We start from the raw sequence: 72,089 nt of genomic DNA on the forward strand, positions 1-72,089 counted from the left end.
AAGGTATGTAGCCTAACAATTAAAAACAAACACTGAATGTTGTTTGCCTGCAAGTTAGTTGTATCCCTTAAGTAAGCAATGACAAAGCAGATTTTAATCTCAATAGACAGAAAAAGAATATATTATTAATATAAATATTATAAATATATTTTATATTTATTTCATTATAAATAAAATTATGATATAAATATATAATATAAAAGACTAAAATTACAGTAGAGTATTTAAATGATATTTCCCTTAATAAAAGGATCATTAAAAAATAAAGCTCTGTAAGAATATCTACTGGCATTTTTGAAAAATTGAAGAAAGCTGTGTTTTGAAATTCTAAAGTTTTATAAAATAATGTTTCCCAACTATTTTTTGAATTTGCTTCCCTTTTGATGTTTTTTTACTCTTGGCCCTGTCTTTTTAGTTGATTCCCTTGTCCAGTGTCAAAGCCTCTGCTGACTTAATTTTAAGCTGTGGCTACCTTAGAATATCTTTGGGATTAACAGAAGGCCATATGAGTCCTCTCCCACCTTGAGAGAAACCCTGGATGCAGGTGTTCCTGTTTGCAGAAAAGAAATATCAACATTTTTATTTATGTCATGGTAATATTAGGAAGGGTTATTGCAGACCTATATATGGGCCTCATTCAATTCATCATTATGCTCCATGTGTTACATGTTTTGTCACTGAAAGAGCCACCGAATCTCTTAAAGTATATCCGAGCTCTTTCTGAAAAGAGAGAGAGAGAGATGTAAAGAGAGAGAGAGAGAGAGAGAGAGAGAGAGAGAATAACCATGGCTTTGGAAGTCTTCAAGGACCAGGAAATAATTATAAGTTGTTTGATAGTATACATTCTTGATTTAACATTTTGAGATTAATTTTATACTACAATAGTTGAGATGAAAAAAAATGGCACCTGTAATCCTGATCCTATGATGTATGGAAAAGTATCACTTGTACAAAATTGGAGTTGCTTAGTATTCATAGGCATTTAGGAACATACATGATTCATAAACATTAGTATTTTGGCTTTAATACACAATGTGAATATACAAGAAATTTTAATATTAAGGTTTATTTTTCAAAATTACTGAATAAATAAAACCCCTGTATTATAAAACAACTCTTAAATATTATTTTCTGAAATATGAATTAAAAATCTTTGTAGATCTGAAAATATTTTCTTTATTTTATGTAAACTTAAAAAATATGGGTGGGATACTATTAGTTTTAATAGAGAATTTTAGTTAATTGGATATTGTTTGTAATTAATATCCATAAGAACCTTATAATTGAGAATGTAATTTAAGTAAGGTTCAATGGTATATAATTATTATAGATTATGAGTCCCAAAATAGTTATTTTTGAGACAGAACATACCTAAAATTACATAAAAAATTGTGAAAATTTGTGAAGCCAGAAATTCACTTTGGAATTATTATCAGAAACCAAGGGATGACAAAATTTCCGAGTATAGAATGTATTTTCTTTTAATAATCATTATACAATAATACTGAGAATACTAAGACTTTAGATCACTGACTTCCAAAATGCCAAGAAAATGAATATTTATTATTTTAAGTAACCAAGTATGTGGTAACTCACTTAGCAATAAAATAGTTATATTTTTTTCTTAAGTTTACTCTGTAGGGGTACAGAGAAATGTTTGCCTTGTACATGGATGAACTAGGTTTGATGCCCTGCAACCTATTTTGTCCCCTGAGACTACTAGGAGTGATTCTTAAGTGAAGAACCAGGTGTAAACCTTGTGTTCTCCAAAATAAAAAAAAATAATAATTTTACTCTAGAGCCAGAGAAATAGTGCAGGGGTTAGCTTCTTGCCAGGTATCTTGCAGTGAACCCTAATTTCTTTCCTAGCATTAAATATATTTTCCTGAACACCTCCTGAAGTAAGTATACAATGCCAGGAGTAAGCATAACATCTTCCAAAATGTTTTATTTTAACAAAATTTAACACACACACACACACACACACACACAGTGTTAGTAAATACCTCTAATCATGATGACTTAAATCCATGTCTTTGCAATACCCTTGTGATTTAACTTTTGTCTTAACAAAAGAATACAGCAGAAAAAAATACTGCACAACAAAGAGAAAACAGCAGAAACTATATTGCATAAATTTTCATCCAGTTTTAAGGAACCTTTGAAGATTTTATTGGTTCTCTCTGAGCAATGAGTCACTGCAAAGATATCCAGGTTAGCTCTCATGAGAAAGAGAGGGCTTAATGTATACTGTTCAGGAGAATACAAAATAGGGAAGACATAGAAAAAGGTTTAGTCAACTCTCTTTTTCTAACCAGACATATAAATAGAATCTAGCCAACACCATCTGGAGGAAAGACAAGCCATGCAGCTGAGTCCAGCCCAAACTGTACAATTGTGAACAGATAAATGTTTGTTGTTTAGTTGTTTTAAGATGTTATTATTTAGAGTTGCTGCTCAGCAATAGAAAACTACAATCATCTAGTGCTATCTTCAAGAGTTTGTTTTGAAAAACAAGGGTAGACAATGCAGATTATGGATAGGATGACTGCTATAGCAAAAGCAAGCCTGATTACTTCTCATCAATTAAACAAATTGATCAACTTTATAAAATACTTTTCAAACTTATCTTCCATTAACTTTAAGTCTCTGGAGAAAAATAATTACCAATAAGAAATCTGAGACTACTGTATACAGTCACCAAGAATATTGAAATTTTGCATGTGTAGCTAGAATAAAAAGAGCTGAACTGGAATTTTATCATGTTTTACACTCAGCTTTGATGATAGACAAATGACAAACTAATCTTTAGTATTTGTTTTAAATTGTTGTCTGAGAGATTTAGCATAATGGACATCTCACATTTATCATATTTTCCATATCACTGTAGTCAACAGATATTCATATGACCCTATGTGATCTGAAACTGACACATAAATGTTAACAATTGAATTCTTATTACTTGATATATGTGAAGCCCAGATTTTTATCTTGGGCACTGAAAGATTCTGAATAGTTGTTAGTTTTAAATAGTAAGGTATTTCTTGTTTATTTAAACTGTATAAAGAATATAGATATCTATAAAGTGAATCACATATGTATCATGTTTTCAGCCAAATAACTTAATGATAAAGTGACAACTGACTTCTGCATATATAATGAACTCTCATTAATAACAGATTTTCAAATCACTGTCATAATTTTATGCATATACACATGACTAGAAGTGAGAAACTGAAAGAATAAAAGTAAAAAACCACAGAAAAATATTGAAGTTCTTATAGCAAATAAAATAAGAGTCACCACCACCATAACTTATTTTTGAAGAATATTTTTTTCTCTAACCCAGTAGTTTTTCTTATTTCTTGAAGGTAAATATATAATGACAAACTGCCTGTTTTTCCTGGATACATAAAGTTTATATTACATGGGAAGAAAAGAAATAACCTTGCATTTATTTATTCTCTATATTAGAAAGCTCAATATACTGTTAGACAATTTATGTTTGTTTTCAATTTTGGGGTTACACCCAGCTGAATTCAGAACTCATTCTTGACTGTCCTCAGGGATCAGGCAGCCATATGCAGTGTCAGGAATTAAAGTTGGGTTTGTGATGTACCTTATTAGTTGTGCTCTTTGGTTTCTAAAAGTAATGTTTTGAATGGATTAATGTGTAATGCTATTTCTTTTGGTTTCTTTTTCTTTTGTTTTTCCCTTATATATCTGAATTATTCACTTTTGTTTTACCTCTCTTCTTGCTTCCTCTTTATCTTGTCAACCCTTTTCTTCTTTCTTCTGTGCCTTCTTATTTTGTCTCTTTACTCTTCTTTTCTTTTCTTTTGTTTCCACTGTGAAACATAATTGGCAATCACAAAGTCTTATCGATACAGTTACTTATCTCCTGAGAACTGGTACTACTACTTCTTGCTCCTCTTCTATTTTTCTATCATTTTATATATTATGTTTGTTTTATAAGAGGTACTAAAACTCTGATTTTTATTCTGCATAGGTAATTTTTAAGAGTATCATTTTAATGTATTTTAATAGAGGCAATAAAATATTTTACAAAGTTTATAATACATAATAAAATAATAATTTCTAGTAGAATAACAACTAGTTTTTTTCACCTCCTGAAATATTTTTATCTTACTGAGCCCCTGTTATTTCTAAGTTCAGCATCCTGCAGCAAGCATTGCTAGCAATACAGAGTACTTTCAATTAGTAGTTCTCTACTTCTGTGGTCGCTAAGCAACTGACCTATGGTTAGGAATTCATAATAATTTATATAGACAACATAGAGCCATAGAAAGTATAGACTTCACAAGTTTCATCTGCTCTCATGTTGATACTACAGCACATTGTTAAATAAATAATAATATTTAATGTTATCTTGATATAATAAACTAGAGGTTAACCTAAGTTTTTTAAAAATAAGAATAAACATAACACATATACATTATTTCCCTTATATATCATCCTGTTTACAGAAAAGACATGCAATCTAGTAAACATTTTCAATGTATATGTATGTAAATATACATGTGTATATATTAAAAAACATAATACAAATATATGTGAATTAACTACTGGTGATGTCAGAATTTAAAACATAGAAGAAATAAACTCCCTTGTAAATTAAAACGTATTAGAAACAAAAGTGTTCAAGTACAATGAAATCTGTAAATAAAAACCTTTATGCTACAGATAGTAGTATTTATTAGAAATCTTCAAGTGTTTTTATAAAAGAGAAACATCAGTCAGAATAAGTAATAAAGATTTGGCACTTGACACTAATACTCTTATTCTATTCATGTATCATATTTTTATTGGTTTTATTCTATTAACTATTACATGCACTGACCCTCAGTGAGTCCATTCAATACTGTGGAGAGATTTTATCTCCTTTTATCAGTAGAGCTGTTAGGATAGAAATTCCACATTTCTAGTATGCATTCTGTCCAACTTGTACATTATATATTATATGCAACTGTTCAAAACAATTAACTTTGAAGATTTTTGATATATTTTGAAAAAAATTAAAGTTCAGTGGTATTTAAATATATTTCTCATAATGTAAGTGAAATGTCAGCAATACCAAAACTATTATAATTAATAAAAATAGTAATTCTAACATGTATTTAAACTTAGTGAAAAACCCTTAATAATTCGGGAAAAGCAAAGTTCGATTGAAATTTAATATTCTCTAATTAAATGGACTCAAAATTTAAATAAGGAATTTTCTTTACACATTAACTACTTTGATCATGATAACTAAAAATAAACATATAATTTATTTTTTAAAAGAACACACTGAATACATTTGTGAAAATAATCTATATACATCATAATTTTTGACATATTTAGAATGATATATCCTTCCAGTTCAGCATAACTTTACAGAAAATCATTCTATTTATTGAAGTACAATTAAGACAAAAATTCAGCCCATGCCTAAGTTGAATCGGAAAAATTCAGGGAAGAGGTATGGTTTTCCTTTGAGATTTTTATTATCTGCTTGGTGTCAAAGGAGAGCAAATTAGAATTAGAATTTCCCCAACACCTGATCATTACAAGGTTAAATGCTGACAGTGCCTCTTCTCCTTTTCTTGAAGGCTGTATCTCAAGTGAAAGTAAGACAACCTATTCATAGAAGTAGCAAGGTAGTTAGTTCTCTGCTTCCATCCTGTGTCATATTAGAGAAGGACTATTAAGCAAAATTTAAATGAAACAAAATCTGTAACATAGAACCCAAAATTTTCTGGGTAGAATGAAAACTATTTTGTCAAACAAAAAGTAGAAATATTTTAGGGTCAGAGAGATAGTGTAGCAGTAGGGCATTTGCTTGCATACAGCCAACCTAGGACAGACCTGGATTTGAATCCCAGCATCCCATATGGTCCCCCGAGCCAGGAGTGATTTCTGACTGCAGAACCAGGAGTAATTCCTGAGCATAGCCAGTTGTGGCCCATAAACAAACAAACAAACAAAAATATAAATTTTTTTTGGAAAATCAAAGAAGTATATTTATTATTTGTTGTATTTCTTAAATGTTTATCCAATCTTGTTAGCTGAAAAATTTATATTTTCCCTAGTATTTAAATCAATACATAGTATATATGCATATATATGTGTAGTAAACTTTTTATTTACTGAAAACTTGTTTTTTTTGTTTTTTTGTTTTTTTTTAAATAGTATGATTTTTTTAATTTAATTTATATTTTGATCATAGTGGCTTACATATTGTTGACAATAATATTTTAGGTACATATTTACATAAAATCAGGGGGGATTTTCATCACCAATTTGTCCTCTCTAACCTCTGTTTTTGTCCTACCTCCATATGCTCTTCCCTCACCCCTAGGTCTGCCAGAATATGTTGTTCCCTCTGTATCTAGCCTAATACTTAGTAGTCTTGCACCTGTTTGGTCCTGGTGCCTCCCTTATTACCCGTCTAACTGGGGGGCAGGACTAGCTAGTTCAATTTACGTGGTTTTGTTTGAAGAAGGGAATAGTAGTAAACTGGGGTAAAGGTCTAATACGCAGAAAATAAGCGGAATTCTTCTAGAGGGTCTCATCCTCAGTTAGAGAGACAAAGGAGAAAAAGGTGAAACACTCCACAAGTACAAAAAAAAGTGTCAAATATCCAGTGGAACTCCAACAATAATGCTAAGCACCACCACCACCACAACAACAACAAAAAAACAAAAAACAAAAAACGCCATGTTCTTGAGATAAGAAACATGGCAGAGCATATAATGAAAGAAAAGAAAAGAAAAGAAAAAAAGTGTGAATGGGGGCAACAGCTTCAATAACCACACCAAGACAAAGAAATCAACCAAAAATAGATAGGTAAATATAATAATAATGATAATAAAAAAGTATAAATATTTTATCTTCAATAGAAAAATAATAACTCCCAATCTGATAGATATATCTGTTTTTATCCAAAAAATATGTTTCTTTCAACATTGTAGAAATGTTTCAAGAAACAATAACAAGCATAAATAAAATAAAGGAGAAGCTTACCAAAAATATTTTTAAAAGACTAGATACAAAGAATAAAATAAATTTAAGCACTGAAAATTATTATATTGAACATTAGTATTTTATGTAACATAATAATTATATCAAACATTTTAACATTAACCCCCCCAAAATAAATAAAATGTCAGCTTCATAAAAGCAAATAACTTACCTGCAGCTTATCTCTCTGGCCCCATATAAAATACTCTTAAAAACTCATTAATATCTGTCTAATGTTAAACCAAAAGAAGAATATGAACATTATTAGTAAAAAAATTAAATTATCTAAAAATCAAATGTTTACAACCATGTCACTTGAACAAAAATATCACAATGAACAGAATACCTAAAGAAAAATTTCTCATCCAAATGATATTAATATGTAAATATCAATATTCAATGAAGGAACAGAAATTAGTACTGATTTTATATTGAGTTTTTTTACTCCATGTCTGAAAATACATTAAAACAATTTATTCTATCATAAGCTTTTATATCATGTACTGTCTCAATGAATAAACTATATTTAATGATTAAATATGTATATATTTTACATACAAATGAAAAAAATCACCGTATCTACATTGATTATCTAAGAAATTACAGATATATCCTTTTAAATGTGTTTTACAACAATTCTTTATATATCTTTTAAAATCATTCCAGAAGGCAGAATCTAGAATTATATAAAAATTGATACACTTCTTTGTTGTTTACATGTGCTAAAACAGGTCACTTTAAGATAAATATTTTTAATTACATGCAATCATTATTTTAAGTACCTGACATTTGAATTTAATTATAATTTTACATTTTAAATTTATTAATCATGTATATCTTACCCAAAGTAGTATCACATAAAAACACTTGACATATTTAAAACTATCCAATTTACTCTTTTAGAAAGTATTATAGTCACGTATAAATGTAAAGTAATAAAATTTTAAATGAGAGTGTCTTTAAACACTGAGACAAATGATAAAATCAAATTAATATAAAAATACAGAAAATTGATCTCTCTCCTTCCCGGGAGCCAGGAGTCTAACAGTATGGGGTTCGGCAGGCCTCCGCCATGCTGGAGGCCTTCTTAATCAGGCCTGGGAGGTGGGTGCGGGATTTGGGTAACCCCAGCACCCCTCTACCGCCTTGCTCCAGATCTCCAGGGCTTCCCCAGGCCACATGCCTGGGCAAGCCAGTGAGTTGGGCCCCTTGGCGGAGCTTGAAGGTACCCTAGGCTTTCCCCCATTATCCATTCGGCTCCTCAGGGAGGGTTTGGGTGGGGCTCCGAACTTCTGGCCTCCCAGTTTCTTGACGCAGTCACTGGTAATCTCTTTCCAGTCTATATTTTCAAGATACATTAATAGTTCTCACTATCATTGAATTATGTTTTTATGTATGCAGAATGTCCATTTTGTACTCTGCCCTTTTGCACACCCCTACAAAAGATCATTTTTTTCTTTAACTTCCTTATCCCCTATCATCATTACTCCTCATTTACCCTTTCTAACTTAAGTACTGTAGAGTCCTAAGTCACAGACCAAAGTGGTGCCCTGGAGTTAACACCCACCTAACTATTCCAAAAGGCATAAAAAGGACACATATGTCTTTTCAACATTTTATGGGTGTTTCCTTTGACGGTTATAACTTTTGTTGAATATTTTCTAATACAGTGACGATCCCCCCCCTTTTTTATCTTCTCTTTGTGAACTGCTCAATATGGAATTTGGTGTGAAAGAATCCCTCAGTTTAATGCTTATGTTTGAACCAAGTCATGAGTATTGTTGGACGTGTTCTTATAACCCCATATACTCTGATAACACCATGTGGCCTTATTTCTTGTTTGCTTAGGCACACTAAAAAGGGAAAATACTATACATACCAATAAGTTCTTATCTAATAGAGATGGGAACACACAAATCTTGTAGTGTAATGGGACTTTAGACCCTGAACATTGACATAAAGACCTGGCACAGGCCTCAGAAGAATGGGCATTCTCCATTCACCCCTGATCTAGAGAATACATCTACAAAACATCCAAGGTTATCTATAACATCACCTGGAGGCAATCCTCTACCAGGGAAGACCCTATAGCTGCTCTGACATCGATCTACTCAAAAGAGACTTCCCTTAACACTGAGAAGACTTAACAAGAACAATAACCTACTTACTGGACAGGGCTTGCTGTATTGCCCCTTAATTGTGAGGTGAAACTAGAGGATACTCCACACCCGCCTGACTTCAATATAGGATGTGCAGATTCCAGGATCTTTAATACAGAAACCTGATGCCAACAATAGGACTGCATGAAAAATAAAACTGTATTGGCACTACAGACAATGACTTGGATTGAATAAACTAGTTTGCCTGGAGCTTAGAGTTGGTCTTTTGCCAGGAAACTTCAGGGGTAGTGGTCTCCTTGTATTTAGACCAAGGCTATTCCTTTCTATGACCCCCATATTTTGGTGGGCCTATGCAAACAATATTTGCCACTCTAACACCGTTTTTACTGTGCCCTTTTGACTAACCCTTAAAAACAACCTCTTAAATATTTGATGTTAACTTAAACTAATATGTATGTGCATGAATATATAAAAATACTATGCCTTCAAAGTTAAGGAGTCACATTAATCTCATGGCTTTAGGTTGCTTTGTGTACTGCTAAGAAATGTTATAATGTGGGCTTCCCCGGACCACGTGCCTGGGCAAGCCGGTGAGTTGGGCCCCTTGGTGGAGCTTGAAGGTACCCTAAGCTTTCCCCCACTATCCATTCAGCTCCTTAGGGAGGGTCTGAGTGGGGCTCTGAACTTCTAGCCTCCCAGCTTCTTGAAGGATCTCTCTCCTTCCTGGGAGCCGGGAGTCTAGCAGTATGGGGTTCGGTAGGCCCCCACCATGTATAAACTATTTTACAATATATATGCATGTCCATGAAAATAATAGACTATTAATAATAATAATTAATAATAATGAATAATAGTTACTGACAGTAACTATTGCTTTGTGAATATGTTAAAAATATTTTGACAGGGGGCCCAGAGAGATAGCACAGCAGCGTTTGCCTTGCAAGCAGCCAATCCAGGACCAAAGGTGGTTGGTTCTAATCCCAGTGTCCCATATGCTCCCCCGTGCCTGTCAGGAGCTATTTCTGAGCAGACAGCCAGGAGTAACCCCTGAGCACCGCCGGGTGTGACCCAAAAACTAAAAAAAAAAAAATAATTTTGACAGAAATAAAAATGATCCAAATTCAAAGTGAAAATATGATTTTGAAGTATATAATTTTTACTCAGTAATGTTAGTTATTACATAAAACTTTGCATGGTACTTAAATGTAGAGCAGTTATGAAGCCAAAGAAATAGCTCAAAAAAGAAGAAAAAATGCTTTTCATATCTAAGGCCTTCTTCAATTCCAGCACCGAATGACTTTAAAACAACACAAGCAGTCAGCACTAATAATCATGCTTCTAATTGCAAGAAGTGGCCCTGCTGCCTGTACTGAGCAGTATAGGATGAAGCTCCTATAAAATCAAAAAGTAAATGAAAGGAAACCATTTGTACTTAAAGCTATACTGAACCATACTTTAAATTTTTTCTCATTTCTGCAGTAATTTTAAAATCTAAACATAATTAAATTGCTTCTAAGGAAGTGCTGCTATATTAAATTTATATATGTATATTGAAGGGCTAATATGGGCTGAATTTCAGTAAATCAGAAATTATTACAAATAAACAAGTGAAAATCACATGTATTTTTGACCAATCATTCAATGATAGTATAATTTTTTAGTCATTTATATTTTATTGTATATAAAGTTTGATTCTAAAAAAAGATTAATGACTAGGTCACCTAATACTTTTTCTAAATATGATCACAAATTTTCTAAAGAGGAAAACATAGTTTGTAAATTAATGTAAAGAATAGTTGGTATTATTGAATAATATTACATTTGGACTAGATTTTCATTGAATAAATTACAAGGTTAAAATAATTATTTTTGAATTAAGAAATTGCTCAAGATGTATCTCATATGTTCTAGTTTTTAGGTCCTCGGAGCATATCTAAATATGGCTCTGGTGACCTCCTTGCACACCACTGGTCATGGCCCTGATAAATGCTAAGCACAAGCAGTTATGTCCTCAGAAAATTAATTAAAAAAAATAAACTAATGACATGACTTTACTTTTCCTAACAGCTGCAAGTGGAGAGTATTAGCTGAGAAAAATTAGTCAGAGGAAGAATGATTACACTTATTTGTGAAATGTAAAAATAAAAAGATAATATGCTAATAATATCCAGAGACAATGGAGATGAGGGCCAGAAGGAATGGTCTGCGATAGGAAACTTGTCACAAATAATAGGAGAGTGCAGTTGGGGCAGAGGAGAAACCACTTTGACAATGAAAGTTAGAAATGATCACTCACTCTGGACAAGAACTGAATGCTAAAAGGTGATACAGTGATATGGATGATAGCTGTTCAGTAACAATATTGCAAATCACAGTATTTAAATGATAAAATTTGGAGAGGAGAGGAGATAATAGAAGAGGAGAGAAAAGAGATCAGGGAAAGAAACAGAAAGAATGAGAGGCTACCACACTGGCAAGCAAGAAAAAGGGCCTGCCCTAGCATTTTTTTTTCCTTGAAGATATAAACACTTTAGGACCATGTCTAATATTTCAAAAACAAAAATCAGGGGCTGGAGAGATGCACAGCAGCAGGGCGTTTGCCCTGCATGTGGCTGACCCAGGATTAACCATCCTCCAGCATCCCATATGGTCCCCCAAGTCAGAAGTGATTTCTGAGCACATAGCCAGGAATAACCTCTGAGCATCATGGAGTGTGGCCCATAACTCAAATAAAAAATAAAAAATAAAAATAAAATAAATGCTGTTAGGTTGTCTACCCATATGATCACATACAACTTTTATAACAACTTAAAAAGCCAGACTCGAATTCTTTAACTACTTGGCATCCCATAATGGGAGAAATTAATAAAAGTAACTTCCAGGACTGCAATCTATCCCCATTCTGTTTCCACCTCTATTTTCATCTTTCATGGTGAAGGACATTGTATACCTACAAGACAATACCACAGGATATATCTCTCATACTTCTTAGTGAACAACTTTTATGGCCTAAACTCAACCTAGCAGTGTATCTTTCTGAGGGTGGAATTGGGCCAAGACGTGACAAATCCTAAAAGCAATCTTCAGGCTTCTTCCTTTATTTTGTGAACTGTGAAAGAAGGGAGTTTGCAGTCTAAATAGAAATGGTCAACTGAGATAATAAACCATTCTTATCTTGTGTCCACATTATGAACTGTGTATACCCCTTGCTATAGTTCTTTTTTCTACCATTTCTACCATACAAAGAGTCATAGAAAATACAAGATAATGGGGCCTGCAAAAGCGCAGATGTAGGGCTTTTGCTTTGCACACGGCTGACCAAGGATGGGCCTGGTTCAATCCCTGGCGTCCCATATGGTCCCCAAAGCCAGGAGCAATTTCTGAATGTATAATAACCAGTAGTAACCCCTGAGTGTCACCTGGTTTGCCCCCCCCCCCACCAAAAAAAAAAAAAGAAGAAAGAAAATACATGATAAAAGATTCCTTTTTTGTTGAAAGTTCACTAATAAAGATGACATATCAACACATAATCATTCATTTGGGGTAAATTTTTGTTTTGTTTCGATTTGTTTTTATAATAATGGCTGTTCTCATTAGGGCTTCCTTCTGGCACTGTTTCAGGGACCACTTCTGGTTATGCCTGGGAGGCCATATGGAGTACAGGGGATTAAAAGAGGTCATCTGCATACAAAACAAGCACTTTAATCCTCTGATTATCTCCCAGACCACCTACACACACACCCTTTTAAAGCAGGAAGCCACTTCATATGTTTTTATAGACTTATTATGGGCATATTGTTTTGGTAAAGTTTTCTGTATGATCAGAAAAGGTAGGATTTGAGTCTTTACTTTCAAGTAAGTTTCATCTAAGTCCAAACATAAGATATGTGTACATCAAAAGAAACATTTTTAGAAGAGTAGTGTGAATATATTGGAAATTGTGTGGAGAGGGAGCTGCTCTGGTGTTATATTGATCAAAGAAAGCTTAAAAGAGAAAGTAAAGTTTGTAGATAGAGAATCATTTTATGATAAATAGAAAGGAATAAATAACAGGTGATTAAAAACAGAGTAAAATATTGTGAAAGGATTATAGAGATTTTATTTAAAGTTTTGCAGAATCTGTAAATTTAAAGATTATAAATAATTTCAGAATATTTGATGATATGATTAGGAGTTAAAGTTAAATCAAGTAGACAAATTATGAATCAGATTAAGTATGGCAAATTTGACATAAAGAAATTTGGTACAGGATATTTATTTTTTATCTATTGAACCAAAATAAAAACAAATTGTAATTATATATGTATATATATTTGACTTTAATACACATATTTCAAAGCAAAATATAAAAATAAAAGTCTTAGCAATTGTACTGAGTACTGCAATGAATATTATTGTGTATAAATCTTTTGGATAAATGTTTTTTTGTCCTAGGGATAATAGGGATAAATAGCCAAAATAGGGATTGCTGGGTCATATGGAAACTCAATTTTGAGTTTATTGAGAACCCTCCATGCTATTTTCCTAGGGGTTGAATGAGGAAGTCGATGAGAGTCCTTTTCTAACATTAGCTCCACCAAGAGATTGTCTACAGTATTTGGGGGGAGGGTGTTTTCTGAGTCAAATCCAGCAGAGCTTGGATTTACTCCTGACTCTGTGCTCAGAAGTCGCTCCTGGCAGGATTGGGGGATCATATGGGATGTTGGGATTCAAACCAGGGTCCATCCTGTGTTGGCTGTATGCAAAGCAAAACCTTACCACTGTGCTATCGCTCTGGCCCCCTGTTACCAGCATTTTTGTTTTCTTTGTTTGTTTATTTTGTTTTGGGGCCACACCCATTGATGCTCAGGGGTTACTCCTGGCTATGCACTCAAAAATTGCTCCTGGCTTGGGGGGAACATATGAGATACTGGGGGTTGAACAGTAGTCTGTCCTAGGCTAGCTCTTTCAAGATGGATGCCTTACCTCTAGTGCCACCACTTCAGTATTTTGATATGTACTGTCCTCACTTGTATAAGATGGTATTTCATTGTTGTTTGGATTTTGATCTCCCTAATAAAAAGTGATGATAAGTATTTTTTCAAGTACCAGTTGCTCATCTGTTGCTCTTTCTCAGAGAAGTGTCTGTTCGTTTCTTCTTCCCATTTTTGATGGACTCTTTAGGTTTCATGGAGTTAACCTTTGTGAGTATTTTATATATCCTAGTATTCAACATTTTATCTGATGTGTTGAATGCAAAATTTTTCTCTCATTCAGTTGTCTCCTAATTTTAGCCCATGTTTTTTTTGCCATAAATTTTTTATTTGATGTGGTCCCATTTATTCAGATTCAATGCTATAACCCTGGCCATTGGCATCCTTTAATTGAAGACTTCTTCTTGGAGTGTTTATACCTATGTTTCATCAATCAGCTTTATGGATTTGGGTATAGTCTCTAGGTCTTTAATCAATTTTGAATGTACTTTTGTGTACGGAATGAGATGTGGATTGATCTTCAATTTCTTTTTTTTTTTTTGATACCTTTTTAAAGTTCAACAATTGCATAACAAAATATAAAGCAATGCATAAATTGTCTAAGACCAGAGTCCCCAAGAAAATCAGTCAAAAGGGAAAAGGCCAAAACTGAAACATTGTGTGGATATGGTTCCAGAGCCATCTTTTCAGAGTATCACCTTACTATCCATTTGACATCAGGCAATATTTATGAATTTCTTCTAAACATAGATTTCCAAAGATAAACTTTAAAAGATATGTTCTGTCATACCTATTAGAAATATTTACATGTGCAAGTAAAAAACAAGTTTTCTGCTTCAGTGAGATTTTTTTCTCTTTTTTTTCTTAACACCACCCATCACCAGTGCAACATTCCCATCACCAATGTCCCAAGTCTCCCTCCTACCCACCCGACCCCCGCCTGTACTCTAAACAGGTTCTCAATTTCCCTCATACATTCTCATTATTAGGACAGTTCACAATGTAGTTATTTATCTAACTAAACTCATCACTCTTTGTGGTGAGCTTCCTGAGGTGAGCTGGAACTTCCAGCTCTTTTCTCTTTTGCGTCTGAAAATTATTATTGCAAGAATGTCTTTCATTTTTCTTAAAACACATAGATGAGTGAGACCATTCTGCATTTTTCTCTCTCTCTCTCTGACTTATTTCACTCAGCATAATAGATTCCGTGTACATCCATGTATAGGAAAATTTTAGACCCCCAGCTAACATCATGTACGAAGGTAAAATCCAAATGGATTAAAGACCTCGATATCAGACCCAAAACCATAAGATATATAGAACAACACGTAGGTAAAACACTCCAGGACATTGAGGCTAAAGGCATCTTCAAGGAAGGAACTGCACTCTCCAAGCAAGTGAAAGCAGAAATTAACAGATGGGAATATATTAAGCTGAGAAGCTTCTGCACCTCAAAGGAAATAGTGCCCAGGATACAAGAGCCACCCACTGAGTGGGAGAAACTATTCACCCAATACCCATCAGATAAGGGGCTAATCTCCAAAATATATAAGGCACTGACAGAACTTTACAAAAAAAAAGCATCTAATCCCATCAAAAAATGGGGAGAAGAAATGAACAGACACTTTGACAAAGAAGAAATACAGATGGCCAAAAGACACATGAAAAAGTGCTGTCCACATCACTAATCATCAGGGAGATGCAAATCAAAACAATGATGAGATACCACCTCACACCCCAGAGAATGGCACACATCACAAAGAATGTGAATAAACAGTGTTGGCGGGGATGTGGGGAGAAAGGAACTCTTATCCACTGCTGGTGGGAATGCCGTCTAGTTCAACCTTTATGAAAAGCGATATGGAGATTCCTCCAAAAACTGGAAATCGAGCTCCCATACGATCCAGGTATACCACTCCTAGGAATATACCCTAGGAACACAAAAATACAATACAAAAACCCCTTCCTTACACCTATATTCATTGCAGCACTATTTACCATAGCAAGACTCTGGAAACAACCAAGATGCCCTTCAACAGACGAATGGCTAAAGAAACTGTGGTACATATACACAATGGAATATTATGCAGCTGTCAGGAGAGATGAAGTCAAGATCTTCAATTTCTTACTTGTAGTTATCCAATTGCCTCAACACTATTTGTTGTAGAGACTGCATTTATTCCACTTCAAGTTCTTAGTTCCATTATCAAAGGTGAATTTACCATACTTTGGGTTTTGTCACTAGATATTCTATTCTGACCCATTGATCTGAAAGTTTGTCATTGTTCCAATGGAATGCTATTGTGATCACTATGGCTTTGTAGTAGAGCTTCAAGTTAGGTAATGAGATTCTGTCCAGCTTCTTGTTTTGCAATATGGATTTGGCTAACCTAGATCTTTTATCATTCAACAAAAACTTTAAAGTTGATTGTTCAAGTCCATAAAAAATGTTTGCTGAAATTAAATAGGGACTGCATGGAATGTATATTCTTATTTAGGTAAGATGGTCATTGAACTAATATTGATTATACCAAACCATCAAAAAATGGGGAGAAGAAATGAACATACACTTTGTCAAAGAAGAAATACAAATGGCCAAAATCACATGAAAAAATGTTCCACATCACTAATCATCAGGGAGTTGCAAATCAAAACAACTATAAGGTACCATCTCAAGCCACAGAGATTGGCACACATCACAAAGAATGAGAACAAGCAGGGAATGTGGAGAGAAAGGAACTAGTGGGAATGCCATGTAGTCCAACCTTTATAGAAAGCTATATGGAGATTCCTCCAAAAAATGAAAATTGAGCTCCCATTCGATCCTGCTATAGCATTCCTAGAGATATACCCTAGGAACACAAAAATAAAATACAAAAATACCTTCCTCACACCTATATTCATTGCAGCACTGTTTACAATAGCCAGACTCTGGAAACAACCAAGATGCCCTTCAACAGATGAATGACTAAAGAAACTGTGATACATATACACAATGGAGCATTATGCAGCCGTCAGGAGAGATGAAGTAATGTAATTTTCCTATACATGGATACATGGAATCTATTATGCTGAGTGAAATAAGCCAGAAGGAGAGAGATAGATGCAGAATAGTCTCACTCATCTCTGTGTTTTAAGAAAAATAAAAGACATTAGTGTAATAATTCTCAGAGAAAAAAAGAGAGGAGGGCTGGAATGTCCAGCTCACAACATGTAGCTCGCAACAAAGAATGAGTGCAGTTAAAGCAATAACTACATTTAGAAGTATTATAACAATATGAATGAATGAGGGAAGTAGAAAGCCTGTCTAGAGTACAGGCGGAGGTGGGGGGGGAGTTAGATTTGGGATATTGTTTATGAGAATGTTGCACTGGTGAAGGGATGTTCTTTACATGATTGAAACCCAACGACAATCATATTTGTAATCAAGGTGTTTAAATAAAGGTATTTAAAAAAAACTAGTAAAAAAAAAAAGAATGAAATGAATGGAAGATAGAAATTTACCAGGCATGTAAAACTCTAAAAGGGAAGCAGGACCCAGGGTGAAAGGGCAGAACTGTATAATAAAAACTAGAAAAAAAATCTCATTCCTGACATTCATGAATTCATCCCATTCATGACAGCACAGAAATTCAAATACATTGGAGTCAACATAACTAAAGAAGTGAAGGACCTGGCCAGAGAGATTGCACAGTGGTAGAGTGTTTGCCTTGCTTGTGGCCGATTCAGGACCTAAGTTCTATATCTGGCATCCCATATGGTCCCCTGAGCCTGCTAGGAGTGATTTCTGAATGGAGAAACCAGGAGTAACTCCTGAGCACCACTTGGTGTGGCCCAAAAGGAACAAAAACATAAAAAGTGAAGGACATATATATATAGCAAAGAAAAATGTAAAACATTGTTTTATGAAATTAAAGAAGACACAAGAATAGAGACATATTTCCTGTTCATGGATTGTTCAAATTAACATCATTAAAATGGCAATACTTCCCATACATTGTATAGATTTAATGCAATTCTGCTACAGATACTCTTGACATTTTCAAAGAAGTGGATAAAAAAACTCCTGAAATTCATATAGAGTTATAAATGCCCAAGAATACTTAAATCAACTTCAAGGAAAAAGAAGATGGTAGGCATCACTTTCCCTGATTTTACATTTTACTACAGTACAAAGCAATAATCATTAAAATAGCATAGTATTGGAATAAAGACAAACCCTCAGATCAATGAAATAGAATTGAGTAGTCAAAGAATGACCCTCAGATATACAGTCAATTAACCTTTGATAAAGGCACAAGAAATGTAAAATGGAGCAAGGATATCCTTTTCAATGAGGGATGTTGGGATAACTGGTCAGTCACATGCAAAAAAGTGAATGCAAACTTCTATCTAACATCATGCACAAAAGTCAAATCAAAATGGATTCAAGACCTTAATATCAGATCTGAAACTATAAGGTATATAGAAGAAAACGTAGGTTAAACACTCCATGACATTGATACTAAAGGCATCTTGAAGGAGGAAACACTATTGTCCAAACAAGTGGAATCAGAGGTAAACATTTCATCAAAGGGAGAAGTTCTGCACTTCAAAGTAAACAGCAACTAGGGTCATTCCCAGAATGGGAGAAACTACTCAGACAACACCCATCAGCTAAGGGGCTAATATCTAAGATATACAAGATACTGATAGAATTTAAGAAGGAAAAAATCATCTAATCTATCAAAAATGGGTAGAAGAAATTAACAATTTTTTTCAAAGAAGAAATACAGATGGCCAAAAGGAACATGAAAAACCGCTACTCATTATTACTCATCAGGGAGATGCAAATAAAAACAATAATGAGGTACCAATATCAAGCCACAGAGACTGACACACATCACAAAGAACAAGAACAACCACTGCTGGCATAGATGAGGGGGGAAAGGAACTCTTATTCACTGTAGGAATGCTGTGTAGTCCAGCGTTTCTGAAAAACAATATGGATATTTCTTAAAAAATTGGAAATTGTGCTCCCTAATGATCCAGCAATACTACTCCTAGGGATATTCCCTAAGAACACAAAAATAAAATAAAATAATGCCTTCTGCATTTCTATGTTCATAGCAGCACTATTTACAACAGCTAGACTCTAGAAACAACCCAAAGGCCCAACAACAGATGAGTGGCTAAAGAAACTGTGGTACATTTATACAATGGAATACTGCATACCTGTTAGAAAAAAATGAAGTCACAAATTTGTTTATATACAAATGGATATGGAGACTAATATGTTGAGTGAAATAAGTCAGAGGGAATGAGATAAACACAGAATATTATCACTCATATGTGATATTTAATAAAAATGAAAGATAGTATAATAATAATAAGTGGAGATAAAATAGATGAGGACTGGAAGAAGCAGCCCATGATAAGAAGCTTATCATAAAGAGTAAAGAGTGGTGTGGGGGGTTAGAGAAATAACTACACTAATAACTACCATGACAATGATAGAGAGCAAAATACAATGCCTGTCCAGAAGACAGGCAGGGAATAGGGGAGGAAGAAATTGGGGGAAGATTGCACTGATGAAGGGGGAGAAGCATTTTTGGGCTAAAATTTAATTACAAACATGTTTGTAACCATGGTGTTTAAATAAAAAAATTAAATATAAAAAAAGATACAAATAAACTAAAATGTGAGCTCAAAACATTGATTATAACATGAATTTAATATAATTTATTGAGATATAAATAAAATGATAAGATTTATAGGGAAATATTTATAAAAATCTTTAAATTGACAATCATTAGAAGGAAGAAATTATATACTATTTTTAAAAAACAATAATGATCAAGAAGATTAAAAATCAAAACAGAAAATTGAATAATTTACTACTAAATAAAAAAAGATCCAGGAAAGGGTGTGTCATAAAGGCATGAGAGATTTGATTTGTCAGTTCTTGAAGGAACAACAAAAACTGTAGTGTTACAAGAAGATTAGCATTAGGGGCTGGTGAGGTGGCGCTAGAGGTAAAGTGTCTGCCTTGTAAGCGCTAGCCAAGGAAGGACCGCGGTTTGATCCCCTGGCATCCCATATGGTCCCCCCAAGCCAGGGGCAATTTCTGAGCGCTTAGCCAGGAGTAACCCCTGAGCATCAAATGGGTGTGGCCCCAAAAAACAAAAATTAAAAAAAATTAGCATTAAAATATTTTGCAACTACCATTCTACCTGAATCAGGAAACTTTAAATAAAAATTTAATAAAATCTTTTCTTTTTATCTCTACCTACAAGATAGAATTTATAATTGCTTTTTAGTTGTGAAACATTTAGATCTATAAGAAATGAGTCTATACTAAATCAGTCTCAGAACAAAACTAAGGAAGATGATTATTAAATAGAAGAACACAAATGTGTTTATAGGAAATAATTATCTTTCAATACGGGACTGATTTGTATTATATCTGAAGAAAAAAGTCATTTTTATAAAGTATACTTAGTAATATATTCAGTGATATAGCCAACTATATATTTCAGGAATAAGAAGCATGAACTTTAGTTTGAAAGCAAATGTATCATTACCCCTAAATCTGATCACCACTTTTTGGAAGCATGAGCAGGAGAAACAGTAACACTTATCAGAGTCAAGTCTGAAGCATTGCATTTATTTGAGTATTCAGAACCCAAAAATCAACTTTCTTCCATTAAAAAGGTCATTATTTTTCTTTCATGGTAGAAAGTTAGTATAGTTTATTTGAAACACATTCAGGAATAAAAAAAAAAAAAGAAAAAAGAAAAAAGAAACAGCAATAACATTCTCATCTCTAAACACCTTACAAAAGGATCTAAAACTAAGTTGATTTTTCTGCAACATAATAAATTGTATACATCATCATATCTTTCAGATATAAAAAATTCACATAAAATTTTATTATTTATTATAATGACAATACATTCAGTCATTATTTATTATTATTCTGACACAAGAAGTATAGTTATTTCTAACCCAAATATTTTTTACTTAATATTATAATATGTGCATTATCATTCTCAACAATTACAAATATATTAACTATAAGCTGTGAATGAGAAATGTCAAAGTTCTTGACTTTGCATAAATAATGAGTAGTAAGTTTGGTGTTCTAATATAACATTTGTGATTTTAGAGATTATTCTCTTAAAAATTATCATTCTTCCTTATTGACACAGTATTAATTCATCGAAACAGAAACCTGGTAAAGGTTGATAAGACTACCGTATTTGCCTGTATAAAACGACTGGGCGTATAAGACGACTCCCTAATTTTGCAGTTAAGACATAGGTTTAGGCCTATATTCGCTGTATCAGACAGAATGTTCCTGTACTGCAACTGTATGTATGTACCACAGTGAGCCAATCACAAGCCAAGGTTCAAAGTTTATACTGTAATAGACTTCCTCTCTGACTCTGGCCAATCTGAGCAGGTGTTTACAGTGTAGATTTGGGTACAGAACACTGTATAATTTGCATGTATAAAAGCCTGCTTGGATTGGCTGAGTTAGAGAGGTGGTCCGAGCAGCCTGGCAGTGATTGGTGCAGGATCGAGTTGGCAAATTCATTTTGTGGCAATATTCAGCAATTTTCATTTAGTGGCATATTGAAACATTTTTTGGGATATACTCGGTGTATAAGACAACCCCCGATTTTCAGTTGACTTTTTTTTTTTGTTTCAAAAGTCGTCTTATACGCCGGGAAATACGGTATATTATTTGAAAAAACTTAAGTTGACAAGACTCTGCTTTCTCAGAAAAAAAATAATAGCGTAATCTACTCCTTGAATGACTCATCAAGACAATGATGGTAATATATGCTTGCAAGTAGAGCCATTATAATTCATTTCTTAGTATGTTATTAATGACAGATTTCAAGGAGAAAATCAAGGAGCTTAACAATATACACATTATTACAGTTGGGAGTTTCAGGGTAAAAACTTCTATGACAAAAGGTAGGAGTAAATTTACATTAAATTAAAAACTTGTGACAAATCTACACATCTTCACTTCAAGAAAAGGAACCATAGAAAATTAACAGCTTAAAGTTGTAAGACAGATCTGGTTTTAGAATTAATGGAAGAGATTAGATCTGTAGTATTGGAAGAATGACTAATATGGATTATGTACCCTTTGAAAATACAACGAGGGGTGAGAATAGGTACAAGAAAATGTGACCTGGAAGGTCTGTAGACACATGAAGAAACTCTCCACAGATGGTCATAGATGATCTCTATAAACTGACAAGGAGCCCATTTGCCAAGAATAAAGAAAGGGATATGTGAGGATTAAGGATGTTGTATGAAGCTTGGTATCTACCATGGAAATAATAATTAGTTATTATTATTTGTGCTATTTAACTTGTCAAACAATTAAATAATGCATTTTTTAAATTTTTGGGCCACACCCGGTGACACTCAGGGGTTACTCCTGCCTATGCACTCAGAAATCACTCCTGGCTTGGGGGACTGTATGGGATGTTGGGAATTAAACTGCGTTCCATCCTAGGCTACCGTGGGCAAGGCAGAAGCCTTAAGGCTTGCACCACCACTCTGGTCCCTAATGCTTTATTATCCTATAATTAATATATATACATATATATATTTCATTCAATTATTTTTCTTATCCTAATACCTCATCCCTGGTTTTATTTATTTTTGCTTCTCCTTTAAGTTCAATTATATTGATTAATTTGTTGAAAATTAAGACTATATATAAATATATATATTAAAAATTATGGGAGGGTGAAGAGATAGTACATTGTACCTGGATGACCCTGATTTGTTTCCTGGAACCACATATGGTTCTCCATTTCCCACTATGAGTGATCCCTGGTTGCAGTGCTATATGTAAGGCTTAAGCACCACCAGTTATAGCCCCAGAATAAGAACAACAACAACAAAAACACAGAAAAACTGTAAATTTGACAATTTTATTATAGTTGTTTTTACTTAGTACTAAGATTGTCTATATTTTTGTGTGTATTTCTATTGCATTTCATGCTACATGTATTCTTTCTCAAACATTAATACATTCATATACATTATATAGACTATTTTATATTACATTTACTAATTTATAAAATAGTTATTCAAACTTATATATCCTTTGATTCTAATGTCTTCATTCTAATGATTCTATCCAATTGATTCTAGTTCTTTAATTCCAATGCCTTGCAGATATAAACTGATTGTTTAAAACCTTTATTTGGTATAATATTACTTGGTGGTGCTTAGGAAATACTGCCAGCTCAGTCTTCAGGAGTTATTTCTGGTATTGTTTAAATTAAATTGGGTTTTCACAGTCATCTAGGTCATTGAGCTAACTCCTTGGCCCCAAATTAATCTTAATGGACATCATTATGTCTTTTTAAAGGTTGAAGTGGAAGTTTATTTGTAAAGAAATCAAAAGAGTTGTTTTATAAATTTTGATTTCACTTAGAAGTACTTTCAGTTTGCTGTGTGGAAGAACTTTACCAGTCTCTACTTCCATCGACAGCTTATATAGATTAAGAAATCTGAGTCTATTACTATGATCATATGAGTTTTATTTTTTCTTTGACCCACAATGTCTAAAAGCTGAAAAAAGAAAGGAAGAGAGAGAGAAGGAGAGAGAGAGAGAGAAAAAAATGTTTGGCAGACAGGGAGAATACAGGGGAGAGAGAGGGAAACTGAGGAAATTGGTGGTGGGAAATGTGCACTGGTTAAGGGTGTTGAACACTGTATGACTAAACTTCAAACATGATTATCTTTGTAACTGAGTATCTCACAGTTATTGAATTAAATAATTTATTAGCGAAAAATATCTCCTATATTTGATAGCATTAAGAATTTAATGCTATCAAAATACCATCCTATTATCTCACTCATATACCCTTCAAGTTTATTCTTGTTGCTATGTAAATAATATAATTTCTTAAATAAATACGGTTTCCCCATAATGCCTTTTAATTTTTTCAGACTTCAAATATCTTCTCCTATGTCTTTGAGAATATTTAATAAGCATACTTTAAGTATTTTCTGTTTGTTAAGTTTTAGGATGAGGGTGGTTGAATTTCTCTTAAATTTCTTTTTTTTTTTATTTAGTGAACTTTGTTTTATTGAGGTAGAAATGGAAACATAGTGAAGGGTACTAAAAGCAGGCTCAAATAGGTCCCTTTATAATGAGTTATTTTGGAGGAAGTGTTAGATTCTACCATCCTATTTGCCTCTCCCATAATCAGTCCTTACTTTCCTCTCCCATACCTTTATATTCTGGATGTTATATATAGACATGTATTCCAGGTATTGCATTTTACCAAGAATGATGTCTTCAGTTTTTAACCCCCAGCCTAATCCTAATGTGTACAGTTGCAAGTTTAACAAATGTTGTTGCCTTGGCCTGAGATGACTGTTCTTTTATGATTGTTGTTATTGTTGTTATCCTATTGTTTCCCAGCCTGTACTGCCTGCTGCCTGCAAAATTATTTGAAAGCATAGGTAGTACTGACCTTTTTAATTCTACTCCTACAAGAAAGGAAGCTACTTTTGAGGAGTTTCTTTGTTTGTTTGTTTTTATGTTGTCATTACTTTGAAAAGCACCCTTCTTAGTAATGGTAGGCAGGAGGAAAATGCAAAGAAAAGAAAAAACTGCAACTGAACATTTCCTCAACCTGTTTTGGAATCTAAGCTCTCACTTATCTGTGGTTCTATCTTTTCCACTTACAAACCTCATATAGTTTACAACCTCAAATAGTTCAACTAATTTCAAAGTGCTTCACTCATGTTTTTGAACTGTTATTTTAATTTTTTTTATTTATGTGGTTTTCAAAATTTTAGTTAAATTAAGTATAAGTATATATCTCATTAGTTTTTTATCTTTTTTAGACAAACTTTAGCTTATTCTTCTACTTTAACATTTTTGACAATATCTAAATCTCTCAAAACAGTATATATTTTAGATGGTTTATAGATGCAATATTATTTGAAACTTTTACATTTTGAGAATTTAATAATTTATAAATTAATCCAGTGTTTAATTTTTCACTTATAGAGTGAATCTATGATGCCTATTTTCTCTCATGCATTTCGCTGAAATATGACACATATTTCAGTGTATAAATTTCAAGCTATTGATAAGGCATCACTAATTATTTCTGGATTCTTAGTTTTAATTTTCATATGTAGTTCGTCAACTACTTTGTGATAAGAATACACATATACAAATATAAATGTGATACAATGAAAATGCTTTCATAAAATAAAATGTGTATGTCTCAATGCAAATCTATTCTTGGACCCAAATAATAAAATAGATAATGAATACACAGACAGTATCTTGCTTCAAATCATTCTATAATTACTGAAGCACATTTTTTTCAGAGAATTGGTTTATTTTATTATTATTAAAGCACCCTGATTAAAAAATATTCATAATGCCTTCTGTGTCTTGTTCACAGAACTATTATGAACCTAAAATTTAATGAATATTTGTTAGAATATTTCATAAATATTTAATATCATGATTATAAATATAAAGGAATATTTTAAATTTATTTTTCTGTTATAAATCCTTGCTTAGTTTTTAAATTTTATATATATATATTGCTACTAAAAGTTTAATCTCTGAAATTCTTGAATAAATGTCTTTAGCTAAAACAGTTCCAAGGCTATAAAATAATAAGTTTATATGCCCAGGCTTCTTAATTAAAAACCTCTATTGTGATTTCTTTGTGAAAAAAATAATTACACTCTAATTTAGATATTTTGAAAATTATAATTAAACATTTGATTAAATATGATTACTCATTAAGCCAGTTTGTTGTTACTATGGTATTGTTAAAACTACTTGAAATACTTGCATTTATTCAAACTTACTATTTCCAATCAGAAGTGAACCATTGTCCTGGTAAGTGGATAATTCTGTCTATCAAACTTACAATATCTTTCAAATTCAAACAATGCCATCATTATCTTATATATCTTGCATAACTCATTCTAAATTGCTTAGGAGAGCAGGTTGATTTTTCTATTTTATTTTGCAATCTTGAAAACTTAAGAAAATATAAAAGCAAGGGAAGATAGAGAGGAAAATGTACTCAAGTCACACAGACCTCTCAACTCTCTAATTTTTGTAAATTCTTCTATTTGGTAAAGGATAGAGTGAAAAAAAAGGGACATTGAAATTCTGACAACATACCTGCTTAGTGCTGTTACTACAATGTGATGAGCCCACATTTACTTCTTCATGTTTTTCTACATTGAAACCAAGTACATTGCAAGCTTATTATACAGAAAATTGGGGGAGGGGCAACACTTATTTTTCTAATAAAGTCCATTTTAACTTTCCCATTCCTATGACAATGGGAACATCTTCACATGATTCCAATTACATTTCTAATATGTTGGAAGAATAAAGACACATTCCCTTAAAAATTCTGAGCAGATTAATGATACCATGCAGATACATCTCACATAAAAATGTCTATTAATTTTACCTTTGTTAACAGGTATCAGTGTGACTACTTGAATAAGTTTTTACTTTGTGAAGTCTGCAACTGTAGTAATTGCAGTTGCCAAGGACAAATAGACAAGTGTAACCTCAAATCAAACACACTGTACTAATTCATTCATATTTTATGCTGTTGTGATTGTCTTTCGTATACTAACTCTACAAAAAATATCATTATCACTGTCATTACCCCTAGATTAAAGCTTAGAGAAAGAAGAAAAACATATACTAGCATTGATATTCCTGGAGATTTTACTCTGGTAAATGGGAAACAAGAATTTTTCATTTATTTCATTATCAGCTGTGCATCTTGCAACAAGAGCTGCGCTGATCTGTTTACTTTTGACAGTATGAGCAAATTGACAATGTAACAATGAAGATCTGAAATATTCACCTAAATCATTGGAGAACCCTCTTCTAATCTCTGTCAACTTCATTCCCACCTCAGGTTAATTAAGGAAAAGATAGAGGAGTATAAGGTGTTGAGAACAGGCATTGCTAATGGTACTGTCACTCCGGGCAGTTATACACTACTCTCATAACAATGCACTGCTATTGACAAAAGAAAATTTTAAGTAGGATACTGAGATTGTGCGCTTACTACTAGAGGACTTTCTTTTTTGATTTTGGTTTGCTTTAGAGCTGGAGTGTAAACAAGTTATTAGTGATCTAGGAAAATTCACTATTTTTTTCTCTTCTCTTACTCAGGATTGGTATTTGCTTATTGCAGCTTGGGATATAGAAGCCATGACTTGTGAACTCATGGCAAAATGTCACAGAAGAAGGGGGATTCATGAGTAAGAGGGCATGTTGAACTTACTGGCCTATCTGACCTTTGTTGCAAATATTACTCAAAGAATCAGTAGCATTCAGAATGCTGACAGAAAGATTGTAAGAGGTCAGCAAAGGGTGAACCTGCACAAATAGCTTGGGACTAAACCTTTGAGAATCACAATAAACTATTAGCCTTATACTGGCTACAACTGAAATGCAACTGCTCATTTAGTTCGCATTTTGCAGATCAATAGTTAATAAGTCCTCTTTTTTGGTGGGCAAAAACAAATAAAATTCTCAGATATCAAGAACGGGGGTGCTTTAATATTCTACTGACTATGAATAAAAATTTAACAAGAGAGAATCATAGCTTTCCAGCTTTGTTCTTTTTTTTCCCTTAGGGTGCTTATCATTTATTAAAAACCACAAGGGTTCCTACCATTATAATATTTACTTTTGTCCCTAGGAAGGTTTACAAACTTTCTCATAAGTGACATTTTATACATTTTTATAATCATTGTTATAAATGAGAGAGATATATAATGATTCATTAATTTCATAAATACTTATATTTAAGCTATATATGTCAGGCCCTGTGATAAGCACAAAGAGATAAAAGAAATTTTGTTAGAAATGCATGTTGAGGGGTTGGAGTGATAGCACAGTGATAAGGCATTTGCCTTGCACGCAGCCAACCTGGTACTGACCCATAGGGCGGACCAGAGTTCAATCCCAGCATCTCATATGGTCCCCAGAGCCTGCTGGGAGTGATTTCTGAGTGCAGAACCAGGAGGGATCCCTGAGTGCCAACAGGTTTGGCCCCAAAACAAAATAAAAACAAAATAAATGCATTTTGACCTCTTTGGTTTTGTTATATAATTCTTGTTTTATTGCTCAAGGATAACTCATGGTTCTGTGCTCTGGGATCACTCTTGATGCTGCACAAGATACCATATTTGGTGCTGGCAATTAAACCTGAGTTAGCTATTTCAAGGCAAGCTCTTTAAGGAAAGTACCATTTCATGGACCTGCATTTAACATTTTTATTTATTCTTATTTATTTTATGAACATTCATTCAAACTTATTTTATGAGCAAAAAAGGAAGGTTCAGATAAAGTGCATTTATTATTTTATTGTTATAAAAATGTAAACAAAATAAGATTTTGAAATATCTTTCATAAATAAAAGAAAATTTAAATAAAGAGGGGTAAGTGTATGTATTAAATTCCTCTCTCCTACTGAATGAGTGGAAATATAAAAATTGAGTGACAAAAGTAAAATAATTCTCATAAGGACATATTTATATTTATGTAAATATAAATTTTAAAGTTATCATGTTAACTTTACTTGCAGTCACTTGTACTCCCACACCATTTCATGCATCAAAGATAGCAATCACCCTAAATTTTAGCAATTTTTATGTTATTGTTGATATGATTTAAATTAACAAATGATTACAGGAATATAAAAGTCTAATTTACAATGTATATTGAGATTCACTCTTGATCACCATTTATTTATTTGCTGGGGGCTGGGGTAATACCTGAGTATTCTCAAGGTTTTCTCCTGACTCTTTTGTGAGAGATCACTATTGGCAATACTTTGAGGACAAACTTAGGTCAATCACTTGTATACAAAACAAGGGCCTTACCTCTGTACTTTATTTTTTTAATGTTTTCTCTCTCTAGTTCACTTGTTCTCTCCCTCTCCTTCTCTCTTTTTAACCTAGATATTGCATTATTACTCCAAATCCAGGAAATTATATGATACTATAAATTTGCAATGTAGTCATCAAATTAGAAAATTTTAAATAAAATGTTCTAAAGTTTTAAACTATATCAAGTATATATCAATAATATATTAATAAGTTAAACATAAATTTAGAGCAAAATGATAACCAGGGGAGCTCTTTGTGAAAATTACTGGCATGTTTTCAAGGAGAAAATATAGGAAAGCATGAATTATAAATTTACATTTAATATGAAGAACAGTTACCAAAAAACAATAGCTTTGATTCGGTTTTTAGGAAGACTAAATTTTAAAATGTTAAGTTTGATGAAAAATCTAGTTCTATTAGTGGAAATAAAAATCATCAGACATGAACACCAAACCCAAAGTCAACAACAATAGAATTGATACCCAATCTACAGCAAGCTGTACAAGTGGGGACCAGTTACACTAGCATGCTGGGGGGTAAAGGAGGAAGATATGGGATGCATGTTCGGAACAGGGGTGAAGGGAGAACAACACTGGTGGTGGGAATGCCCCTCATTCATTGTCACTATGTTCCTTCAATATTACTGTGAAAGATTTGTAATTAACTTTGGCCACAATAAAAATTAAAAAAAAAGAAAAATCTAGTTCTTCATCTTTTCTTAATAGACTAATGACTATAAACAGTTCCAATAAAAATCCTTTTCTTTTAATTGATTTACTGGTGTGTGTGTGTGTGTAGTTTGTTGATATATAAGATGAAACAGCTTCTTATTTCATTTGAAGTTTAAAAATCTAAAATTAAAATTTTTGAGAAAATTTGGTGCATCACATAGTATTTTAGCAAAATACCTTAAAAACTACATTCAAATCTAATAGAAAGGTAGACCACTTGTTTAAGAAGAATAAGATTTATGTGTAGAAGACAATTCAATAGCACTAGACATTTTAATAAGAAGAAAATAATTTTTATATGATGATCAGAGAAGGATGTTTGAATGAACTATTATTTGAGATATCAAGGAAAGTTATGATAATTTTATAGGGATAGTAAATAACTTTGAAAGGAATATTTTCCAATATCACATTAGCAGAATACAGTAGACAAATATAAGAATTTAAAGTTTGATGAGTAGTGAATCTGCAGAAGATATAAGAAAAATACTAGAATTATCTTGTAGGACTATTAATAGGTGGCCAATAATTTTAAATATTAAATTTAAAATTTAATGAAGTGAAGTGGACAATAGAGTATTACTTTAAAATAGGTATTATTTTTACATACAAATTTTGAAAAATTCTTTCGTATCCTTGTTTGTAATCTGTCCAATATATATCATTTACACATGAATGCTGTTCTTAGTGTCTTAAGTATTCCACTAATATGTAAAAATATTTCTATAAGTTACTAGTTTTCTCTATTTTAGAATAGTGTGTAGACTTAATGAGTTGGCTTATTTATTAAAAACATTTTGAATAATTTTCTATTATAAGTTCTAACATTGTTTATAATTAATTTTATTATAATAAATGAAATGCATTATGCATAGTTATAACTAAGTTATAAGGTATTTAATTAAAGAAAAATAGCACTTAAGATTCAGTTGTTATTTCGGTTGTCTCCAAAATTCTGTTGATAAGTTTTTTTTCTTGCAATGAGCATATTTACATATGTTATTGTACATAGTAGAATTAGAGTAACTTTCTTTAAGTATTGTGATATCTTAATATTAAACTTAAAGCTAATATCCACAGTATCATTAATATATGCATACCATTATATGTTCCAAACATAAATTTGTGTAAATGGGAATAATTACAGGTGTGCATAAATAAAATGATATATTACTTTGGTAGTTAGTTGAAAGAAAATCAAAATAAAATTTTTATGGCATTTCTTATCAATGAACTTGAATGCCATCGCATGTGTTTAATAGCCATTTGTGTGTATCTTTTATTAATGATTGGCTTACCTATTTTGGTTTTGAGTTGTAAATCTTTTGCTCATGTAACTTGAGAAATAGTTTCTACTTAAGAAATTTTACTATAGAAGGTATAAAACATTTATCAGTTTATGAGTTATAGTTTTTATGGTTGTTGACTTACACCAACAAGTCTAAACCACAAGTTTTTTTATACTTTACTCCACTTCCCATTTTGCTGATGTTGTTTGGGTTACAGAAGTTAGAGGATTACACATGCTTAGTGGCAGTGCTTATATATTTCATTCTGCTATTTGCCAGATATTGTGCACTTAGTTAGCAATGCTTGCATACATGTTCATTGAGCATTACATACTTTAGTTTTAGTGCTTATGTATTTTTGGCTCCAAAACTCACTAGGGGAATTACACATATACTTATGATGCATTAAAGATTACACATTTTCTTGTAGCATTGGGTATCCTAAAAAGCTGAGATGCTGAGGACTACAACTGTGCATGAGTAGTTCCAGGGATCAGATAAACGCTTATACTTGCTATGTAGTTTCTCTATTATTGAATTGTCTCTTAGACTATGCAGTTCAATTTTTGTTGATTTTTTTTCTTGTAGGACAAGCTGGAAGTCTTCAAGTGTTTCTTTACTCCGAAGTTGAGAGGCACTCCTGGCAAGTTTAAGGGTCCATATGAGATTCCAAGAATTAAACCAAGTTTGGCTGTGTGCAAAGAAAGCACCTGGAGCTTAAATGATCAAATAAGACTGGGATAATAGCACAGCAGGCAAGACATTTGCCTTATTTCTGACCAACCTGGGTTTGATTTCCAGTATTCCATATAATTACCCAAGCACCTCCAGAAATGACCCATGAGTGTGGGGCCAAGCTTTGAGCACTGCGGGTTTGGAAAAGTCAAGGAGAGTGCAAGATAACATTACATATATACAAATAACATTTACATATATGTATATGTAGATAACAGTGCATATATACACATAACAGTACATACAACAGTACATATATGTGTGTATATACATACTATATATTAAAATTTATGGCCTCTGTACTTAAAGTCATAATTAGATAGACATTAACCATGCCAACATTATTAATTAAAACGACCATGTTTTCTCTTCACTTTATTTTCATAAAAGCAATATTTTAGCTCATTAAATTAATATCATAATAATAAGAATTAGTCGTTATTTTCTATAATATACTTCATTTTTCTTCATGAACTAGAGTTGATACTTAACCATTTTGAACTTTTTAAATTCTTTTTCTTTAAACTGTTCATAAGCTATACTTTACACTTATCTTTGGGATATTACTTATTAACATGTTTCAAAGATGAAATCTTATAAAAAAGGACAAATATTTGAAAAACAGTGGCTTTACATATTAAAATTTATTTTTTTATTTATTGTTTTTTGGGGGGGGCATCCTGGTGACACTCAGAGGTTACTCCCGGCTTTGTGCTCAGAAATCATTCCTGGCTTCGGAAACCATATGGGACACTGGGGAATCGAATCACAGTCGTCCTGGGTCAACCGTGTGCAAGGCAAATGCCTTCTCGCTGCACCATAGCTCTGGCCCCTTATTAAAGTATTTTAATAAAAAGTTCACACTATTTTCCAATAGATTGATGCTATGGAAAAGTCAAGAGAGTGCAAGATAACAGTAAAAGCTTAAGGTTAAACATTAAAAAGTGTACATGAGAAATTAAATTTGTAGTATTATATTAAAAATATAAAACAATATGTTCTCTTAAGAATTAAGATTTTATTAAAATTCTCCTTGCAAGAGAGATAGTAGTGGGTTTTATGTTTGAACTTGACAGACCTGATGCTACACACCTTGCATTGTACCACGTATGATTCATAAAGCAACACCCAGAGAAATTCCTGAACCCAGAGTAAAGAATAACCCTAGAGTACTACTCTATGTGTCTTTTCAAATCTGAATTAAATAAAATTTATGTGACCCTATTTAGAAAAATTTACTACTCTCCTCTTATTAGGGACAATCATTTTCATCCTTGATTTCTCTTTTTATATTTTTCTTCTTTTAAATATATCACCCCAGATCTTTAGCTATAAGTAAAAGAAACTGGCTTCATTCAGCAATAAAGAAATTACATATTAAGAAGTCATTAGGGCAGTTCAGTGGGTATTGGGAAAATCCAGGGAAGTAGCAATAGTCTCTAGTGCATATTGGGGGCAATTTCTATTCATTACTAAAAAAAGTTAAATTTCTATTAAGGCACTGAAATTTTTTCTGAAAAGAGTATATGTATTAGAGAAGTTCGGGTATTAGTCACTGTTGAAAAGTAAAATGTATAGTATTTTCCCATTTTAATGTGCCTATGCAAATAAGAAGCAATGCCACGTGGTGTTATTGGCACATATGGGGGCCATAAGAACAATTCCAATGATTCCCATGACATGGTTCAATCATAAGCATTAAACTGGGGGACTCTTCCACCAAAATTCCTTGTTAAACAGCTCAAAAAGAGAAGATAAAAAGTGGTTAGAATCATCACTGTATAAGACAACATAGTAAGAATTATAGCTGTCAGAGAAAAAACACAAAATATTCTAAAGACATACGCCTGCATTTTATGTATCTTGAAACAGTTTGGGGTTGTCACACACAATGCACAGCTTTGGACTGTGATTAGGATTGTACACTACTGAAGTTAAAAAGAGTAATATAGGTTAGTGATGTTTGAGAGGGGGTTAGAGAGTTAAGGAGTAAAAAAGAGCTTTGTAGGGGTGTGGGAAAGGGCAGAATACAAAATGAACATTCTGTATACGCAAAACATAACAAATAAGATCCTATCTAATAGAGATTGGAACACACAAATCTTGTAGTGCAAAGGGACCTTACACCCTGAACATTGACATAACGACCTGGCACAGACCTCAGAAGAAAGGGCATAATCCATTCCCCCCTGAACCAGAGAAGCCATCCACGAAACATCCAGGCTGGTCTATAACATCACCTGGAAGCAATCTTCTACCATGGAAGACCTACACTGCTCAGACTTCAACCTGCTCAAAAGAGACTTCCCTTAACACTGAGAAGACTTAACAACAACAACGACCTGCTTACAGGACAGGGCTCCCTGCATTGCCCTTTGATTGTGAGGTGAAAGGAGAGGATGCTCCACATCCTGACTTCAATGTAAGATATGCAGATTCCAGGATCTTTAATACAGAAACATGATACCAACAACAGAGACTGTGTGAAAAATAAAAGTGTGTTGGCACTACAGACAATGTATTGGATTGGACGATCTAGCTTGCCTGGAGCCTAGACTTGGTCTTGTGCCAGGAAACTTCAGGGGTCTGGTCTCTTTGTACTTAGGCCACTGTTATTTCTTTCCATGTCCCTCATATTTTGGTGGGCCTATGCAAACAACAATTGCCACTCTAACACCATTTTTACTGTGCTCCTTTGACTCTAATCCTTAAAAAGAACTCACTTAAAATTTGAGGTTAACTTAAGCTAATATGCATGTATATGGAAATGTAAGAAAATACTATGCCTGTAATGTTTAAGGAGTTACGTAAGTTTTATGGCTTTAGATTACCTTGTGTACTGTTAAGAAATATTATAATGTGTTACAATCTGGGGACTTGAGGGACAAAGTAATTGTACATGGATTCTGTCTTATTTATCTTAATGTTCTTTGGCTGAAATTTCAAAGTTAAGATATCAGCAAGGGGACTTCTGAGAATTATGTTATGGGTGATTGTCCTTCCACTGCAATTTTACCTTGTCCTCTTTCTTTGCACCCTTGTTCTCATAATTAAAAATAAAAATTAAAAAAAAAAGAAAAAAAAGAAAAGTAAAATGGATTACTACTTGTATGAATCTGCATTTTATTGTATATATTTTGATGTATATTTCTGAAGTTTTCTCTGATTAATTCAAGTCTATGACTAAATGATAAATGATTTATATACACCTTGAAATACTGTATCACCAAAAGAAAAGATGAAATATTCAATTCTCTGCAACATGGATAGAACTAGAGCATCTCATGTTAAAAAAAAAAAAGCAAGCTAGGGGAGAAAGACAAGTATTGAGTGATCTCATGCATCTGTGGTATAGAGAGAGAGAGACAAAGATTGATAGAAGATATTAAATCAACTCTGCCAAGAGTAGTAGTAGATATTAAACCTATGGTCCCTGATTTCAGAACTAATAATAAGGGTTGAGGACTGGTTTGGTGGAAATAAAGAGTTGAATTATGTAACATAAGCATATTCATTGATCATCTTAGACTAGTTTAGAGACAGAAATATGAGTAACTCTACATCAAAGCCATAAGCATAACACTATGAAGGCATGTGACTGAAATAATATTTTTATAAAAATTGTATATGTCAATGAGTTGAGATGAAGGTAGGAAGGTACCTTGGTCATGAGGAGGGAGAATACATGCTTTTACAAAAAATATAAAGATATGTACTTTTTTTGTATGAGATTCCAAGTGTATTATTAATACATAGGAAAATCTTATATATTATAAATTATTTATTTATTTATTTATTTTTATTATATATAATTTTTATTTTGACCATACTGGCTTACAAATCTTTCACAGTAGTATTTTAGGTACGTATTAACATTGAATCAGGGAAATTTCCATTACCAAATTTATCCTCCCTCCATTCCCATTCCCATATTTTTAATTTAAATGATGAATTTTTTTACCAAATATATTAACATTTTTATTATAGAAAGAGATTATGGTACTTTTTCCTCAAAAGAAATTCTTTGAAAACTGTCAAATAAGATTTTATACTATATTACACATAAACAAATTTTATTACAAATAGAATTTTTATATTACTTCAAAATTATTTGACATTAGGTATTTTATTACTTTCTACCAACTATTTTGAAGATTTGATTATTCTAACCCTCTGACAGCATTTCCTATTTTTTGTTTAAAGTACTCTACAACCTATTCAATGTTTAGGAGTGAAAGAATAAAAGGTTGACTATCCTCATTCCCCTTTATCTGGGGTCACCTAGAAAATACAGTAACTTATCCTTGTTATTATAGACTTATTGTGTTACTCTCAAAAATTTAAATGTTTAGCACTTAACTACCAAGCAGACTGTATTGGTTAAGGACTTAAAAATTAATTAAAGTTTTATAAGTTCATATAGGTTGGGTCCTAACTCAGTGGCAGTTTTCCTGATAGGTCATGAAAGAACATAATAAGAATATGGTTATCTACAAACTAGTGAGTGAAGCCTCTGAAAAAAAAAAAAAACAAATTTTCTGATTCTTTGATCTTGAACTTCCAATTACCATTGGATTTCTGGCCTCTAGACTGTCAGTTATTTTTTCTTGTTTAAAGCACTCAGCCCATAAATTTTGTTAATTAATTCCTAACATATTAATATATTTGCAAATAACTTAAGGGCATTTTTCCTGAAAAACAAGCTAATGTGATTAACTGTTAGAGGATTTCTGAGCTATAGTATGTGAGTTCTTTTTAAGCAAGATGAATATTGGTTATCCAGCAGACCTGACATTAAAGAAACCTAGAATAAACAAATATATGGGTCACAGTTTCTGGAAAATATAATATCCTGTGTCTTTTTTAATATAAAATTAAGATCTTTTGTAACTAATAAGTTTAAATTTTGTTCAAGTAAAGCAGTCTATTTGATGCTTATAAGACCCAGAGAACCTTAGATTATTCTGTTTCTCCATGAGTTTCAATTTACTATCTATCAAGGTTGTCATCAAAATAACTAGTAACCTTGATGAATTGCAGCCAAATTGAACATTTTGTTTATTTGTATATATAGTTTTGTGTTTGTTTGCTTGCTTGTTTTGTTTGGTGTTTCAGAATGATACCTCACTATGTCCAGGGATCACTTTTAGTGGAGCTCAGAGACCATATAGATTGCTGAGAATTGATTCATACTAAGCTGTGTGCAAGGCAGTGCCTACTGCAGCAATATCTCTCCAGAACCTAGACATTTACATTATTTTTCTAATAAAATAGAGAATCTTCTTCGTGAGGTTTTTTATATTAAATATATTTAGAGAAGAATATGTCTATTCTTCACTAATAATGAAATATAGTGTAAGAACTTTTCCACAAAGCCAAAGTATTGAAACAGTTCCTGTATGGGAATTATAGGCAATCACAATAATTCAAAGATGTACATCAGCTGAACTGATAAGAAAATCTACTGAAGTAGAAATTCTTTGATTTTATGGTATAATCTAGTTAGAATTGGATCTAAACTTCAATTTTTATTCATCAGATGATTATTGTGTTAGAATGAGCTCCTGTACCAAGAGATTTATATGAGACACATCAGAAAACGAAAATTACTTAAGTTTAGAACATATCCAAAGAGGCTTTCAAATATTTGTGCAGTGATACATCATAGACTAACAACGCTAACAGTCAAAACAATTTACTTATTTTTTTAATGGAAAAGTCTTTATAAAGAGAAAACATTCCTATGCCTCCACTACCAATGGACAGAAATCATAAGCTACCGGCCACTTCACATTTTTATTTTCACTTTATGCCAGTGAAATTCATATTTCTGTATGTATATAAACTTTTAATAATAAAAGAGTAAAAGTTATTCCATAATGATACCTGTCCACTTCACTTATTACAAACTGCTCTTGCAATGTATAAAAAGCAATATTTGCTTTTAAAATTATATTCAATTGGGAGTGCAGAGAAAGTCTAGCAGGTAGGATATTTGGCTCACACAAGGCAAACCTGAGCTCAATTCACAACATTCCATATGGTCCCTCAAGCACTACCAATTCTAATTAATACAAAGCCAGGAGTAACACCTGAGCATTACCTAGTGTGACTTCAGAGCAAAACACTGTATTTAACATATTAATAGATATTTTAAAAAATTAATAAATATACAAAGTGATTGCTATACAAGAATATTAATCCTAGTTGAAAATAATTTAACTATAACTTTAGAAAATTATATTTAACTACATCACTATTAAATTATTAATAAATCTTTAAATTGGGGCCATAGCAGTGGTGCAAGCAGTAGGGCATTTTTCTTGCATGTGGCTAACCTAAGATGAACTGCTGTTCTATCCCATATGGTCTCCCAAGCCAGGAGTGATTTGAGTGCATAGCCTGGAGTAACACCTGAATGTCACGGGTGTGGCCCAAAAACTATATATATATATATATATATATATATATATATATATATATATATAATTAAGTTATTTTTAAGCAATACTATGCTTAGAAATTATAATGGAACAGTAATTTTATGGATTCTGCTATTGTATAAAATCTAAATTATATCCAAATATTTTTGTGTCTAAACTAAAATATTTAGCTGTAAATCAAAACAATTGTTTCCAGTTCTTTTTTCCTTATCTCCTTTTGTTACATTGTAGATTATTCATATTACATACTTCCGATCTTTATTTCTACTACATTTTGTACCCCAAAAATGTCATGAGATACAGTCTCATAAGTAAAGGTTGGACTTTAGTAGTGAAAAAATTAGATACCATGAAAGCCCATTAATAGGCTTAATATTCTTTACTAATATCATTTTAGCATGAATCAATTCACAAGTCAGGGAATTTTATTCTCTAATTAAACATATATATGTATTTAATTTGTTCTGTAAGAGATGTTCTTTTCCTCCTCTATTTTATTCATTTTTTCTCTTAATTTTTGTATCCTCATTATTACTTCCTAAAATAGCTTTTGAATAATGACTATAGCTGAGTCACTTATAGGACACTGACTTTATCAAAATAAGTAACAATTATTTAGTCTCCATTATATACTTACACAAGGAAAAGTATGCAGTCCAGTCACTCTTATTTTACTGAAGTCAAAGTTAGATATATACATGTATACATATATATTTGATATAAACTATTTTTCCAAGAGTGAAATCATGTACTCATCTGAATTATAAGCATGGATGCTATTTTCTAAAATAAGATAAGTTTTTTAAGTTTAAAATACATTACAATAAGAGGAACAAAATTGGAATCTTCAGTTAATTTATCAAGTGCCTTCAACTACTCCAGTAGAATTTACATATGTATATTTCAGAAACAGTATAATAGAGGTTTTCAATTGTTTTCCTAAGTCCCTTAGATGACTATTTTCTTTGATATTCTCCTAAATTCTAGATGATTTTCTATCTTAGTTTACTACATAAAATGACAGCAGGTGAAAACTGAGTTTTACCATGAAAACAAGCATAGAAAACGTTTAATATGTAGAATTAAATGGCAGTATGTTGAATTCTTATTTTTTGTTCTGTGGATAAACTCTATTTTCCAAAGGCATAAATACATAAATAACTATTTTTCGATGATTCAGTCTGTGTGAACCATGTGAATCAATATGATAGTTTGTTTTGTAAGATACAGGACATATTATACAGCTTCTTGCCACAACAATGTCACCACATAATAATATCAAAAAATCATACAGATAACTTTCCTTAAGAAGCATTAAGTGTCCTCCATGATAGATAAGAAGAGAACTAAGAAAAGTTCAAGAAAATTCTAAAATTCTGATGATGCCCAGATCTCAGTTGGTGGTGAGAGTGGTAAATGAATTGAAATGTTTTCAGGTGAACTAAAATGTGAGAAACAAAATGAGCTGAATAGATTTAGGGAAAATCTTTTAATAAAGATGAACAAACAGCAAACAGACAACAGACAAAAAAAAAACCTAATACAGTATTCAGGGGATTTTTCCATTTTTAGAATGTTTTACATTTGAATCTATTTTTTAATGGTGTGTAATTATTCTTTCCTTTAAAATAGTTACAATAAAACTTTTGTTAAACTCTAAGATAGTGTCAATCATATAAGATTATAGCAAATTGCAGGTAAATTGCAGATAAATGATTGCAAGTCCTGTGAATAATTGTTTAACCAAAATATAAGGAAAGAGATTCTCTCTGAGCTACTAGAAACAAAGGATTTCATTTTCCTTCTCTTACCTCCATAATGGTTGTCTTTTCTCCTTTAAAGCTCTAGGAATCATTCTGAATACTAATGTGACAAAATCAGATGCAATCCTCAAATACCTTATTTGCTTAATGATAAATACCTAGTCCTTACCTTTAAGGAGATTTAGACATTCAGTTTTTCCTGTAGCCTTGGGGTAGCCTGGAAAGTTAGGCACAGTATTTTAATGCTCATTCCTCCTCTTTCGCTGTTAGCTATCATTAATCCCTAATGCCTGGAACGACATAAATTTCTTCTACAAAGGAAGCCCACAGGTCGTTTTTATTCGGAGCATTTTTTTATATGCACCACAATATATTTCGTTATGTATTACCTCGTCTGAATGCAAAACTGTTTTATATGCAGATTTAAGGTAATGAGCACTCAAGTTTAAAAAATGGCTCTGGTATCCTGTAGCTTCTCAATAATAATATACTCTTACATTCCAACAGAGAAGGATGGATTATGGGTTTTTCAATTTGCATCAAGCATATTAATTGCAGAGTAGGCCTTCCATATAAAATATCAATGTACTGGAACAAACTGTTAATGTACCAGAATATAAACACTTACATTCATATCTGGAACTTTAAAAGGAATCATCCTTTTTTTTTTTGCTTTCCTTCTTTTTTCATTTTCTGTTTCTGTATCTCTGGAGATGGTACATTTTATGTTGCTTTTGTTTAGTTGGGTCTTTGTTTTTATGTTTTGTAGTTAGTTGATGAGAACTAGGTAACCTTTGTTTCTCAAGAAAATCCCTAATTAGGTGAAAGACAATAGGATTTTCTTGTCATTCTACTAGGCAACAACATTGCTAGTCATTAGAGAAAGAGAATAATTTAGAGGATCTGGAAAAAACTTATTTTAGAATTGCTTTTAAAAACATGACATGGAAGATCAACTTTATGTTATAGTTGAAGGCAGAGAAGCACACTCAAATTTTATTTGCATTTTATTTCTCAACTGTGAAGAAAATACCTAAACTAGTTAAACTGTAATGGAAACTTTTATAAGTAATTTTCAGCTGAAGTTTTGCACTGTAGGTTTAATGCAGATAACTATGCATTTCTGGTACTTTATGAAAGAATTTGAGTATGTATTCTCCTGTACACTTAACATGACTATCATTTTCTTAAATAAAGGACTGTGATAAAAAAAAAACCTTTTCAAAATCTTTATCTGTTTTAAAATTTTTGAATAATATAAATTATGAATTTAAATTTTATTATTTGAAAATACATTTTCATGCAGATGTCTTTCTGTGTTGAAAAGATAAAGCAGCATGAAGAAATAAATTTTGAAATTTGAACAGACTACTTTCCCCACTCCCTCAGAAATATGTCCAGACTATGAAAAATCTAAGAAATCAATTGATATTCATGAATAAAATTCTTATATTGTATCTTATATTGCCACTTCTTTTATGTTTTTGTTTTCTAGTATTTTTGATTCTTAATAAAATAATGTATAATTATATTTCTCCTAAAATTATATTTTTCCTAGGAGCAACTTTTTAAAACCATTCTGAAACAGTATTTTTAAGTTTTCATGGTATAATAATGAGTAGCAAACTATTTGGCTAGGCAGGTGAAAGAATACCAACCCACATATTCTAAATATAGACTTAATTTGTTTTGTGTCCAGGACAACCCACCTATACACGGCTACAAACTGAATTTTTTTCTTTTCAAAACTCAGGTGACAAAGAGTAGATATACTTTACTCTAGTAATATAAATTTGTTTTCCTTTGTTTGTTTGTTTGTTTGGGGGTCATACCCGGCTATGCTCAGGGCTTACTCCTGGCTCTATGCTCAGAAATCGCTCCTGGCAGGCTCGGGTGATCACATGGGATGCCGGGATTCGAACCACAGTCCTTCTGCATACCAAAACGTCCTACCTTCATACTATCTCTCTGGCCCCTTTTTCATATCTTTTTTTAAAGAACTTTGTGTCTTATTTAACAAGACTATTGTGTTAAATATAAAAATAATGCTTTTACAGGTCACTTGTATCATGGGTCAAAATGAAGGTATGATAGACATTTCTAAGCATTAAAGCAAGTCTGAGTTCTGGTAAATGTGATCTTGATAGCTTTTAAAAAATAGCCCTGAGCAATATGAATATTTCCTTGCCATAAAATGTAAGCTCAAAAATAGGTGTGTATATATAAGATACATATATACATACATAAATATTCAATTGAGAATAGAGTAAATCATAAAGCTCTATAAATTGTTGTATATATTTTTGAGAGATACTGAAAATCATTATTTTCATTTTGCATTACATATAATGGTATATTAAACCATAAGGAATTGATTGTGAATAAATTCAGTAAAATTCTGTGATCACTTTATATATTGGGAAATCTTTCAACTGAAATTCTCTTTCATATGACTTTTTTCTATTCTTGTTCTAAATGCTACATAACACAAGATGCTGTCTTGTTTTTACACCATTTATATTATTCACATATATATATGAATTAGATTCAAGTGCCTCTTTGAAAATCTCTTAATTCCATCAGTTAAAATGTTCAGATTTTGTATATCTCATAAACACAGGTCAACCAAAAATATAATGTTTATTTTTGCTGCTATTATAAAATTTGATGTCCTACAAATAGCAATGCATTCTTATGAAATGATTATTTAATAAAAATTGTTTTGGGATTATAGAGTTTACTTTTACAGGAGTGATTAAATGATGGTCTCTCAATGTATCTAACTTCTATATCTTGTAAACAAAATCCAAAAATAAATTAATCCCTAGGTCAAAGTGATATTAACTGTATACCAAAACCTTATGATGTTCTTTACTTCATTTGAAAATCTCTTGACAACATAAGTACAATTCTAGCGTAAATGTTGATTTTTATTTTTTTTTTAATTCTTGTGGAATATACCCTCAAACTTTGTTGTTAAATTTCATTGATGACTGCAATCTGACAGGAAACCTTACTGAAATGAAAAGGACTCATGTGTACAGATAGAAATAACTATTCTAAGTGCTTTATCTTGGAGCCCGTTGCCAGGGTAACCACTGCTTTGTCTGGACGTGTTTAGAATGGCTGCTTCATTAGATTGCAGACTTTCAGACAATCACTCTGTGATACTGATGAAATGAAAGGGATGGCCCTCCTGGATTTGATTTATTCTAAATTATGAAAATGACATATTTAAAACACATATTTTAAAAATCTAAACATATAAAATTTGGGGGAGATTGTAATGGTAACATTGATTTGGTCCTTTGGAACATGTGTGATAGGATTTTTTTCCTTGTCACTACACATTTTCTTATTTATGAGAGAAAAACAAACAAACAAAATATAAAATAGCACACCAAGTTAATTGTGGATATGTGAATTCCTGATATTGACACAAATGTGATCATCATTCTGTTATTAACCACTTATGTTTTATTTAGTAATTGGTCTATATCACAACTTTAGTATTATGAGAGTAGACTAAATTTATTGGTTCAGGGAAATAAAAGTTATTGCTAACCTGTGCTAGTTTTCATTTTTCTCACAAGAAAAAGCAATGACATTCTAAAATTTTATATGAGCTAATGAACTGATCACTCTAACCATGAATATCACTCAAACTTCTGTTATTGCTCTAAACTTAAAATATTCTTTAAAATTATAGTAAGTAGGGCTTGGAACAATCAGCCGTACAGATTGTAGGGCAATTCCTTGCACTAGGCCCACCCAACTTCAATCCTCTAGCATCCTCTATGATTCCCTCTCCCCACATCAATACTGCTGACAATGACTCCTAAATGCATAGACAGGAGTAAGTCCTGAGCACACGTAGATGTAGACCAAAAACCAAAACCCCAAAATAAAAACTAAAACAAAGTTCAAATACTAATTTTTCCTGCTCAATTTAGTTATTGCTTTTACTATGCTTCAAATTTTATCTAGCATTTAAAACTTATGTACTTAATTCATGAAAACTAGATCAATCAGAAGCTTCATAAACTTTTCTTTCAAAAACAAAATTTGTTTTATTTTATAATTCTATAAAAGTATACTCACAGTACAACATTCTAAAAATATCGTCCTAAGCTAAAAAAGTTTACCTCATCAGATTTTTTAAGCCATATAATTCAAATAAATGCATTTTAATAAAACTGACAATATTTACTATTTTAAATATTTTGCTACCATTACAGGAAGATAAATGACAAATAAGTGGAGTTTGTGGGTATAGGTTTTATTTAGAAAAGCAAAAAATCAGATTGCTTGCATTTGAAGCTTAAAGTGCCTATGAAACTTTTAGAAAAAACATTATTCAGAACAACACTTTTATAATGGTAAAATATGAAAGACAGTGTTTAAGTGTGGGTGAGTGGAAGGTGCATAAAAATCCAGGGCTTATCTTAACACATAAGTTGGATTAAATAAAATGTATTACATTTATAATCATTCTAGGAGATGCTTTCAGCAGTTTAGTCCCCAGCACCTAGCATCAGAGGGCTGCAATAACCAATATGCCTAATGAACACAGTTGCAAAGATCCTCAACAAAATCCTAGCAAATAGGATCCAATGACTCAACAAGAAGTCATAACCCTGTCTAAGTAGGTTTTTTGCAGAGATGCAAAGATTGTTTGATTATTGATTGATGCAAGTCAACCAACATAATAAACCATATCAATAACAACAACAAATAAAACTATACAGTCATATAGTAGATGCAGAGGAACCACACAGTCATATAGTAGATGCAGAGAAATAATTCAAAAGATCTAACACCCATTCATGACAAAAACTCTCAACAAGTTGGAATTGGAAGGAACTTTTCTCAATATTGTCAAAGCCATTTACTACAGCCCATGGCAAATAGTATACTCAATGGAGATAAATTGAAAGTCTTTCCTTTAAGATGACAAAATAGAGGCCGGAGAGCTGGTGCTAGAGGTAAGGTGTCTGCCTTGCAAGTGCTAGTCAAGGAAGGACCATGGTTTGATCCCCCAGCGTCCCATATGGTCCCCCTAAGCCAGGGGCAATTTCTGAGTGCTTAGCCATGAGTAACCCCTGAGCATCAAACGGGTGTGGCACAAAAACAAAAACAAACCAACACAAAAAGATGACAAAATGGCCTTCTTACACACAAATAGTGATAGAGAAGAAATAATTATTTTAAAAAATCGCATTCAGGGCTGGAACAATAGCACTTGCCTTGCACATCGCTGATCTAGGATGGACCTTGGTTCGATTCTCAATGTCCAATATGGTCCCCGAGCCAGGAACGATTTTTGAGTGCAGAGCCAGGAGTAACCCCTGAGCAACACAGGATATGTGTAAAAAAAGCAAAAAAAAAATTCACATTTATTATAATGCCACAGAAACTCAAATGCCTTGAAATCAACTAAAAAAGGTGAAGGTCCTATACAAAGAAAACTATAAACCACTGCTTCAAGAAATAAAATCAAAGACTTCTATAATACAATACAAAAACCCCTTCCTCACACCTATATTTATTGCAGCACTATTCACAATAGCCAGGCTCTGGAAACAATCAAGATGCCCTTCAACAGACGAATGACTAAAGAAACTGTGGTACATATACACAATGGAATATTATGCAGCCATCAGGAGAGATGAAGTTATGAAACTTTCCTATACATGGATGTACATGGAATCTATCATGCTCAGTGAAACAAGTCAGAAGAAGAGAGAGAGACGCAGAATTGTCTCACTCATCTATGGGTTTTAAGAAAAATAAAAGTCATTTTTGTAACAATCCTCAGAGACAATGAGAGGAGGGCTGGAACACCAGCTCACTCCATGAAGCTCACCACAAAGAGTGGTGAGCACAGTTATAGAAATAACTACACTGAGAACTACCATAATCAAGTGAATGAATGAGGGAACTGGAAAGCCTGTATGGAGTACAGGTGGGGTGGGGAGGGATGGAGGGAAATTTGGGACATTGATGGCGGGAATGTTGCACTGGTGAAGAGGGGTGTTCTTTATATGACTGAAACCTTATCACAATCATTTATGTAATCAAGATATTCAAATAAAGAGAAAAAAATTAAAAAAAAAGAAATAAAAGCAGACACAGGAAATGGAGACATATACCCTATTCATGGATTGGGAGATTAACATCATTAAAATGACAATACTTCCCCAAAACATTATACAATCTCTCTATAGATACCCATGACTTTCTTCAAAGAAGTGAATAAAACACTCCTGAAATTCATATAAAACAACAAACGCCCAAGAATAGCTAAAGCAACATTGAGGAAAAAGAAGATGGTAGGTATCAATTTTCCCAGCTTTAAATTGTACTACAAAACAATAATTATTAAAACAATAGAATACTGGACAAAAAAGACATACCCTCAGATCAATAGAATAGGCTCGAGTATTCAGAGAAAGACCCTCAGACATACAATTAATCTTTGATTAATTGACTCAAGTATATATTCTTAGAGTTTATTTTTCTTAACTAGCAAGATTGTCTAAGTATAATATATATTTTATATTAGCTTGTTGCTTTGTTCAGCTGCTTTTTGAGCTATATATTTTCTAAGAAAAAAAGCACTAAATATAATCTTTAAGGAAGTCTAAGATATAAATTGAAATGACTAAGATTTGGGAAAAGGAAGACTGATGGAATGGAAAGAGGTTTCAGTAATGACCCAGAGGAGATTGGTAAAGACCCAGAAGGACAGCCCCATTTGCATTTGGTGGAAGAGATTAAAGCACGAGTTTCTCTATTCCCTCCCTGATATAAATCTGGCTGGCTCCAAAGGGCAGGTGATCAGTGATGGTACTGGAACTCCCAAGAAGGAAGCTGAAAGAAGGCTGGAGAAGGGGCCCCATTCGAGCTTGATGGCATGTATTAGGACGGGAACCTTCCTGTTCCTGACCTGACCCAGGCCTTACGGTCCCCAAGGAACAAAGATTCAGCAATGGCCTAAATAAAAGATAGTATTAAAAAAAAGAAATATATCTGTAATAATGAAACATTATGGGGAGAAGAGAGTTATTAAAACCTGTAAAGAAAGAAGAAAAATCATCTAAGTGGTGTTAGTCTTTGAGACTAGATAAAATAGCCTAAAATAAAAATTGAGTAAAAGCAAAGGGAGGGAATTAGAAAAACTAATACTAACAGATTAGTTAGTCATACTCTCTATTTCTACTTTTTTTTTCCTCCTTTTTTTTTTTCTAAAAACTGCTGCTCTAGTCTCTCTCACTGGATATTTCCTACTTATTTCCAATTAAAATTTTATTTTAATGATAAAATCTTTGGTAAAAAAATAATATACTTTTAAACTAATTAGCTTTATTTTTTCAAATGTCATATTGTAGAGCCATTATCTCAATTTTTTTTGTTTGATTGTTTTTGTTTTTTGTTTTTGGGCCACACCCAGTAACACTCAGAAATTGCTCCTGGCTTGGAGGACCATATGGAATGCAGGAGGGTTGAACTGGATCTGTCCAAGGCTAGTGCAGGTAAGGCAGACTCTACCTTATAGCTTGAACCACTGCTCCGGCCCCAATTATCTTAGTTTTATAACCCCACTAACACTTTTAGAAATTCATCCAAATGTACTTAAAATGTGAAAATTCCACTTTTATTTATTTGTATTTTTAAAACATAATTATTATTATTTTTTGGTCTTGTGGCCACACCTGGAGACACTCAGGTGTTACTCTTGTCTCTGTGTTCAGAAATCGCTCTTGCAGGCTTGTAGGACCAAATAAAATGCGAGGGATTGAACCGGGATCAGCCGTGTCCAGGCAAACACTCAACTGGCTGTTGTATTGCTCTAGCATCTTTACTTTTATTAAAATTATGGCATGTTTCAGGAACATTCATGACAATATTCTCAAAGTTTCAATCTCCTCTCTTTGCATCTCATTTTCCTGGTAGTGACAAATATTGGATCCATTATATTTTTATCCTTTTTGATATCAAAATGTAATTTGAAAATAATCATATATTTAGGTAGATTGCGATTACCTTAACTGGTCGTTATAACTTACTTAGTATATTACCTTTCTCATTAGCCACATAGTCATTCCATACAATTGTCTTCAAATCTTTAATTTGGTGCCATTAGTTCTGACAAATTTTATTGTAATTAAGAAAAAGCTCCTCAACTTCCTTATATTAACCTCATAATATATTATTATTATTTATTTTAACTTTATTATTTAATATTTATTTTTATATTATTTTAAAGAACAACAGAAATAAAATTATATTCACATTTACAGCTTTTTCAAATTATCACCAAGATTTTTTAATAAAGTTTTCTCTATAATCATTGTAGCTAATCACTTGAAGCACACACCCTGTATAACACCCAGAACACACACCCTCTTTCCCTACTCCCCTTACTGTCTTCCCTATCTATACACAGCAGCACACACCCTATTGAAATCCCCTCATATCCTACCTGATTGGCTGACACAGCATCCACACTTTACTTTCCACCTTATTCTCTCTTAATATATATATAATATAAATATCCCTTTGCCACCTACAAAAACTGAGTTACTATCTCAAATTGACTGGTGAATTTTGCTTTGTGAGTGCTCTACTTGCCTGAGATCTGCCCTCAGTGGTGACTTCTATGTCCAGTGACACTGGCATCATCAGCAATTCTGAAGAAACCAGCCACTTCAACATCTTGGGATCTGACCTTACTGGCCTTATTTAGAAAACATCATGGTCTACCTCAATTTCTTCCAAAACATGAATCCTAATTTCAAGTATTTCTAACTTGTTTGCATATGGTTAATTCCTCTGATAATTCCTGTTGTCAAACCTCCTGTTTTCTTTTCGTTCAGCCTGCAGTAGATACCTGAAAATAATACTCATCATAGTTCTTGTTATGTATTGCCATTCATATGGGATCATGCAATTCTATGTGGGGGTTATGAAAATTATTTTGCCATAGGTAAAAAGTTTCTGAAGTTAGACAAAATTTCATTAAAAACCAATCACATTATGAATTTGAGTTATTTTTTAGCACTAATTTGTTGCAATTCTCAGATGAGAGATAGTCTGAGTAGAAAAAGTTTAAGAGGTTCTGCTTTATGAATACAGTGGCATTAAACTTCACCATATATTAAGATCATCTGGAAAATTATTGACACTAAAGTCTCTACTCCATAACTTTAATTCAATTGGTCTGAAGGAGAGAACAGGAACTGGTAATTTTTATTTTTAAAATTCCAAGTGATCCTATTATGTAAGGAAGTTTGTAAACCACAGTTCTACTAATTAAATCAAAGGTCAAGAGGTTCTCAAATTTTTTTTCTTCTTTGAATCACCTGAAAGATTGGTAAATCCTTAAGTTTCTCTAATATTCATATTAGAATGGTTGAGAGTCAGACCTCAATCATGGCATTTCCATCAGAAACATCTCTGAGGTGGAACCCTGGATTCCATGTTCAGATATCTGTTCAGGTGAATCTAAATTGTATCAACTTTGAGTATTATTTAGACAATAGTTGCTCTTTATTATTCATTTCTACTAGTCGTTACTTCCATATCCTCCCACATGACCCTCTTATGTATAACCAATATCTCCTTGATATCCCTGTTTTGATCATCATTTTAAGTTTTCTTAATAACTGTTCATGTTGAATCTCTATTAAAATTGATCATTGGAGCTAGAGCAATAGCTCAGCGGGTAGGGCAAATGACTCACATGTGGCTGACCCCGGTTCAATCCCTGGTATCCCATATGCCTGAGCCTGCCAGGAGTGATTTCTGAGAGCAGAGTCAGGAGTAACCCCTGAGATCCACTGTGTGTGACCTCCCAAAAAAACAAAAAGACAAACCAAAAAATTGATCACAGGACTTTAAATTAGGAGCCTTTGCCTTATAGTTTTGCATCATTGACATAAACTTGTGATCTTTGCTGAGTCATTTTGACAGTACAACAACAAAAACAAAATAGCTTGATAAATTATGTTTTGTAACTGTAAATGTTACTGTCCTATATGTGAATTTATATGTAACTGGAGTATTTTCTTAGGTGGAAATAATGATTGCTTTTAAAATTTATAATGATAATAAGAGGCAAATAATATTATAAATGCTGATAAAAGTACCCCAGCAGAACTGTAAGTCTCCATATATAAACCTTTTAAAAACAAATATGCTTACATATAGTTCAGATTAAAGGAAAAATTTAAAGTCATATTAAAGTCATTGTCTTAATTTGTTTTCAAAAATGTATAAAAACTTGAATACAGTATAAATATAAAAATATTTATAGAATATGAATTTGAGGCCCAATATGCCCTCACTGCTATTTCATTAGCCAAAATATGAAAAATAAATATCTCCTATAGAAAATAGGCCAAGGAGGTAGTACAAGGGTCTATGTGCTTGGCAACCCTAAATCTTCAGCCTATGGGCCCCTGAGCACTGCAAGGAATAATCCATGAGCTAGGAAGTTAGTGCTAAGTACTGCCAACTATGGCCCCTAAACCAAACTTATAAAAATAATAAAATATAAAAAGTTTAAAGTAAATGGATAAAAAATGTAGAAGAATTTGAAGTGAAATTACAATGAAGTCAAGAAAAAAATATGATTTTTAAATATTTGGTTTAAACAATGACAGCTGTAGCAAGTGAAAAATAGAATAACAAATATAAGTACAATAAATAAATTGTAAAGGGTGGTGATTTGTGATAGAAGACATTATTTCCAATAAATTTTTATTTTTGATTTTAATGCCTGACTATGTTTCTTTTGAGTTTCAGTGTACTTGTCAACATGGGATGTAATAAATTGGAAAATGTAGGTTGAGATATATTGCTTCAAGTGTCATCCATACAGAAGTGAACTTTTGAATTTTATTAGATTGGATTTCTAGTAAATGTTGACAGCCAAAGGATGTTGAAAAATGCTAGCATTAAAGAAGATGCAGCATGATTGGATGAAAGCACATAGCTCCTAAAATCGGACTAAATTTTGTTTGGCTTATGGTTTCAGCAAACTCTAATTCTATACCTCAGACCTTTATTTTAATTTATTCATCTTCATTTTCATAAGAATTGGGGATTATAGTATCTTCCTATCACACTGGTAGTAGTATGCATTGTGCAGGTTGTGTGACTGTGGATGTGTATGGATGTTTACAGAAAAAGAGGCAGCTATAACAGAAACTAGTACACTAGAAACATTTTATTTTATCTTGTATTATAAACATAGACTAAATTAAATATTATGACAGTTGTTTAGAGGTTAAATGTAGAAGAACATGCAGTATTTTAGACACCATTTTTAATAATGGTGAACACTAAAAAAAATCACTAAGCTGAACTAGAAAGAGAGTACCAATAGGTAGGTATTTGTCTTTCAAATGGCAGAACTAGTTTAGATCCTGTTGGTGCAATCAATGATTTCTCAGTGTAGAACCAGGACTAATTACTGTTTTTTTTTCAGGTGTGTCTCTGTCCCTGGCCTTCCCCCTTCAAATTACTAAAAAATATTAGTCCTAAAAAAATTATGCCTAGTAATCATTATAGTAAAATACTACCTCTCTTAATTTGTCACTTTACAAAATAGAAACAAATTATTATGCATTTATATTTATCTTATTAATGGACAAAAAAGTGATGTAATTTAAAGATATATTGCTTTATTAAAGAATTTAAATTTGGGGGCTGAGGGACAGTAGAACAGATAGATGTTTGTTTGCATGAGGTTGACCTACCTGTGTTTGATCCCATGCACCCCATAATTCCTGAGACTGCCAGGAGTGATAACTGGGCACAGAGCCAGGAGTATAGCATGAACAACTGTAGGTGTGGCCCTAAATCAAACAAAATAAAAATCCTAATTTTTATTGGGAAAGTGAATCCTGAGTTAGACAGAAAATAAAACACTGTCAGATAATTTGCCAGTAAAAGAAATGATTTTATGCTAGTAATAAATAAGAATTTCTAGGGATTTCTTCTCAGCAGCACCTATTATTTTCTTGAACTATTTTCTCACATTTTTGTGTTTATGTACAAGAATATACAAATATAGGTCATAATCTTGTTTTTTGTTAGAGAGATTGTACATATGCCTCTCTTTCCCAATCTCATATTTCTTGACATTTATATGATCATTTATAAAAGCACATTAATGTATTTTTGTCATATCTTCTTTTTTCAACACTACTATATTTAATTTCATAATAACCCCAAATTTTTTACTTACATTATTTAGTTAGTTTTCAATTGGTGAGCATTTAGTGTCAATTAATTTCTGTTATCTTTCTGTAAAATACATAGATTATAATAATTAACAAAGGTTTTACAATCTTACTGAAACTATTAAAAATATTTCTACCCCACTTTGTGTTTTAAGACTCATCACAAAACACAATTCTTTGGAGAAAAATTGATAGGAAAGTGTAATCACTCTTATTTGTATATTGCACTTTGCTTAATCTATGTAAATGATCTTATATATAAAACATTTATCTGGATTTTTGTTTGATGATTTATAAAAACTTTATTTCTTGAAATTAGAACCAACCTACAGTTGACCCACAACTTTTCATGCAGTCTTTAGCTCTGAGAGTTTCTTTGTAATGATGTCCTTTACTGTTGATTCTTCCTGAGGATTTTCTTCCTGGGTCTCTGGGACTCTAATAACTCTTGTGTTGTTTCTGTTGATTTTTATCAAATATTTCTATTATTCATTTATTTATTGCTTTTGGGGCCACACTGGTGACACTCAGGGGTTACTCCTGGCTATGTGCTCAGAAATTGCTCCTGGCTTGGAGGACCATATGGAGATCAAACTGCAGTTTGTCCTAGGTTAGAGGATGCAAGGCAAACACTCTACCACTTGACCACCACTCCAGCCCTAAAGACTTCTATTTTCATCTGCTCACATTCTTTCACTATTTTTCCCATTGTCTGATCATTTACTTTAAGGCTCTTTTCCAATCTCTTCTGTTGTATGAAGGTTTTTTTTTTGTTGTAGTTTTATTTTTTATGGGCATTTTTTTCTTTTGGTTTTTGGGTCACACTCTGTGATGCACAGGGGTTACTCCTGACTAAGTGCTCAGAAATCGCTCCTGGCTTGGTGACCTAAAAAATGCCATGGATCAAACCCAGGTCCGTCCTGGGTCACTCATATGCAAGGCAAATGCCTTACTGATGAGCTATTGCTCTGGCCCCTGCTGTATGGAATTTTTATGCATCTCATCTTCCAGCTCACTCAGTCTATCCTCATCTGCTGTTACTCTGTTAGAGAGGCTTTCCATTGAGGTTTTCATTTTGTCTACTAAATTTTTTAGTCCTGTTATTTGTTTGGAGGTTTCTAATTTCTATCTTTCTATACTCTTGATTCTTATTTGTGTGTTTTTTTTTCTTCAGCTCAGTCCATGCTTTCTTTGATTTCTATGAACATCCTCCATATATCTTCACTAAACTCCTTTACTGAGATGATAATTAAGTGGTTGGCAGTTTTCGGGTCATGAGAGCTGCCATCTTCATTCTCTATGCATGGTATTAGCCTGCGTTGTTTCCCCATTATCATGCTTGTAATGTGTTTTTTCTATATGTTATGGTGGGGTTCATTGGCTAGAAGATGTATGTAGCCAAATTGAAGTGGCTGCATCCTCTGGCTCCACCGTTCATGGGCTGAGACAGCCTACCTTAATGACATGCCCTGAGAAGATGTTTTTATTGGGGCCTTTCACAAGTGCCTTGTGGAGGAAAGCGGGGAACAGGAACCAAGCAGGCAAACCCAGTGGGTCCAAAATATCTCCTTCTGCCAAAGCACATGGCAGGAATCTGGCTCCACCCCTAGTGGATGGAAACAGCCTACCTTGATCCCGTAACCGGAGGAAATGTTTTTTGCTGAGGCCTTGGGGAGGAAATAAGAGAACTATAAACTAAGCAGGCACAACACAATGGGTTCAAAATGTCTCCTTTAGGGGCCAGAGCGATGTCACAATGGTAGGGCATTTGCCTTGCACAAGGCTGACCTTGCAGAGGCTGACCAAGGATGGACCTTGGTTTGATCCCCTGATGTTCCAAATGGTCCCTCAAGCCAGGAGCAATTTCTGAGCGCATTGCCAGGAGTAACCCCTGAGTGTCACTGGGTGTCGCCCCCCAAAATATATTTTTAAAAAGTCTCCTTTGTGACCCCCAACATTTCAAATAAGATTGTGCTCAGTGTAATTGTGTGCTCAATTTTAGCCAAATATACTTATATAAATTCTATTCACATATCCCTTCTTTATTTGGGGCCACCTCATCTTTGCTCAGAGTTTTGGGTTGGCTTTGAACTTAGGAATTACTGTGGTTTACTCAGGAAACAGAAGGTGCCAGGGATTAAATCTGGTCAGGCATACATATGGTCATTGCCTTACTTTCTCTAGACCCAAAACATCCTTTTTTTGTTTTTTTGTTTTTTGTTTTTGTTTTTGGTTTTTGGGCCACACCCAGTAACGCTCAGGGGTTACTCCTGGCTATGCGCTCAGAAGTTTCTCCTGGCTTGGGGGACCATATGGGACACCGGGGGATCGAACCTCGGTCCGTCCAAGGCTAGCGCAGGCAAGGCAGGCACCTTACCTTTAGCGCCACCGCCCGGCCCCCAAAACATCCTTTTTTAAAAAATCTATTACTAGGTCTTTATAGTTAAACATGGTTATGCCAAGAATAAGTATTTCCTCTTTCAAAATTAGTGTATATCCAGCTCATTTGTTTCAACATATTTGATATATTTTCACTTATTTGCAGATTTGTATCTACTGATACTATTAAGATGTGCTGTAATAAATGGTAGCAAATGTCTCATAAGGTAAACACATGTACCTGTTTAAATTTATATTACAATTAACCAAATCTAATTAAATTATTCAAAATATTTCCATAGTTTGCATTCAATTTATATATAAACTTGATTATTCTATATTATTTTTGTAATTACAGAATTTATTATTGACTTATTATGCTAAATTTTAATCTAAAACTGTGAATTGTATCTATGTTAAATGCTACCTTACAATTAAATATTGATCATTGATGTTACCAATTCTGTATATATCTATACTATTTATTTCAGTGGTCCTCAAACTATGGTCCACGGGCCACATATCGTATTTGTATCTGTTTTGTTTCTTCATTGCAAAATAAGATATATGCAGTGTGCATAAGAATTCGTTCTTAAGTTTTGTTTTTACTATAGTCAGACCCTCCAATGGTCTGAGGGACAGTGAACTGGCCCCCTGTTTAAAAAGTTTGAGGAACCCTGATTTATTTACTAGGAATTTGATAGGGGAAGTAAGTTGTTGCTGCAACATCAACATTTATTTTCTAAAGCACAATTGGCACATATCCTTTTGATATTTTGTTTATATGTATCACATCAGCCACTTTAGAAACAGTGTGTGAGGAGCTAAATATGCCTACTGTGGTATATATATTCTTTTGGGGGTGTATACTCGGTCTGTGCTCTGAGCTTATACCTTGCTCTTTCTAGGCATTACTCCTGATGAGGTTAATGGGCCATTATGTTGTATAATGAAAGTCAAATCCAGGGAGGCTTTGTACAAGACAGATTGTACTATTTCCCAGCCCCTAGAATATATTTGCTTGTTTTGATTATTCTGGGCCAAATCCCATGTTTTTCAGTTCTTACTCCTGCTGTTACACTCAAAGGTCTCTCCTAGTGATCCTTGTGCAATCGTAAGTAATGCCAGGGATTAAAACTGAGCCAGCCATGTGCAAAGCAAGCACCCTCTGTACAGTACTATTTTTCCAGCATACTATAATATATATTATTAGGTAAGAGTCTCACTTCAGAGTAAAGAAGATATGAACACTCTTAACATTAATGTAATAACCAATTTTGCAAAAAGTAGATTTTTGATTTCTTTGGGGGGGTTCATGCCTGGCTGTGCTCAGGTGTTATACACTCAGAAATTACTCCTGGAAGGTTTGGAAGGCCTATGGGATGCCAAATATTGAACCTGAATTGGCCATGTGCAAGGAAAATACATGTTGTGCTATCGCTTGCTCCCTCCCCACCAAAAAAAAAAATGATTTTTAAAAGTCATCTAGAAAGATTAGATTCACGGAGTTCAGAATATAGAGTTCACTTGTATCCGCTGCTAATTTTGAAATGTCCTTTCCTTATCAAAAGTTTATAGCCAATATCATGCTTTTACATATTTACATTATGAGATTTACTTCACTATTCTACACATCCCAAAAGTCTTGCACTTCAGTATCTCCTAAACCTTTCCACATTAATTAGGACTCCACAATACAGAATGAATTAAAGATACCTGTATACTTTTTTTTAATCAACTTACTTCAGAACTGACTGGTTAAGTATGTACAATGGATCCTGTGATTATTAGATTTTAAATGTACATGAACACTTCAACTGCTGTGTGCTAGACATCTTTTGGTTGATCCCATTTTACATCTATCTGAGAACCTGATAACTCTCAATCCTAAGTGTGGGACATACATTTTCACTTGGCTTCACTGGAGACTGAGCATCGGTGTGCTGTACTAGCACTCTCAGCTCTAGTACTCACTGAGGTCTGTGCTATGTTTTTGTGATGTTTGCACAAATGCATTACTGTGGGTTTTGCTCTTAGTTTAGTTACACAAATTATGACTGTAGTTCTACTTGGAAGTCATAGTCCTGGCCATGGTGCATTAGTTGTGGTGGTTTCTGGGGTTATACTCCTTTTGTGGTACTTACACAAACCTACTGTGGTGTTTTGAGAAATCAGTGTCAGCATCAAGAAAGGCTGACAGTAGAACTATGAGATTCAAACAGCAGATCTGCCAGTTTGATTTTAGGGGCAAGTTTAACACTGTGAATTGGAACTCATGCAAAGCAGGTACTCTAAGGCCCCATGTTATTCCTCTGGGTGGTCCAATATGCACTTTGAAAAAGCATTTCTCTGATGCTTTGTTGGTGAGAGATAGCTTTGTGACATTTTTTTTTCTCTGTTATTGAGTAGCGTTCTGATTTAAGCACTTTTATTTAAAGAGAGTGAACAAAAAATATTAACCAATAGTAAAACATAATGACCTCTCCCAACTGACCTTCTATGATGGACAAACTCTTCAGCTGGGCAAAAGGCTTTCATGCTGACACTTTCCAGCTAGAGACTCTGTTCACTCACTATGAAGTATGTATATAGTTTTATGTTTTATATAAGATTTTTTTATCATAGAAAACTGTAGAGCTAAGCAGAACTATTTTCTTTTATCTATAGGTGAAAGTCAAGTTATACCTAGGAAGATAATTTCTTCAAAGTTCTTAATCTAGTCAATTTCCACAAGAATATTTGAAATTATTTATCCAACAAAATTAATTTTCACTAATTAGTTAACAATTTTCTTTTTACTTTTTTTCAGTGATCAATGCTTCTGTTACCATAAGTATCAGGGATATGTAAACTATTTTCAAATTGCTATAATAATAAGGTACTTATTCACTATACATATCTGAACACTAACCTTAGCATGAAGGAGAAAGCACATCCTGTTATTATAACAGTCATTAATCTTTTATGCCTTGAAATAAATTTAGATGCACAAATACATTTATATTCTGCATAAAACAATTTTAATTGGTGAATCAAATGAACAAATAATTCCCAAAATTTTAAAAGTTTTTATTTCCTTAATATTTTCTTTTATGCTGTATTCATAATTTTGTAAATATACCATAATATGAAACCTTCAAATTTTTCCTCAAGGTAAAGCCTGAAAATCACTGTGTTTGGATTGTTAAACAAATGTAGTCAAATGTTTTATTATGATTGAATTTTTAGTAAGCGATTTTAGTACATACCTTTGCCTTGTCTGTCTAAAAATATCAACAGTTAAAAAATTTCAAAATATCCCAAAACACACAAGGCTCCTAAAGAGCAAGAGATGCAGCATGCCAACTAATCTACTTCACCATTCTCATAAAAGGCAATAGTGGCACTTTAGAGCCAGTACATCTATTCATTTTCATTGTAATAAAATGTTTCCTGAAAGTGACTTTGTCCAGATTAAATGACTGTGTTATAACATGATGTATTTCAGAGGTGAGTTGTCATAGGTCACCAAGTAATGTGACTGCCTTATATCTTAATAAAAATTCCTCTGTTCATTCAAGTGTCTTTTTGGCAAACTGAGTGTATCTTATCATATTTCTAAAACTTAGCTAACTGTTTAGATAAAAAGAAGGTAATATAAATGCTGATGTATTGAGCAGATGGAATAATACAGAAAAAATTAGGATCTTTGTTGTTGTTGTTGTTCTTGTTTTGGTTTTGGTTTGGGGGCCACAGCCAGTGGCTCAGGGGTTACACCTGGCTATGAGCTCAGAAATCGCTCCTGGCTTGGGGTACCATGTGGGATGCCGGGAATAGAACCCAGGTCTGTCCTAGGTCACCCATGTGCAAGGAAAATGCCCTACTGCTGTGCTATTGCTCTGGCCTGAAAATTAGGTTTTTGAGTTGATTTTCATATATCGATTGAAGTTAAATTGTAATTTTTAAGCAGCAAAAATGACATTAGTTTGAACACAAATATAGATCCAAAGATGATGATTTAAAAATAAAATTTATGAAAGTGTTGGTTACATTTTCTTAGTTTTTTAAGATTATTGAAATATAGGCACTTTAAATATCAATTAGTTAAGAAATTCTCTTTAAATTGAGCACGAAATTCAGATACATATATATTATTAATTATATTTATAAAAGAATTCATCATATGAATAACAAGCATTATATGTATTGAGATTTAACATAAATTCACCAAAAAATTAAATTCTCTGGGAGCTGAAAAATGGCTCAATGGACTGGAGAATATGCTTTACTTGCAGAAAGCTCAGGTTCAACACCAGGCATTTTGTGGTTCACCCAAGGTGCTTCTAGTATAAAAGCAAGAGCAGCACTTAGTGTGGCCAAAAAAATGGAGAAATGATTTATATTTTAATAATTATTTTAAATTTTATTTTTCTTGGTGCTCAGAGTTTATTCCTGGTTTTATGCTTAGATGTCGCTGCTTGTGGCGCAAGGGATACAAATGCAAGTCTTTCTACTATAAAAATAAATAACAAAAATATTAGATAAGACCAAAGAGAAAAACAAGTAAAGACAGTAAATTTATTCCTGCTTTCTATTAAATTTGAATTATGTTTTTACTGGTAATTTAAAACTATAGGAGTCCACACACCTGCAGTCTGAGTTTGGGTTCATTCTTTCTGAGACTAGATTAAAAACGAGGCATGCTAGAAAAATCATTCACTGGTAAAACACTACCTCTAATCAGGTCATAATATTAGCACATTCTTTTCAATATGTAATTTCAAATTAATCTAATATTGTAATGAAGTACTAACTAAATACAATGCTAATGAATGTTTCATAATCTAGACTAGTATATTACTGCAGAGGGAATTTAAAGCAACTAGAATTATAGTACAGCAGGCATATAGTTTATTTCAATGTGCATGACCCCTGGCACCATCTGGTTCCTGAAGCCCCTGCATTAGTGATCCTTGAACGCAAAGCCAATAGTAAGCCCTTAGCACAACTGGCTGTGGCCCCAAACAAAATAAAACATGTTTCTTTTTAGTATTTTCATACAGATGCTATTTCATAAGTAGGAGGCTTAGATCAGGATTTTCTGAAGCTCAGCACTACTGATATGTTAGACCTTAAATTACTAGTAATTAGAGTATTATAGTCTGTTTAGCAGCATTTTGGTATCTATTAGATAATTTCCATGCACTCCCACATTGATTTTTGTGACAACTAAACATTTCCAGAGAAATTAAATAATTTTGCCTGACAATGTTCCCTGACAGAATAATTAGAAAAATATTTTTCACAACAATCATTCAAGGAAAGAGAGAGAAAGAAAGTAAGGACAGAGGATTAATAAAGGGTTAGGGGGATCTTGGGTTATTGAGGAGGGGAGTTCACACTGTTGCTCATATTTATATTATGAAAATGTTATTTATTGGCATATCTGTGAATCACAGTACCAAAATAATTTATAAATTATATATATTTATAATAATATAAGTAACCACCGGGTTCACAATGACTGTGGCATATATTATTGAATAACTCCCAAATAGATATTTTTCTCTCTCTTCTCTCTCTCTCAGACTGACTTAGTTGTTTTCAGTGCTATGAAAATATTAATAAAAATATTTTCTAGTTTCATAGATAATTAAGAAAGCTACTTGACAGCTATGGCAAATGAGAAGCAAATAGAAGATGCTAAGTGATGCTTCTGGGAAAGCTCTTTGAAAGGAAACATAATCATTATTTTTTATGTTCTTACTGTCTCAGCTATAAATGGAATGCTATGTGATGCATTTCAATTCTGTGATGCAAAAACCTATGTAATACTATAATTTTAGGACCATAAAGAACAAGTAAAACTCTACAAATACTAAAGAGAAATTTCCTAAGTTGACTTTTGATTATCTTTTTATTTCTTCTTAGACAAGTCCTGAACCAGCTATCATGGAACTTTTGTTCAGGATGAAAGATAGTAAGGAAAAGGGCTGATTTAAAAAGAAAATTAGAGAAATAGTATAGGGTTTAAGGCACAGATCTTATTAGCATTACTGGATTCTTGCATTCAAATACCAAACTGGAAATGGTGGCCCAAGCACTATGTAAGAGGCTGCTTTTCTTAGTTTCTATAAAGAAAATGTGATCAATAAATTTTTTTAACTAATATTAATAGGTTTTGCCTTGGGAAACAAAACTGCTGCTTATATTATAAATATCCCAATTTTTTCTTTTTCTTAAAAATTATCTCAAATTTTGTTTAAAGTTTTTCTCATGTATACTGTATTCTGTTCTTTATTTATTCTACTCTTGTATAATGCAACCTATTTGGTGCAGATTCAAGTATATAAAATAAACAATATTTTTCTTTACATCATTTTAGGATATGTAAAATAAAATTATATGGTACCAATATTATTATAGTCTAAATTCATATGCCAACTATTAGGAGAAAATAGAAAAATGTCAGATAAAAATAGAGACAAAAAAGAAAGAAAACAGTAATAATACAATGTCAATGTTGAATCATGGATAATGAAACCAGATGTTATTTTTCTAATACTCATTTCTTTTATTTGCTAACTTACTGTTAAATATGAGATGATAAGAAATCTGAATTTTTTTATTTCTTAAACCATCTAATCTATATAAAACCATACATATGATTTTGTGCTTAACTTCATATCAAATCACAATATAAAATCTGTATCTTTCAGGTTCCCAAATAGTATCACTTAATTTTTATGATATATAATAATACACTTTCATCCCAGAGATCTTTAATGAGAAAATTAAGATTGTTTCACACAGATAGGACCACTGAGATGCAGGTAGATGATCCTGTCTTTCTTGCTTGAATCTTGGATACTGACTATATTCCTTTCAAACCATCAGCAGCATTTGCTCAACAAGCACTAGCCTGTGTCGTTGGTTATAATTCATCATTTGTGGCATTATCATATAAATTTCTGTCTAATGTTTTCCATATCCATTTAAATATAACTTTTCCTCCATTGCTTTTATCTCATATGTTTATTCATTGAATCTTGAATAAAGGGTGAGACAAGAAGATTGTACGCAGCAGTAAATTAAAAGAAAATACTGTAACAAAGAAGTGTTGCATATATTTTTATAAAAAGGTATCTTTGTCAGAACAATATTTCATTTGTCAGATATGAAGAAACTGAGCATGGGAATAATAGGAGAGTAGCCCCAGAGCATGGCCAGGTGTGGCCTAGCATATCATTCTACCCCAGCACAAGGACAGTATCTTTAGTTCTAAAAAATCTAGCAACCCCCCAAACACACAGATACAACACTCACACACACTAACACACACTCACACATTATTTGCAATACTTAGCAGTGAATACTTAGCAACAACAAAAATCAGTAATTATCAATCTTACAGATCTATGTCTTTTTTTTTAACAATCTGGATAAAAATTCTGAATTTAATCTAGAATGTAAAGGTTCCACTGATAGTCTAAACAATCATTTCCTAAATGCCAAACAATAGAAAAAAAATAACCTAATCTCTCGAACACAAAAATTTAATGCATAAGATATAATAGAGAATATTTATTTATTGTGCAATGACATGGATCAAGCTTAAGGACTCATACATGTAGATGAGAACTCTAAAATATTCTGTTAAGCCCGTCCTAAGATGTTTTTATTTTTTTTATTAATTTGTAATGAAAGTTAAACATGCTCTCAGTTATGTGTGTAATCCTGTAATATTTTTATAAACTTACATGCCACTGTTTGAAATACATATAAGGTCATTAAAATTTTAACATATAAAACAATAACCAATTTTGAAAAGACTGTTCAATTGCATTAAAATGTAGATTGTTACAATTTCATATTAAAACTTATTTTGAGGGGCCAGATATTAGCACAGTGGGTAGGACATTTACCTTGCATGCAGCTGACCTGAGTTCTATCCCAGTCATCCCAAATGGTCCCTTGAGCCTTTCAGGAGCTATTTCTGAGAGCAAAGTGAGGAGTAACTCCTGAATACTACCTGGTGTGTCCCAAATCCCACAAAATAATACTTATTTTGCGGACACATAAAAATATTATATGATGTAAGGTGATTGCCTTGATGCAACAATCCTGTGTGATCCCTGGTAATTTAATTGGGTGCCAAGCACCTTAGGAGTGCCTTGTGAGTATACAGGGCCAACAATATAAATTTGAACACTGCTGGATATGGCCAAACCACTCAAGAAAACGAGAAAAAATTATTTGGATATTTAGTAAGAGCATTATAAATTCTGAAGATGTAGATACATGTATTTAATAATTTTATGTACTTATTTTAATAGAAAAATACATATTAAAATTCAGTAGATACTGAAAAATTCTGGGAATTAACACTATATTTATAGAGTAAGATATAATATTTTTGATTAGTTTGTTGTATAAATACCTATTGATAAGCTATGAAGATAATGGGAAATGTAATAGTCTTAATATGTTCAAATGCAATTAAAAGAAAATGTCAGAACTCATGGAAGAGAAAGTTTCTTAAACACCCAAAAGTTTCATCTAAAACCCCAAGGACCAAGATTAGGGATAACAATAAAATATATCATTCTCAAGATTTATAACCTAACCTTAATCAAATTATTGATGATTGCTTAAACATTAACAGTACTAAAATTTAGCCCATTTCCCACCAAAAGAAGTTATTTCTGTATAAAAGATAATGCAGGTTATACATTTTCTTCTATCCCTAAAATTTTATATATGATGCTTAGTGGCTGTTTATACATAACAGAAAAGTGATTAACAACTGAAAAAAATATTGATCAAAGAAACTAATTGATCCAAATGCTAAGGTCAACATAGAATTTGGCTACATGGATCAATATAGTTCATAATATTTCTAAGCACAAATAATTTTCAAAATTGAGAAATGAACAAGTAAGCCTAAAACCACTTAAATGTAGTAACCAGAATTAACTAGTAAATAGAAGTCATCTTACACTTTTTTTTAGCAGATAAGCATAAAAGCTATATTGAAACAGGTAAATTAATAGAATTTTCCAAAATGGTGAAAAAAAAGTCAGATTCAAGAAGTAATTTTGTAAAGCACATATAACCTCAAAGCTCCTATTTTAAAGTTTGTAAAAGCAAAAGCAGACTTTTCAAAGAATTTATGAAACAGATAATCCATTAAAGAAATAATAGCATGACATTGAGATAACTTACTAATGAGAGCTTACTGTCAACCACAATTCGAATATGATGAAAGTACCTTTATATATATAGAAAAATGAAGATATTTTCAGGAAAATAAAAATGATTTATTTGTTTGTTAATCTATCTCATATAGAGCCGATTAGATGAAATAATAGTATTGCTCAATTAGAAGAAAAACAGAAATTTAGAAATGGTTAATAAATAATTATATATTGTATAAGTATACTAAAAACAGTATACTTATAGAATACTGCAAAATATAGTACCTTAAAATTATATGCATTTGTTACTGGGACAAATGTAATAATTAATAGAAGACCTTTTATGTTCTTTATTGAAAAAATAAAAAATATCTGTAGTAATTAGAAAATTTATATATTTATACTTAAAAAAATTAACAAAGGAGATAGATCAGTGATAGAGTTCAGATCTTGAAGCCACATATTTTCCTGGAGCAGCCCCACATGCCAACTGCAATGTTTGGTACCATAACATATGTGTGACTCATCCAGAAATCATCACAACCAAGTCTTTGTGCACTGCTGTCTTAATAGGTAGCCCAGAGACTTAACAACAATAACAAGAAAGGGAGAAAAGGGAGATAGCCCTGGTTCATATCACACACACCACATACGGTGACCTAATCCACCCAAAGCATTACCAGATATGATCTCTGAACACAAGAGCAAGAAGTAAGATCTGAGCAACAATGTGTAATATCCAAAAACAAAAAGTATAAAAAAAAGTAAAGAATGCTGATATTCAATAATCTAAGCACTGAATCATATTTAAAAACAGAAAATATTAATATAAAAATACATGTTACTTTTTATTTAATATTGTTTCAACTCCTGATTGATATGTATTAACAATTTCCTTTTGTTTGTTTGTTTTTTAGGCCATACCCAGTGGTGCCCAGGGATAACACCTGTCACTGTGCTCAGAAATCACTGTGTGGCTCAGGGAACCATATGGTGTACCATGAATCCCACACAGGTCAGCCTTGTGCAAGGCAAACGTCCTACCTGCTATGTTATAGCATTGGCCCCTGATATGTATCAACAATTTTCAATATGTATATATGATACATAAATATGTGTACATATACATATAAGATGAACTATAATTTAAATACAAGGGCAGCTTTAAATATTATAGAGTATTATGCAAAATCAATTGCATTTACTCTTACACTAAGAATGAGTATACAAAATAACATTTGACAAATTGATGTGAACAAAAATAAAATAAAAATATCAATTAAGGGACTAGAGCAATAGCACAGCGGATAGGGCATTTGCCTTACAGGTGGGAGACCAAGATTCAATTCTTGGTATCCCATAAGGTCCTCTGAGCCTTCCAGAAGTGATTCCTGAGCATAGGGCCAAGAGTAACCTCTGAGCACCACTGGGTGTGGTCCCCAAAGGGGGGAAAAACATTGATTATGTATGAGTTAATTTAGTACTCAGTCCTAAGCTTTAAAAACAGAATTAAAATAAATTCTATAGATAAATATTGGGAGTGAAGGAAAGGGTGTTGCAGAACACCGACTTATGCATGGGAGCTACTCTGAGATACATGTAACTCCATCGAGTTACTATACTGGGTTGGCAACACATAAATAATATGCCTTGGACCTTCAACTATATTTCTAGTCCTTTATTGAAATGTTAAGAAGCCCATCTACAATTATTTGGGAAAAAATAAGACATTATCTGTTGCAGGCTAGCTGGAAAGGAGTTAGAGAAGATTCCAAGTAGCTAGTAGTGTTTAATTTCCTAGTCTTACTTATGCTTATCACAAAATATTAAACACATTTTTTTAATTTTGAGATAACCATTAAAATAATGTTTATGTTGTATCATTAAGATATAGGGCAATTAGTCATATGTATAAGTTCTATGCATTAAATACAAAAAATAAGTGAAAATAAACTTTTTAACATGTGATATTTCATTGACATTTTATGATTCTATATCTCTAATTATTGATATGACATTTGTATTTTATTTTATTACTTAAATAATTTCTATAAAATCCTTTTTGTTTTGGGCTGAACTGATATGACAGATAGTAGAGTGCTTGCCATACACTTAGCAGATCTAGGTTCTATCCCCAAACATCTCACATGTTCTTTCTGAGTACCACGAGAAGATATACTTGAGCCAGAGTCAGGAGAAAGCCTTAAGCACTGTGAGATATGGCAACCCAAAAAACACAAAAACATAAAACAATTAATTTAAAATATATTTTATTGTATGTTTTATGTAGTAAACTAATTGAAAGTAAATGTTCCTGGAAATTTTATGAAATTATTCTTGATTCTCAATAAAAATTTATTTGAATATAATATTTTACATTATAGTTGTGTTCCTTCAAAACTTTAATTATACCCTATTATCTTTAGGCAGCCAGATTGCAGGTATTAAAACTTGATATATAGCTAATTTTTATTCCTTTATAGGTGAATGACTCTTGCTGTTATGTAGTTAGAATTTTATTTTGACTTAACCAAAATGACAAATAGAGAAGGCACATTCACCTCAAGGACTCAGAATATTTTATGAATTAAAATGAGCATATTATGGTTATGTAGCTGGTCTCAATAAATTTTAAGTTATTTAAATCATTTAGACATGTCCTCCTGCAAAAATACATAACAAAAACTATAATATTAAACTAGTTAAATTTTGCAAAATATGTATATGTATACATTATAATTTCTAATAAATGTTACAGTGTTCATTTGGTCTAGTTCTTGATTTATTTATTTACTTAATTTTTGGGCTACACTTGGTGATGCTCAGGGGTTACTTCAGGCTATGTGCTCAGAAACTGCTCCTGGCTTGGGAGACCATAGGGGATAGAACCCAGGTCAGTCCTGGGTCAGCTGTGTACAAGGCAAGCACCCTACCACTGTGCTATCACTCTGGCCCCAATGTTTTATTTATTTTTGTAATATCCTTAATTCCTTAGTTTTATTTTTATTGTCTTGCAATTTGCTGTTTATTGCAACTTTTTCTTATATTTTAAAGTATTTAAAAATTTACTCATTGACAATGAGCAAGTTAATATATAAAATAATTATATCCACCTCATCATTTCCAAAATGTAGGTTAATTTTGAAGTTAACATTGATAATTAATTGCTTATAATGATCATATTTACAATCCTTAGGAGAGTAATGAGATAAAAAGGCAAAAAAGCAGGTTAGAATATTTGCTCTTCGCTCTTCAGTAATAATATGAAATTTTAAATATCTGTTATATTGGACAAAAAGATAGTACATTATGGTGGCTTTGATCTTATACAAGGCAGACTTGGATTTGAACCCAGACACCCATATAGTTCCCAGAAGCCTGCCAAGGAGAAATTCCTGAACCAGGAATAAGACCTAAACACTACCAGGTATGACCCAAAAACAAAAGAAAAATAAGTTTAAAATGGTGATAGTTCTTAAAACCAAAGTAAATGTAGAAATTAAAAGAATATGGATATGATCTTTAGCTGATTACTAAACCTCCTTTAATTTTATTTATTATAACAAAAATGTAATAAGAGATGAACTTGATACAGGAGATAAGATTTTCTTCACACACACAATAAAAGAAAATGAAACAAGTCAGTGAAGGGAACATAAAAACAAACTTCAAGTAGAAGAAAGAAAATAAAAAGTTATAATGTTAGAGATATTAGCAAAAGAACAAAAACAAAAAACACAAACATGAATATTGTTTATGGCAAATAATTAAAAGTGTGTAGAAAGAGTAAGTTTTCCATTTATTTAATATTTCTAAAAAAGAAACCGAATTAAAAAAATTATCGAAACCATTATGACTTGCAAAGTTCTCAGAGTTGTGTTTTATGCTAACATTGTATAATGTTTCAGGGCTAATTCTACCTCAGTTCTCCATCAATGTAAGGGACCAAATTTAAATCAACCATTATATATTGGTAAGTGATATTTCTAGTTATATTTTATAATTTATTTCATAGGCACAATGACAATGATACCCCTAAAGCAACTCCAATCATTTTAATTACCCAATAAATACTCAAGTAAATCATAGGTAAAGTCAAAATAAAGTTCTTTGTTTAGTTATATGCATGCCATTTAAGTTCTTGAAGGTATCCATATGTTATTGATAATCCTATTACAAGTGATTCATGTAACATATTATTTCTTTAGTTACTATATTACAACTCTAAAATAGCATACCTAGAAATAGAATTATACATTAATATATCAGAGGGGCTCTATACATTGTATAATTGAATTGTTTATGGATTAGTCAGACAGAGAGGACCACTGTATAGGAAGTCACGTCTACAGATACACTGATTTAAGAAACCTATTTGAATGTTATCCTCCAAATCTAGGGCATTCCATTTTCTTAGAAACAGTCAAGAATTGAAAACATTTTGGGGTGATTTTAAAAAGTATATATGTCTTGTGGGTGCTATAGCATAGAGCATAGAGTCCCTCTGGTATATTGCCCCTCCCCACACCAGAGCCCCTTCTACTTCCTCATCTCCTAATCTGGATTAGTTCTCTTCCCTTAATTAACCCTCTTTACCCTCAGCTCATTATTACTCCTTAACTCTCTTACCCCCAACCATCAGTACCCCACACTTTTCCTTTCCATGTCCCTCATATTTTGGTGGCTTATACAAACAATAATTGCCACTCTAACACCATTTGTACTGTACTCGTTTGACTCTAATCCTTAAGAAAAACAACCCACTTAAACTTTTGAGGTTAACTTTAATATGCATGTGCATGGAAATATAAAAAAGTACTTTGCCTTCAATGTTTAAGGAGTTACATAAGTTTTATGGCTTTACATTGCTTTGTGTGCTGCTAAGAAATATTATGTATTACAATCTGGGGACTTGAGGGACAAAGTAATTGTACATGGGTTCTGTTTTACTTTTCTTAATGTTCTTTGGCTGAAAGTTCAAAGTTAAGATATCAGCAAGGGGACTTCTGAGAATTCTGTTTATGGGTGATTGTCATTCCACTGTAACTTTACCTTGTCCTCTTTCTTTACATCTTTGTTGTCATAATTAAAAATAAAAAAATTTAAAAAATGAATATACATTAAAATACATTATGTTACTATTATAGGAGATTTGAAAAGAAAAAATATTTTTTCAAATATCTTATTTTTTTTTTTGTATTTGGTTAGCGTCTTTAATGTGATAGCATAGATTTGGTTGGGCCCCACCTGCTTTACTCATTCTGCCATGCATAGGGGATCATATGGCTTCTGATTGTCTTCTGGTCAGCAACTTGCGAGACGAACTCTTTCTGCACTGATCTCTGAGATCTCTCTGATCCCTGAGCGCATGTTCTAAAAAAATGAGAATTCTCCCTAGAACATATATAGTTTTTTCGTTGTTGTTTCCGGGCCCTCCCAGCAGTACTCAAGGGTTACTCCTGGCTCTTCTCTGAAATCACTCCTTCTAGGGCTAGAGAGATAGCCCAGCTGTAGGGCGTTTGTCTTGCTTGCAGCTGACCCTGGACGGACCGGAATTCGAGTCCCAGAATCCCATAAGGTCCCCCAAGCCTACGAGGATAACTCCTGAGCACCTTCAGGTGCGGCCCAAAAACAAGAACAAAATATAAAGACATCACGGAGCCAGAAATAGTACATAGGTAGAGCATTTGCCTTGCATGCAGCCTACAACAGGACAGACAGTGGTTCGAATCCTGGCATCCCATATGGTTCCCTGTACCTGTCAGGAGCGAACATAGAGCCAGGACTACCCCTGAACGCCACCGGGTCTGACCCAAAAACAAAAGAAAACAACAGCAACAAAAAGAAATCACTCCTGGCTTGGGAGAAATTTCACTCCCTATAAGATGCTGGGGATCGAAACTAGGTCAGCCTCGGCAAGTTAAAAAGTCTCCGTACTGCTATCCTTCTAGTCCATCTCCCTAGAACATATTATGTCTTATAAATCAGCCCTACCTCAATAAAAATAAGACATATTTTTCTACTTCAGCAAAAATTAATTAAATACAATGGAATATTATTCTACACAGTATAAGTAGAAGGTTAGCAGCAAAAGATATTTGAAAATTAAAAACTTGGAGCTGGAGTAATAGCTCAAATGAATGAATAAGGTACTTGCCTTGCATGTGCCCTTCATGCTATGCTATATCTCTATCTCTGTATCATATTTAAACAAAGTACCCAGGGACCACTGTAATTGAGAAGAAAAGATAGCTATGTCATTCAGTCTCTTGGAGTTATTGAAAGACTCAATAGAACTTGAGTACTGAGAGTACACCCAAAAAGGTGAAGAGCTGAGTAGCTTTGCTCTGGAGAGCAGTAAAATGCTAAAAAATAGCTTTATGGTCAATTCTAAGGAACATGCACATATCAATCTGGGTGGATGCCACACTACTATAAATGTATTGAGTTGCTATGGCTAGAGGTGAAGAACCTTTTCTCTACTACTAAGGATTCTGTAAACTTTCTGATGGCCCTATGACTGCCAATAGCTCTTGTCCACAGTAGTGTGTGACCACTCGAGACTACATCTCCTACATAGTATAAAGTTTGAGGCCTAGTGGAAGTTTTTCATAGATGACTAAGGTTCACAACTGACTCTCTCAAAAGGTAAGCTCCTTTCTAGAATAGGTTTCTATGTGATACAAAACAAACAACCAAAAACTATGTTGCAGCTGTGGTCTAGAGCACATTCATCTATAGTGCTCACTGTCTCTAAGCTTAAAGTATCCAGGCCCAGGAAACCAGAGCTTTCACTTTTTCAGAAAGTTTTTCTATGGAAGTGGTTGTGAAAAGGCCTCAGCCATAATTCTTTCCAAGTATAGTTCCAGAGTCACGGCTTATAAGAGAGAATTACACCTTCAAGGTAGACAACCTTTTCCATTGCACCTAAAAAAAACACTTAAAAATTCCCATCCTATATCCATCTATGACCTCTTCTGGAACTAAGGCTGTTATATGGTCTGAACCCATAACTCCCATATAATTGTGCCTCTAACTATATCCTTCTTTGAAAACATGGGTTCCACAGTCTTCAGAACAGAGCCGGACTGTTGTTAACCGTGGGCTGCTAGAAAACTTGATCAAAGCAGTAGACTGAAAAATGAAAGTGATTGCAGAACTCCTTTCTTTCAGCACCAATTCTCTCTAGGGAGTCTTAAACTCGTGGTTCTTTTTAAGAGCAACCTATTCATGTACCTATTTTTAGAACAGAGAAAATAATAACTTCCTGGGAAGTTATAGTTCTCTAGCTCCATTCAGTAAGTTATAGTTTCAACTAGGAAAGATCATCAGTGGAACTAGAGTTTCAGGTTTCTTGAGTAAGTGAAAAGAAGATGATTATGTAGTCAAGTGGATAGGGCATTTACCTTGCTTGCAACCAACTTGAATTTTATCCTTAGCAACTTATATGTACCCCTGATCCCCACCAGGTGTGATTCCTAAATTCAAAACCAGGAGTAATTGTGGAGCACTGTCAGATGTTCTTCCCCATACACAGATAAATAAGGGCTATGGGCTACATATCTTACATGCAGCTAACCTGCGTTTTGACCCTAGAACCACATAATGTCTTTCACATGTCCCTACCTCTGGCCCCACTAGGAATGTTCTAGGACAGAAATAAACCTAGAGTATAACAGAGATGGTCCAAAAAATCAAATAAAGCATAATAATGATGATAATTACCATATATAAATTTCAGAAAAGTTAACTTCCATTCCCATCTATTACTGCATTTCAACTAGCTAAGCTACTGCTTTCCCTGTGTGCCAATTCTCATTAAATGTAGAACTTCTAGAATATATTTTCTGGTTTATCTGACTAGTATTCCCTTCATAAATATTATTCATATCCTTGATATTCTTCAGAAACTTATACCATCCCTCCCTATTTCAACCTCAAAAAGGTCATGTAAAACAAATACGAACTTTGCAGTCTTACTCAGTGGCATATCAGTTACAGAACAACTAATCTATATGGTTCTGTATGACTGTCTCATATAGTCAAATTTATAGAAGCAAAAACTAGATGACAAGGGGGAAGAAAAATGTCATTTTTTTCACTGAGTTTAAAATTGTATCCGACAGGATTTAAATATTTTCTTTACAACATAGAAGATCTAGGAAAATAATATAATAATTTTGCATTTAATACTTTTTGTTAATAGGTTTATTCTGGGCCAAATATAGCCATGTTTAGGGACTATTCCTAGTTCTATGCTTGGTTATCACTGGCA

The sequence above is a fragment of the Suncus etruscus genome, chromosome 2 (genome assembly GCF_024139225.1).
Source record: "Suncus etruscus isolate mSunEtr1 chromosome 2, mSunEtr1.pri.cur, whole genome shotgun sequence".
NCBI lineage: Eukaryota > Metazoa > Chordata > Mammalia > Eulipotyphla > Soricidae > Suncus > Suncus etruscus.